This window comes from Ctenocephalides felis, unplaced genomic scaffold (genome assembly GCF_003426905.1).
Source record: "Ctenocephalides felis isolate EL2017-DRISC unplaced genomic scaffold, ASM342690v1 CF-g0.4_SCAFFOLD_01170, whole genome shotgun sequence".
In the NCBI taxonomy this organism is placed as follows: Eukaryota; Metazoa; Arthropoda; class Insecta; order Siphonaptera; family Pulicidae; genus Ctenocephalides; species Ctenocephalides felis.
In genome coordinates, this window is record NW_020537324.1 from 35,229,645 (window position 1) to 35,301,733 (window position 72,089).

General features: G+C 29.8%; 8 protein-coding genes across 8 annotated transcripts in view; 1 reads left to right on the forward strand and 7 right to left on the reverse strand.

Moving 5' to 3' along the window:
- Nucleotides 1-1,457: 1,457 nt before the first annotated feature.
- LOC113367141 lies at nt 1,458-3,690 on the reverse strand. The gene is made up of 3 exons (XM_026608771.1): nt 3,055-3,690; nt 2,593-2,926; nt 1,458-1,650 (listed from the first exon to the last, which is right to left on the reverse strand). The coding sequence occupies exons 1-3, from the start codon at nt 3,296-3,298 to the stop codon at nt 1,458-1,460; spliced, it is 771 nt and encodes a 256-aa protein (XP_026464556.1). The 5' UTR covers nt 3,299-3,690.
- A 5,406-nt stretch (nt 3,691-9,096) lies between these two features.
- Nucleotides 9,097-14,430, reverse strand: LOC113367143 (juvenile hormone esterase-like). Its single transcript, XM_026608772.1, has 6 exons — nt 14,233-14,430; nt 13,923-14,129; nt 11,197-11,343; nt 10,313-11,135; nt 10,024-10,201; nt 9,097-9,259 (listed from the first exon to the last, which is right to left on the reverse strand). Exons 1-6 carry the CDS (start codon nt 14,428-14,430, stop codon nt 9,097-9,099), a joined length of 1,716 nt encoding a protein of 571 aa, XP_026464557.1.
- A 12,776-nt stretch (nt 14,431-27,206) lies between these two features.
- Nucleotides 27,207-30,493, reverse strand: LOC113365854 (T-cell activation inhibitor, mitochondrial). The gene is made up of 12 exons (XM_026607398.1): nt 30,374-30,493; nt 30,179-30,305; nt 29,996-30,110; nt 29,786-29,933; nt 29,628-29,723; nt 28,971-29,055; nt 28,767-28,902; nt 28,572-28,663; nt 28,408-28,508; nt 27,714-27,857; nt 27,513-27,644; nt 27,207-27,447 (listed from the first exon to the last, which is right to left on the reverse strand). Exons 1-12 carry the CDS (start codon nt 30,394-30,396, stop codon nt 27,207-27,209), a joined length of 1,440 nt encoding a protein of 479 aa, XP_026463183.1. The 5' UTR covers nt 30,397-30,493.
- A 2,346-nt stretch (nt 30,494-32,839) lies between these two features.
- On the reverse strand, nt 32,840-33,937 carry LOC113367144. The gene is made up of 4 exons (XM_026608773.1): nt 33,802-33,937; nt 33,301-33,724; nt 33,037-33,074; nt 32,840-32,974 (listed from the first exon to the last, which is right to left on the reverse strand). Exons 1-4 carry the CDS (start codon nt 33,898-33,900, stop codon nt 32,840-32,842), a joined length of 696 nt encoding a protein of 231 aa, XP_026464558.1. The 5' UTR covers nt 33,901-33,937.
- On the reverse strand, nt 33,918-35,279 carry LOC113365858. Its single transcript, XM_026607401.1, has 5 exons — nt 34,986-35,279; nt 34,782-34,922; nt 34,551-34,712; nt 34,182-34,323; nt 33,918-34,059 (listed from the first exon to the last, which is right to left on the reverse strand). Exons 1-5 carry the CDS (start codon nt 35,124-35,126, stop codon nt 33,989-33,991), a joined length of 657 nt encoding a protein of 218 aa, XP_026463186.1. The 5' UTR covers nt 35,127-35,279; the 3' UTR covers nt 33,918-33,988.
- A 4,197-nt stretch (nt 35,280-39,476) lies between these two features.
- LOC113367145 (tigger transposable element-derived protein 1-like) lies at nt 39,477-41,537 on the forward strand. The gene has a single exon (XM_026608774.1). The coding sequence runs from the start codon at nt 39,477-39,479 to the stop codon at nt 41,535-41,537; it is 2,061 nt and encodes a 686-aa protein (XP_026464559.1).
- Nucleotides 41,538-44,399: 2,862 nt separating this feature from the next.
- LOC113365856 (1,5-anhydro-D-fructose reductase-like) lies at nt 44,400-55,820 on the reverse strand. The gene is made up of 8 exons (XM_026607400.1): nt 55,732-55,820; nt 51,540-51,614; nt 47,458-47,635; nt 47,216-47,388; nt 47,035-47,151; nt 46,748-46,878; nt 44,558-44,809; nt 44,400-44,430 (listed from the first exon to the last, which is right to left on the reverse strand). The coding sequence occupies exons 2-8, from the start codon at nt 51,612-51,614 to the stop codon at nt 44,400-44,402; spliced, it is 957 nt and encodes a 318-aa protein (XP_026463185.1). The 5' UTR covers nt 55,732-55,820.
- Nucleotides 55,821-67,525: 11,705 nt separating this feature from the next.
- LOC113366693 (ethanolaminephosphotransferase 1-like) overlaps nt 67,526-72,089 on the reverse strand; it is a 27,333-nt gene continuing 22,769 nt past the window's right edge. Inside the window, exons 8-10 of the mRNA XM_026608348.1 lie at nt 70,929-71,109; nt 68,739-68,924; nt 67,526-67,641 (exon numbers count right to left, since the gene is read on the reverse strand). Of these exons, the coding sequence (XP_026464133.1) occupies nt 67,570-67,641; nt 68,739-68,924; nt 70,929-71,109 (439 nt within the window). The 3' untranslated portion in view covers nt 67,526-67,569. The remainder of the gene's footprint in view (nt 67,642-68,738; nt 68,925-70,928; nt 71,110-72,089) is intronic.

A 72,089-nucleotide genomic window follows, 5' to 3' on the forward strand; every position in this document is an offset into this window, starting at 1 on the left:
TATTCAAAGAAATTCAAAGGATTTAACACATAGTATATCGAAAAATAATTTAGCTGCTCCAAAATTTATGTGTCCGCATTTATAAACTGAGTAGAAAAGCGAAAATCATTAAAGCACACAAGAATTATTTTCCAAAACAATTAATATCTAATATTTCTTATTTTGTTAAAGCATTCAAACGGAAGTCAATTCTCGTAATATATATATATTCAATTATTAAATAGAAAATACGTCTAAATATAATATAAATTTATTTAACCAAAAAAACTTGCTAAGGTGACTACAATAATATAATGACACTAGATAATCAAATTATATATAACAACAAGAAAATACATTAATTATTGTACTTATCTTTGTATATTTTTTTTGTTCTCAAAACTGTTCAATATAAATTAATTTATAATTATTCTGATGCCATGTTGGTAAATAATTAAATATGTATCAATATCGAACAAAAATTCTTGATATATGCATATGTATATTTTCAATGTACTACGTGTTAAATCCTTCGAATTTGTTTTATGCCAACAGTTTGTATATAAAAATAAATATTATATCATGTAATTCTGTTCTATATTGTCTATGAATTTTGTATGCATTTATAAAACTTTTTCAATTTGTATTTTTTTGCTATGAGCTTTATATTTCTCCTATGCATCTTTTGCGATCTTGAATATGTTGAGATGATTTAAAATGAAGAAGTATATCACATTTCTTATTTGAAATTTCACAATCACATAATATACAGTAAACAGTTTTTGTTGTAGAAGGAAATAAAAAATCTATGTTTTGGTGGAATACATTTGTCTTTGTCATTTTCCATTATTTGGGTAATTTGATTTAAAAAAGGTTTAAGCAGCTTTGTGAATTCATTATTCTCTGAATATTTTTTATGTCTTGATCCATTTATATGTCCTAAAATATTTTTATCATTTTTGCTCATTTGAACTATACACAACAAACAATTGGCGACAGAAGATGTGCTATAAATTGATAAACTATTTATTTCAGTTAAAGTATAACTACACTTCTTCTTAGGCTGGATATTATTGATTGTGGTTTTCAATTTAACTTCATTTTTACTGTCATTACCTAAATCATTATTTTCATCTTGTTTCAAATCATTTTTTTATGCTGAACTTCCTGTACTCCCTCCCTTTTAAATTCACTTTTAATTTCTAAATTACTTTTGATAATATCTCTTTCATTTTCTGAACAATTCCATTGATTTTCAGAGTCATTTCCCTTTTTTACAATATCATTCATTTCGAGTTTAGATTTGGATGTAAGATGTTCATGTTGATTAATGATTTTCAATGAACCAAATAATTTTATATGGCACTTTGGACAATCCTTGTGAAGAAACTTGCTATAAAAATAAGTCTATTTATTTTTTTCTACACTATTTTATGACTGATAAAAATATACTTACCGGTCAGTATGACCCATCTTTTTTATATGACTTTTGAATGTTTTACTTTTAAAAAAGCCAAGTTACAAACAAGACAGATTAATAGATCACTTGATTTTAATAAAGGAGTTATTTGCTGTTTTCCCGAATGCTTTTTACCAGATATATGAGAAGTACAATTTGATTTGTGTAATAACGTAGAACACTGGAGGCAATAGTAGTAGATGTTACAGATTCTGTAAATCAATATATATATATATATATATATATATATATATATATATATATATATATATATATTTTGTAGAGTTTCGAACAAGAATCCAAAAATAATACAAAATAAAAAACAAGAAAAGTTTTTAAAAAAACAATTTCTTTATTTAATTATTTGTTTATTGTCGACGTTTCGGAACTAGGTACGTTCCATCTTCAGGACATCTGTCAAGAAACATACGTTTTTGCAATTAATTCATTATTTAAGAAAAATCTATTTTCTTTTCCTAAACATATTGTTTGCTAAAATCTCATCAAGATCATGTTTCTTGACAGATGTCCTGAAGATGGAACGTACCTAGTTCCGAAACGTCGACAATAAACAAATAATTAAATAAAGAAATTGTTTTTTTAAAAACTTTTCTTGTTTTTTATTTTGTATTATTTTTGGATTCTTGTTCGAAACTCTACAAAATATACACAAATCCAAGACTCTACCATTCATATATATATATATATATATATATATATATATATATATATATTTAAATAGAAAAAGAGAGTGGAAGAATATATCACTTTCATCAAAATATATTTGAAAATATTCAAAAATGTGTTCCTTTTTCAACTTTCTGAAAGTGTTTTATTTATCATGGAACGTTTTGTCAGAAAATCTGACTTGCTATATTTTATTGTAAAATGTTTGAGACCTTTGGGTCTAATTGTATAAAAACCTATGTTATTTAGAATAGAAAGTAAACATCATTAGAAAGTGAAAATCAAATCTCAAAAATAATCAATTTGCAACATGTTAATGATGATGTTAATAATGATGGTATAAGATTTGCATAATAGTAACGAAACATGTAGTTCTATGAACCATAAAACTATAAAGTTGTCAATGAGTAGTTATTTAGATCTAAAAGTAGTTATTTAGATCTAAAAGTTAACTCGAGTTAACTTACTGAATCAAGTTATCCTTTGGAATTATTTCTGGAAATAAATTTACTTTATTCTTAGAAACAATTTTACTGCCATTAATAGCAGGTTTGGATTGTGCATGAGATGTCAAAACTGCATTTTCCACTGTGACATTGCTTTTAATTTGCTCTTCTTGCTGTATTTGAGATGAAGACAATTCAGTAAAACAAATTTTAGCTTGTGGAAATGCTAACTGATTTTCATCCAATTCTGGAACGTTGATAGTGTTTTTATTTAAAGGAAAACTTTGAAATTCATCTGCCGTGTTTGTAAGATTATTCCGATTCAGTTTGTCTGTCATAAGTGTTTTGTAAGCAGCTGTAGACACATAAGTAATCACTTATATAATATTCTATACAAGGAACAAGTAAGCCATCTTTTACAGTTCTACTTAAATATAGTATGTTTAGTACTCCAAGGTTGTTGTATGTTATGTTTATACTTACTGGTCTCTAATTTATTTGACGATGTTTCATTTATATTATCTAAACAATTAGAATAACTTAATTCGCCTGCCAAAACTCTAGACCACATCCTTTCCAGATAAGTGATTTTTTTACAAAACATTTGAAGATTACACTGTAACTCATGATTGAATATCGACTTATCTATGATGTACTTTTCATTAAATAATGAGATTGTATTTTCTAAGCAGAAAATGTCCTGAATGAACTTCGTGGTTATATCCATATTTATAAAATGACTGAATAACTAATACATTAAATGTTATAATTAATTTTGTCATTAGCTCGTTTTTTTATCCTTGACCAATAAACCACCACTGTATACAATAGATACAATTTCAAGTCCAACTGAACAACACATATTATAAAAGTATAAAATACTAGGTCATCTACAGGGTCATCTACTGCTAACATATGAACGTTTTATTTTGTCTTTTAGTTCGTATTTTTCTTGCTACCCAATCAACCGTTGAAACTAGAAAACTTTTGAAAAGTCACCCGATTTGTTGAAAACATTGGAGAAAAAATGTGCTTTGACATATGGTTTTGTGACTTGTTCCATAACAGAAACCAAACTGATGTCTACTACTCTACTGCTACTGTTACTGTTTGCTTAAATCGTTCGTTGGTCTATTATTCATGCATAGATAAAACTGATATGATCCGTTTGTCGTGACTCGCCGTCCCACGTGACCCGTTGTCGTTAATAACCGATTCGATAACGAAAACGTCGAGCGTTACATAGGGACCCGAAGAGTTAACACTTACGGGACGGTACCGATTTCAAAACAATTTACTGCACCGGCTGTAAACTTGATTGCATGGGGTATGTTATGCATTTTGTTTGATAAAAATTTGTGGTCATTGAAGGACATACATTTATAATATTAATTAACTTCCCGTAGGGTAAGTTATAGTAATCGCAAAAAAATCGAAAATGAAAATTTTTATATATCTTTATGTTTCAGAGGTTTCTGAATATTTTGGCATACCTTAGAAAAAATTGATGTATGTGTGTGTGTGTGTGTGTGTGTGTGTATGTGTGTGTGCGTAGTATGTATGTGTGTGCGGATACAAATTTTCGTCGACGATTTTGGGAACACGGATGAAGCAATTTGAATAATTTAAAAAACATTCGATCCGTATTGATAAGGAGACGTGCTGATTAGTTTTTGGCGGAGGTAGGTCTAGCCGTTCCCAAGATATGGGGCAAAAAGTGCCAAAAACGGTACCTCAGTTTTTAATAGAACGGAGGGTCCGATTTTAATAATTCAAAAAACATTTTACTTGTATTGACAAGATGAAGATTTCATCAAATTTTTATAAGGGCAGGTTAAGCGGTTTCGGAGATCTAACGAAAAAAGTAAAATAAAATGCCATTTGGCGGTCAAAAATGATCATTAGACATATGCACATCAAATTATCAGATATTTTATAGAGATTTTAACAATAAGTATAAATTTTGTTTACATTCCTATGGGTTCCATACCAATGTTTACCCGTTAGACAGCGACGCGGCGCTTACGCGCTTTATATTTTGTCTCTATGCATTTAAAGCAGTACGATTGCTTTGAAAAAAAGTTCAGATCTTCCAACATATGTCAAAACTAGCTGTAAGTGGAATTCTGTCTTAAGGCAATTAGGGCATCGTGCCTTAAGGCAAATTGCTGGAACTTCCCGTACCAAAAATTATTATTTTTTTAACGATTAACATTTTTGAAAAAATTTTACTTAAAAAAAATAGATTTTTGAGAAACTATAAAATTGACAAAAAATTACTTTTTTTTGAAAAAAAAAAATTTATTTGAAAAAAAAAATTTTTTTTTTGAGAAAAAAAATTTTTTTTGAAAACAAAAAAATTTTTTTAAAAAAAATGTTTTCTTCATTTTGACATATTTTGGAAATTTTGAACTTTTTTTCAAAGCAATCGCACTGCTTGAACTGCATAGAGACGAAATGTCAAAGCTCGCAAGTGCCGCGCCGCCGTCTAACGCATAAGCATTGGTACGGAACCCATAGAAATGTAAAAAAAAAATATACTTATTGTTAAAATCTCTATAAAATATCTGATAATTTGATGTTCATATGTCTAATGATCATTTTTAACCGCCCAATGGCATTTTTATTTACTTTTTTCATTAGATCTCCGAAACCGCTAGACCTGCCTCCATGAAAATTTGATCAATTATACATCTTGTCAATACAAGTAAAATGTTTTTTGAATTATTCAAATCGGACGCTCCGTTCTCTTAAAAACGAAGGTACCGTTTTTGGCACTTTTTGCCCCGTATCTTCGGAACGGCTAGACCTGCCTTCGCCAAAAACTAATCAGCACGTCTCCTTATCAATACGAATCGAATGTTTTTTGAATTATTCAAATCGGTTCATCCGTGTTCCCGAAATCGTCGACGAAAATTTGTATCCGCACATACATACACACACGTACATACATACACACACACATACACACACACATACACACACACACACATACATCCATTTTTTCTAAGGTATGCCAAAATGTTCAGAAACCTCTGAAACGTAAAGATATATAAAAATTTTCATTTTCGATTTTTTTGCGATTACTATAACTTGCCCTACGGGAAGTTAATAAAAAAAACATTTTTTTTCAAAAAAAGGATTTAAAAAAAAAATTTTTAAATAATTTTTTTTTTCAAAAAAAAGTAATTTTTTGTCAAATTTATAGTTTCTCAAAAATCTTATTTTTTCGAAGTAATTTTTTTTCAAAAATGTTAATAGTTTTTAAAAAAAATAATAATTTTTGGTACGGAAAGTTCCAGCAATTTGCCTTAAGGCACAATGCTCTAGTTGCCTTAAGACAGAATTCCACTTACAGCTAATTTATTTTTGATCATTTTATAAAGAATAGTGACGTTCAGAACAATTTCCAAAATGCATAGCTGGTTGATTTTGACATGTTTTACAATAAAATAATTACTGTCGGTTACGGTGCTTTTCTGTCAGAACAGACAATATAATCCCTTTTATTCTTTCTCTCGCATTTAGAATATGCCACTGATTAGTCAGTATATTTGTTCATTTTTGTGCTGCCATAATGGTTTGTTTTTTCTATCATATTGTCTAATAATTCATTTGTAAAATATAAAGTAAAATAATCTATTGGATGTCTTATATTGCTTGGTATTTGTAGTCGGGGTGTTTGTTGATGTATGTCAAACTGCGCACGATTAACCGATTTGAATGGTTCGAATATCATTCGATTCCTATCGATAGGGAGATGTGCTGATTATTTTTTGGTTAAGGCAGGTCCAGCCGTTACGGAGATACGGAGCAGAGTGCAGAAAATACAAATCGAGTTTTTGAGAGAACGGAGTATCCGATTTGACTGATCTAAAAACATTCAATTTGTATAATGACAGGGCGAGAGGTGATTAATTCTTGGCAAATGAGTGTACATGTGCAAAAAATGGCAGAGAGACTAAGCGTCCGATTTGAATGATACAAAAAACTTTTTGCTTGTTTTTGGGGAAAAAAAATTCCATTTCAATTTTTTTTTTCAAAAAAAAATTTTCTTTGTATATCCAATGTAATTCTGATTTTAATTTTAATTCTGTTCTCGAACATTTCGTTACGGTACGGAAAAGTTCCAGCAATTTGCCTTACGATGCCATACACCACTAGTTTTGTTTTGTTTATAACACCATGCTAAATGCAAGTTTAACGAGTGGTGAATAGCATGTGCATGGACATCGTGTTTTAAGATAAATTAGAGGAATTTTTGAAAACTTTAAAACTTTGAAAAAATTCGGTTTGTTTGAGAATTTCAATTTTGATTTTTATTGAAAAAATTCGGCTATTTCTAAATTATAGAATTTTTTGAAAATTTTGAAACTCATTTAGGTGGATGGGCTCGCCCGTAGGTAAGCGGTTAAGAGCGACGGGACCTGAATCAGAGGTCTCGGGTTCGATACCCACTTCGAGCAGTCTGTTGTCAGGAATATAGATAGTAATATGTTTCCAAGTGAAAATAGCCCTTGTCCGGCATTGCTGCACCAATAAAAAGTCAGCCCTATTAGATTAATTCTAATAACAAAATCATCAAATATGGATGATGGATTAACCATTGGGTTATCATCTAAAAAAATACGAAGTAAGGAGAAGTTTCAGCCCAACAGCTCATAGGATGTAAGGTTCTGATTGCTGTTTAAAAAAATAATAATAAAAAGAAAAATAATAAAAAAATAAAAGAAAAAAAAATAGGTGGATTGATCCATGTACTGTCGGAAATGTCGAAAACATTTGTTTAAATTTTAAACATTATAAATTTTGGTACGGAACCCAAAGAAATGTAAAGAAAATTTGTACTTATTATTAAAATTTCTGTAAAATATCTAATAACCTGATTTGCATATGTCTGATGATCATTTTTTGCCGTCAAATTGCATTCTTTTACTTTTCTTTAGATCAACGAAACCTGCTGTATCAGCCTTCCCAAAAAATTAATCAATTCTTCATTCCATCAATATAAGTGAAATGTGTTTTGAATCTTTCAAATCGGACTTTCGGTTTTCTCAAAACTTGAATTTCAATTTTTGCATTATTATATATGTTGTTTCGTATTATATATGACGTGTCGATTACTTTACGGCAAAAGGAAGTCTAACCGTGTCAAAGATACGGGATAAAAAGTAACAAAAAAAAAAACGATTTTGAGAGAACTGAGAGTCCGATTTGAATGATTCAAAAAACATATCACTTGTATTGTATAATGAAGAATTAGTTAAATTTTTGGGAAGAAAGGTCGAGCAGTTTCGGAAATCCAATAAAAAGAAGTTGAAAAAATTTGGCGATAATTAGACTTATAAATTATCAGATATTTTATAGAGATTTTAATAATAATTACAAGTTTTGTTTAAATTTGTATGGGTTTTGTGCCAAAATTTGTAATAATTAACCGTTAGACTGCAACGTGGCGTAACGCGCTTTAATATTCCGTTTCTAAACCAGCTAGGCAACGCTATTGCTTTAAAAAAAATTAAACTTTTAAAAAAATTAAAGCATTTAAAAATTCCAGACTACAGTACAGAAAGTTCCAGCAATTTGCCTTGAAGCACGATACCATGCACCACTAGTTACCATAGTTAAAGTAACTAATGTTTTAAACATATTTAATAAATATTATAAAACCCCATAGAAATAGAAAAAAATTCACTTATTATATTAACATTTTCCATAAGATATCTGACGATATAATGTAAATAAGTCTATAATTATTATTTTTGACCCCAAAAAGCATTTTTTAAAACTTCTTTTTCTGGTCTCCAAACCGCTGGGACCTGCATTTCTAAAAATTTAATCATTTCTTCATTCCGCCAACTAGTAAAATATTTCTCGAATAATTCAAATTGAATGCTCTGCTTTCTCAAGAACTGTAATTTTTGGCATTTTTGTTCTGTATCTCTCAAACCGCTGCACCTGTCTTAAACAAAAACTAACCCATTATGTTTATTTATCTGAACTAATTAACGAGCACGTTTCGCCATCAAGGTAAATCGAATGTATTCTGAATCAATTTAATCGGATGCCTCGTTCTCGCAAAAACTGCCGTTTTTTGCACTTTTTGCTTCGCATCTCGGGCTTGTCTTTGCCAAAAACAAAATTAGCACGTCTTCTCAGCAGTAGGAATCGAATGTGAATGTGATTTTTTTTGAATAATTTGAATCGGTTGATCAGTGCACCCGAAATCGTGAACGAAAAATTGTATCCACACAAAATACACACACATACACATATACATTTTTTATTCATGCACATATACCTATGTTTTTTCTAAGGTATGCCAAAATGCACGCATGCCAGGAAATCTTGAAACGATAAAAAATTCAAAAATTTCTAGAACTTATCCTACGGAAAGTCAATAATAATAATTTCCATCACAATAATTATATGTATTTAATGATTATGTATTCAAAATGGAATGCACAATTGTGAATTTTAAGTATAAAATTATTATTATAACAAAAACCAAATATCACAGGGTGATCACAGTCTATTTAAAGAGAAATTTGCATAAAAGTTGTGTATATCATTGTTTACATTTCTCAACATTTTCAATTCATTATTAATATCCAGCATATATATTTTTTGTTCAGTCGCTGGAAGCCATTTGATAGGTACGTCTCTGTTTACTTCAGGTGTCGGATTCCTAGGAGCGAGATTCATAAAAAATAAATATTAGTTTCATGGTATAATAACAGGGAGAAAAATATTACACCAAATTAACATTAACAAAAAATGTTAATTTGGTGTAAGTTTATACTCTATTCATATGCGGCCTTTTCAATATTAAAAACATACATCCTTTCCGCTCGGTACTGATTCGTACTTTATATACCAGATACTCGGCGTCGCATTCTGACGAAAACGTGTCTGCTAAAAACTTGATATTATTGTGCAAGTATTTTATGCAATATATATGAATTTGTGAACATTGAAGAACATATAAATTTCAGTTAAATTTTAAATCAATTTCCAAATGCTTCCGAGTCGATTCCATCGTCGTTATAATTAATTAGCGTCCCAGTAGTTTATCAGTCCAGAGAATAGTGTAATATATCTTTTTTATATGGATCTGTTTCTTTGATTAATATTTTACTTCAAGAATTGCACGATGGTTTTACCGTACTTAGAAAAAAAGAGATTATATAATAAGAAAGGTCAAAAAAATACTTTGAAAAATAGTAAATTTTGAATAGAGAAGCCGAGTGAAATGCTAGACTTACGTTGTCCCATCAGAGGGACAACCGAGCGGAAAGAGTTAAAATACTCATCTACTTTTGTAACGTAATTTTTCTCCTAAGAAAAGAAAATCTATAAAACTATAATACAAAAATTAAATTTAAATAAATATTTTCAATATATTAAAAAGAGCAAAATCTAAATCTGGTAACATTTTGCAAATAATCATACCCTGTTTTTGCAAAATTGGTCCACATCTTTATCATAGTTCGCATCAATTTCCTTTCTCGTAAAGTAGAATTAGAATGTAAATCTTGCGGCGGATTTTTCCAGTGAAATAAGTAGCCAAGATCATCACCGTGAGATGCACCTTCTATGTGTGTTAAGCCATATTCATTTTTAGCCATTCCTACCAATTAAATTTTGAATTCTTGTTAAAGAATTCCAATATTTTACAATAATCTGTGTATCAATTCATACATAGTACTCTATTTATAAATAAAGTAAAGAAAATAGTTACCAAAACTTCCATCAAATGAAAATCTATAGTAGTATATATTGCCTTTTATAGAGCCATGATTTTTTCTGTATTTGGTATAAAATCTGACCGTATTTTCTATTCCAAAAAGCATTGAACAATCAGTAGTTAAGTTGATTGAAATTTCGAAGAGCTTTTTTGGATCAGTTTCCTTTCCGTAATATCTGTTATAAATTTTTTCAACAATATCTGTATAATTATAATTACTTGATTCCATATAATATGCGAGACATTCTAGTTTAATATTATTTTTTAGTTCCGTTTTATCAGTAACTTCGAGCAAATCATCACCTTCTGGCATTTGATATAAATTTCCTTCCTTGCTAGTGTAGCCAATCATCATAGGTATTTGCTTTTGGAGACTCATTAACCCGAAAACCACGAGATTGAAATGTGTCGGTTTTTTATTCGTGCGACTTATTCGCTCAGGGCTCGGAAGATAGGCAAATGGATAAATCCCATATGAATATTTTTCATCTAGTTCTGGACAATGCTGACGCTTAAATAATTTGTACCTCGGTGTATTTTGTAAATCGCGTAGAGTTGACGATCTATTATTCGATAAGCCTAAGTTCTTCAGTAGACAATTCGACCACAACTCTGGATGTACATTCATAGTCCAAGGGTTTATAGCAGTTCCACTTTGTAGTATTACCCTGTGGAATAATCCTTTTGAAACTGGTTCAGGAAATAGCATATGCAAATGAATTGCAGCGGCACCGGCACTCCAACCAAACAGTGTTACTTGCTGATGATCTCCAGAAAATTTTGCTATGTTTTGCTGAATCCAACTCAGGGCTTGTAACTGTGACAGAAAATTATTTATAAATAATTCATATTACATTCTAATATTGTTATGCAAATACCTGATCTTTCAAACCAGCGTTGCCCGGTATGCCGATAGCGGGTGCATTTAGAAAGCCCCACAATCCCAAGCGATAGTTTATAGTTACCACCAATACATTTTCAGCAACTAAAAATTCTGGTGTATACTCTGAACTTGTTCCTGAACCCTTTAAAATAATTAAATTGTCGTCTAAAAATAAGGCAGAATTCATCCCCCCACATACCGAAATTAAAAAGTTTTTTGGAATCTTCTTTCGCATAGATTAAAGCATATTAAAATACGAGGAATTTATCTATATTAGCACTACATTTAATAAATAAAAATAAATAACAAATTAGAAATCTTGAGACTACAATCGTAGTAGAACATCATTCAAATTATATAGTCACTCAGCTTCTTGAGACACCAACTTCAAGAAGACTGAAGAAGAAGCTGCCCAAAGATAATATGGAGGAACCTTAGAACTACCACAACCTTATATGAACAGAATAGCAAAATCACTTATTGAAGTAATTCTCTAAAAATATTATTTTTATCAGATTAATTTATATGTGTTTTTGAAAGAGTGTGTGTATGTGTGCGAGTGAATGACATAAGCCAAATGGTTCATAGAATTGTCATGTATTCTGATTGAAAATAAAATTCAACAAAAAAAATGCACTTCATTCATTATTATTCAAAATTTTTACTTAAGTTAAAAAATATTTATTTTTAGATTTTTATTTTGAATTAAGATAAGATAATATTTATCAGAGATAAGAATATCTAAAATTTTCTTGAATTAAAATAAGATAAAGTAAAATGCAAAAACAAAAAATTCTAAATGAAATATACACTTTTTCTTTAAATTTCACTCGGAAGAAATCAGGAGTACAGCTAGGAGGAGATGAGAAAACTTAAGATGTTATTTATAAAACTAGTGAGGCGCATGTCATCTTGCCTTAAGGCAAGTTGCTGGAACTTTCCGTACCAAAAATCATTTTTTTAAAAAGATTAATATTTGTGAAAAAATTTTACTTTGAAAAAATGAGATTTTTGAGAAACTATAAATTTTTGAAAAAAAAAATTTTTTTTGGAAAAAGACTTTTTGAAAAAAAAAATGTTTTCTTTATCTGGAAGTTCTGAACTTTTCTTTAAAGCAATCGTACTGCTTTAACTGCATAGAGACGAAATATCGAAGCTCGTAAGTGCCGCGCCGCCGTCTAATGGATAAACATTGGTGCGGAACCCATAGAAATGTAAAGAAAATTTATACTTATTGTTAAAAGCTTTATAAAATATCTGATAATTTTATGCGCATATGTCTAATGATCATTTTTGAACGCCAAATGGCATTTTTTTACTTTTTTCCTGCTTTAGACCTGCTTTAATGAAATTTGGTCAGTTGTTCATCTTGTCAATACAAGTAAAATATTTTTTAAAATATTAAAATCGGACACTCCATTCTCTTAAAAACTGAGTTACCGTTTGTGGCACTTTTTGCCCCGTATCTTTGAAACTGCTAGACCTGCATATGCCAAAAACTAATCAGCACGTCTCCTCATCAACAGCAATCGAATGTTTTTTGAATAATTGAAATCGGTTGTGAATTGAAGTGTATTTTTTTTGTCGACGAAAATTTGTATCCGCACACACACACATACATCCATTTTTACTAAGGTATGCCAAAATGTTCAGAAACCTCTGAAACGTAAAGATATATAAATATTTTAATTTTTTTTGCCATTACTATAACTTACCCTGCGGGAAGTTAATAAATGTATCCTAAGATACCCCCCCATCAAAAACCTGCCAGTAAAAAAATCGTCAAAATCGGCCGTTTCGGAGAATAGTCGGAACAGAGAGAAAAATATTACACTAAATTAACATTAACAAAAAAATGTTAATTTGGTGTAAGTTTATACTCTATTTATATTCATATGCGGCCTCCCAAATTGATTCTCTGAAATGATTCCAAATTCTCTAAAAGTTTTAGCTCTTGATATTAACTTTTAAATAGTGCGCAATTTAATCAAACTTCGTATGGTAATAGCATGGAAATTTTTTTGAAAATTAAAAATTTTTTTTTTAGGTATAACTAAGCGACTAATGAATTAAATGTGAAAATTCGTGTCATTTTTTATTGAAAATTCGACGCTCTGCAAAACAGTTTTTTTATAATTTGTTTTGTAGAGCGTCGAATTTTGAATAAAACTCATTCATTTGTTCGTTAAATTATATCTAAAAAACATTTTTAAAATTTTTGAAAAATTTTCCATGCTATTTCAATACAAAACTGATTGAATTGCGCACTATCCAAAAGACAATATTAAAAGCTAAAACTTTCTGAGAATTGTTTTTTATCAATTTGGAATCGTTTGAGCCATTGGGAGCAAGAAAATTCGAAAATGTTCATATTAAGGACCACCCTAATATATATACACACACATATATATATATATATATATATATATAATTTATATAAATATATATATAGTAGATAAGCTCTTAAAAGATTTAGTGCATTACTCATATAATATAAGAATAGTACATTAACTAGGAAAAAAGATTGCAGTTTTCATATACTTTTATTAATGTTTGAAGTCTTTTAATATTGCAATTTATTAAAAAAGTATTTTCAACTCTCCGATTTCAATAATAGCATATAAAACTGCTCTTTTGCATAATTAATTTTGAATTTTCCTCGAAAAGATATTTAACCTGTTATAGGATAAAATAGTAATGAAATTCAAGAAGAATTCTTACTGTGTTAAAACTCCCGCCATGTATCCAAACCATGACTGGGTATTTTTTGTCATTATTTTTAGAAGGCAGTTTAGGTGTGTAGATATTAAGATACAAGCAATCTTCATCACCAGTCAAATAATCAGCCATTGGCGCACGCTGCACGCATATGTTACCGTCTTCTTGTGCGAATTTGGTACCATTCCAGGAGTCGGGTGGCTGAGGGGGCTACAAATAAGAGATCACAGGTGTACACTCAATATAGATTTACGATTGATTCGAGGTTATTGTCGCACAGTAGGCAGTAAATAAATACTCAATATAAAATCACCATGAACTTCAGAACTCCGACAGGAGGTTTGGCGTACGGTATTCCTTTGAATATGAAATATTTAAACCCATTTACGGATCTTGCTACGTTCCCTCGCAAGACTCCTTGTTGGACTTTAACTTCTGGTTCTGTTTTAAGGCTGTAGCAAACGCACAAAATTCGAGTAAAGATCACAATAACCGCCGTCCAATTCACCATTTTTCAAATTATATATCTCTTTGTTATTTTCGATTTAAAGGAAACTTGATACAAAATTTTTGCAACAGCTTCGGTCTCCCACAGGGACAGAACAGCATATCACAGATAATCTTGAGTGTTTGAACTCAATGCGAAATAGTGCGGAATGTTTTAAGTATCTATAATAATTTCCTCAGATGTTCAACGTTGAATTTAATATTCTTGCGACAGTCGGTAAGGTCATATGAATAACGTTGATTATATAACTATTTTATTAATGATGCTCACTGTTTTAGTTCAATAATTTTTATTAAAAGGTTTCGCAATTAAATCATTTGCGATCAGATGCAATAATAACAAATGCTAATTTTAACCACGAGATATTATAATCTGTTGTTTACATTCTTGAACTTTGCGCAGTACATAATATAATTAAATCAGTTTATTGTATTTGTCGCAAATCTATAGAAAATGGCATTTGGTATTTAACAAAGTATTATATATTTCTCAGAAATGCATACATGTTCTATTAGGCATCAAAGGGCAACGCAGCGGTAAACCACACTCACTTTTTTTTAACTTCTCGTAGTGCAAGTTATAGTAATCGCAAGAAAATCGAAAATGAAAATTTTTATATATCTTTATGCTTTAAAGGTTTCTGAACATTTTGGCATTCCCTAGAAAAAAATGGATGTATGTGTGCGTGTGTGTGCGGTGTGTGTGTGTGTGTGCCGATACAAATTTTCGTCAACAATTTCGGGAACACGGGTCAACCGATTTGAATAATTCAAAAAACATTCGATACGTATTAGTTTTTGGCGAAGGCAGGTTTAGCCATTGAGAAGATACGGGGCAAAAAGTGCCAAAAACAAGATGTATTGAAGATTGAAGATTGTATTGACAAGATGAAAAACTGATTAATTTTTGGGAAGGCGGTTCAGCGGTTATGGACTCTCAATAAAAATAAGTTAAAAAAATGTCAATTGGCGGTTTATTGGACTTATGCACATCAAATTATCAGATATTTCATAAAGATTTTCATAATGTGTACACATTTTGTGTTTTTTTTTTGGGTTCCAAACCAAGATTTTTAATTACGGTACGGGAAATTCCACCAATTTGCACCCCACTAGTTTGTTAAATATGTAAATCTAACAGCTTTGGTGTGTATATTTTAATTTAGAAGCGATTTCCACTTGAGATTAGGTAGAAGAAAGGTCGAAAATCGGCTCACATGCATATATTTATGTATCCATACATACATACACACACATATACTTTTTCCAAATTCGATTTCATTCGATTCAGAATGGCTTGAAACGTAGAGTAAACATAAAATTAGCAAATCGGATTTTGTCGCAATAACAAACTTCTCCTTCGGGAAGTTAAAAATATCGACATATTACGTAAATTTTTGTTACATTCCCAAAGTTGTTCGACAAAAAATTCTGGTTTGATACTTTTTTTTCTCTTCGTATCAAGTCATTCTGAATCTAAATCGTTTGAGAACAAAATTCGAAAAAGTATGTTTGTATGTATGTGCGCCAAAAGTTAACCTTTCGTCAAAGTTTTCTCAAAATCTGCTACATCAATTTCAAAAATTTAAAAGCCACACAATGAAACTTGATATAGAATCGCTTTGGTTAGTTTCACGTGATCGTCCAAGCCGTTTTCTTGTTATTAGCAGATAAGTGCAAATTTTTCGTCAACGTATTCGTTAAAAATCCTGAATCTATTTTGAAAATATAAAAAATAAAAGTAATGAGGTTTATGGCCCACAGGAACATTCTAAAATATTATTCGCCTACGAAATATTATTTAATAATAAAAAATACATTTCAGAATATTACATAAAAACTAAATGCATCAAGGCAAGTTGATAAAACATCACTACTTAATGACTGAGTTTCAGAAAAAAAATTTAATTGTTTTGAGATAATTTTGAAATTTTGACACCTCCAAATTTTGATGAATCAATTTTTATAATTAAACGATTTTGCGTAAATCTATTATATTATATGATGCCTGTTAAGACCATGAACTCTGTCATAAAAAAGTTTAGTCAAAATAGTAAAAAAGCACAATCCCCAATTGATAATTATAGAATGGTTATAATTCAGTTGAGGATTTTTGGCACAAAAAAAATTTTGCACTTTTAAACCAATTACAGCGGCTTGGCTGATCCTCTCCAAAAACTAATAAAAGCGAGTTATCGAGTTTTATCAAATAACTTTAAATTTTTAATGATATTTACAATTTTTGAAATCGTATACTGTGCAGGCGTTTGCGAGAAAACGTCGACGTTTGGCCAAATTTTGCCTTTTGCACCACCCTCCTCATATGCATACACACACTTTCTCCAATGTCAGACTCATGCGAATTTCTTCTAAAAGGATCCTATAAGGGTAATCGTCGACTATTTATGGTCATATATCTCGCATACATGACAAATATCATATTATGTTATTAGCAGATGGCCTTAACATTAATATAGTAGTTATCTAATAATCGCGGTGTATGCAAATTCGCGACAATTTAAAGATCCGACACGTACGACCTTATTAACATTATGATTAATATTACTAATAGTAATAGTCACTTTTCATAAAACAATCAAAATGTTGATTATTTTATTTTATTTTATTAATTATGTTGATCTTCTAATGTTTAAATTTATAAATATTCATTGAGTTTTTTGCTATTCTTGATGTTGCTCCGATCATTTTCATTGCCATCATTATTATCGAAAAGTTGAATAAATAACATATAGCAGTGACATATAACAGTGATGTATTTTGAAAATAATTTTAAGTTATTTTAGTAGTATTTTTATCCCTTTTCTTTGCCATACAGTCTTTTTTAAATATTAAAAACGACCGAGCGCTTTTAAATATGGTAAAACGACTGGTAAATTTTGTGAATTAAGCAGTAGTGAAGATGAGTTTCAAATAGACATTCATACAGACAAATTTTACGAAATTACTATTCGCACCGAAGATAGTGATGAATGTAATGATGATATTATCCAACGAACAAAAAGAAGAACAAGTTCGACAAATTAAATGAATAGCGGAAGGACTTTAGCAAATATGCCGATTCTCCTTCAATAATCGAGTTTGACATACATCAATAAACACCCAGACTACACATACCAAGCAATATAAGACATCCAATTTACTTTACATTTTACAAATGAATTATTTGACAATATAAAAATAGAAAAAACAAACCATTATGGCAGCACAAAAATGAACAAATATACTGACTAATCAGTGGCATATTCTAAATGCGAGAGAAAGAAAAAAGGATTGTATTGACTGTTCTGATAGAAAAGCAGCAGGAGGAAGGCGGCAAACAAAATTTTATTGTAAAACATGTCAAAATCAATCAGCTATGCATTTTGGAAATTGTTTTGAACGTCACCATTCTTTATAAAATGATCAAAAATAAATTAATATTATAAATGTATGTCTTTCAAATTTTTATCAAACAAATTGCATAACATACACAATGAAATCAAGTTTACAGCCGGTACAGTAGATTGTTTTGAAATCGGTGCCGTCCCGTAAGTGTTAATCCGATAAAAAAAAGTGGACCAGTGGTGCATGGCACGGTATCTTCAGGCAAATTGCTAGAACTTTCGGTACCGTAATTTAAAACTTTTAAAAGCTCAGAAATAAAAAGTTAGATTTTTTTTGATAATTTTGAATTTTTGAAAATTTTGACAAATCTGAATATTGAAAAAATGTCTTTTTTGAAAATACTGATACTTTTTGAAAACTTATACATTTTTTGGAAACTTGGGACATTTTATAAAGACTAATTTATTTTTTTTTTTGAAAATTTTTGATACCTATTCATATCGGTTGATTCAAATTACAAAATAATTTTTTAGACATTTTTTAAAACTTTTTTTCTGGATAACCGAAACCGCTAAATCTGCCTTTGCTTTATTAATTCTTCATAACGTCAATACAAGTGGTATGTTTTTTGAATCATTCAAATCGGATGCTCCTTTCTCTCACAAATTTAATTATTGGTACTTTTTGCTCCGTATCTTCGAAAGGGCTGCACCAACTTTTTCCAAAAACTAATCAGCACGACTCCTTATCAATATAAATGTTTGAATATTTCAAATCGGTTGAGCGGGTCCCGAAAATGTTGACGAAAAATTGTACCCATACATATACATATACACATACATAATACACACCTACTAAACACACACTCATACAAATTTTCTAAGGTATGCAAAAATGTTCAGAAACGTATAAATTAAAAAAAATCGATTTTTGGACTTATACCCTTAACTTACCCTACAGGAAACATAAAATCAAAATCAATATTCGATATGTTAGTTTTAGCGGAAACGGTGCGCGTGTGATTAAGAAATCAGTTAGTTAAATATAATTGTATTACATTTACATTAAAATTTTAACTATATGGCAAACTATAATTATATATAATTAATTATATATATATATATATATATATATATATAATTCCTGAAAAAGTTTGTTTTCGTCAAAAAATCCGATTTGCTATTTTTATGTTTTTTGACGTTTCCAATCATCCTGAATCGTATGTATGTGTGTTTCAAAAAATTAAAATCCATTCGACGTAGCTCGATATGGTCTCGCATCGATTAGTTTTGCCCAAGTTCTGAAATTTCAAAAGTTGAGAATCATGCAAATTAGTTTTTGGCAAAGATCGGCCAGGTCGTTTCTATGTAATTACTTATTAAAAAAATTGACGATTTTGATGAAAGATTTATGATGATAAAAATACTAAAATATTATTATTAATATTAATACTAAAATATTATAGCCCATTTAATTTTGAAAATTCATTTATATTCTAGATTCCAAAATTATATAAAATGTCATGACATAATGTTTTGTTATCCCCTGATGTCAAGACTGACGGAAATATGGTGGTCAGGACAAGAAAATGTGATAGCCTGCAGTGACTTGGAAAGTAGGCCGACGGAAGACCAGCGGTCTGCAGGCTAGAAAAATATTCTAGTGAATACCATGAATTTACGGAGCCTCAATAATCCATCTATTTGAAATTTGGTAGGCGTTAATGCCTACCGTTGCACCACTGTTTATATTAACTTCCCGTAGGGTAGTTATAGTAATGGGCCGAAAATCGAAAATAAAAGTTTTTGCATTTCTCCACGTTTTAAAGGTTTCTGAACAATTTGGCAACCCTAAAAAAAATGGTTGTGTGTGTGTGTTTTGTGTGTCCGCATTTTTCCGTTCACGTTTTCGGGCTCAAGGATCAACCGATTTGAATGGTTTAAAAAACATTCGATTCCTATTGATAGGGAGATGTGCTGATTAGAATTTGGCAAAGGCAGCTTCAGCCCCGCTACGGAGTATCCGATTTGAATGATCTAAAAAACATTCAATTTGTACTGATTGGGAAAAGACGGTAGAATACCATAGTCTTCTAGATCATACTAAAACTTTTTTGCTATTGTACAAGATGACTATTAAGTCAAAAATAAAATAATTAAAATAATGTTTATGGGTAATATCATAACACTACAAATAATACATTTGATGATGTCCAGGACTAAACTAATATTTTCGAATAATAAATTAATTACTTTAATATAATATGATTGATTCTAAATTACTGAAGCGTGTGACATAAATTCAGTCGACAAATTGTTTTGAAAAAGAAATCGAGAATTATTTTTTGACAAATTTATTTTAATATGTAAAAAATCAATGTTTGAGATTCTTCCAAATAAAATTTGACTTTATAGTATCTGCTTTGCATATAAAAAAAATTTCCAACTACAAAAATACAAATTACTTTAATAAACTTAAAAACGACTTAATCAATAATAAACAAATTAATTTATGAGTGATTAGAAGTATTCCGAGAGTATTTATTACACATAATTGAAAACGAACGAACCCGTTAACTCGGAGTATTTTCTAAAAGCAAATAAAAGCAAAAAGTAAAATATTACTGCCCTACAACAACTGGTTTAGCTTTAAAAATTCGTCAAAGTTTGCAAAAATTAGTATGGTCTTTTTGGCATTTATCAAAATTAGAACTTTCATCGACGTTTGCTCAAAAACGCCTGAACCGATTTCAGATATTTAAAAAGCATTTGATGTATCTTGATGAGAAGATTATCATTTCTCAGTTTTGTGCGACGATCGGCCGAGCCGTTTCTTTGTAATTTGGAAAAAAGTGCTAAACATTTTGTCCACATTTAAGCTCATACTACCGAACCGATTTTAAAAAATGAAAAACTGATCGAAAGATATTAGTTGGAAATGATACTGATTAGTTTTAGGTGAAAATCTGCCGAGCCGTTTTCTTGTAATTAACTGTTGAAAAAAAAATTAGACCGACTTTTATGGAACTTTTTTTTGCGATATATATCATGGTCTTATAGAACTTACTGAATTATTAGGGAATACAATACCGGGATTCCGGACGATTGAATACCGGACAAAAATCGTCCGGAATCCCGGTATTGTAAGCCCTATTTGTTGCAATATATCACATCATAATTAGAATTATCTAATATTTAGATCACAAAGCGAAAAGAAAACCAAAATGAAACTAGTTGGTATTGATATTTTTCCTTACGCAAGTTACATGAACTTCCCGAAATGTGTAAATAATCGACTTAATCAATAAAATATAAATTAATTTATGAGTGATTATAAGTATTCCGAGCGGATTTATTACACATCATTGCAAACGAACGAACGAACACGTTAACTCGGAGTATTTTCTAAAAGCAAATTTTCAAAAATGAATAATTTTAATTAATCAATAATTATAATTGAATCAGTTTCCGTAGGACTTTAATGGTTTACTATGTTCAAGACCAAGTACACTATCGTTATACCAACTAAATCATCTAATTTTATTTTTAACAAACGTCAAAAAAAAAACTACTCATTTTCTCAAACTTTGATGAATTTTTGAAATTAAACTACTTGTCGTAAGGCCTAATAATTCAGTAAGTTCTATAAGACCATGATATATATCGCAAAAAAAAGTTCCATAAAAGTCGGTCTAATTTTTTTTTCAACAGTTAATTACAAGAAAACGGCTCGGCAGATTTTCACCTAAAACTAATCAGTATCATTTCCAACTAATATCTTTCGATCAGTTTTTCATTTTTTAAAATCGGTTCGGTAGTATGAGCTTAAATGTGGACAAAATGTTTAGCACTTTTTTCCAAATTACAAAGAAACGGCTCGGCCGATCGTCGCACAAAACTGAGAAATGATAATCTTCTCATCAAGATACATCAAATGCTTTTTAAATATCTGAAATCGGTTCAGGCGTTTTTGAGCAAACGTCGATGAAAGTTCTAATTTTGATAAATGCCAAAAAGACCATACTAATTTTTGCAAACTTTGACGAATTTTTAAAGCTAAACCAGTTGTTGTAGGGCCGTAATATTTTACTTTTTGCTTTTATTTGCTTTTAGAAAATACTCCGAGTTAACGGGTTCGTTCGTTTTCAATTATGTGTAATAAATACTCTCGGAATACTTCTAATCACTCATAAATTAATTTGTTTATTATTGATTAAGTCGTTTTTAAGTTTATTAAAGTAATTTGTATTTTTGTAGTTGGAAATTTTTTTTATATGCAAAGCAGATACTATAAAGTCAAATTTTATTTGGAAGAATCTCAAACATTGATTTTTTACATATTAAAATAAATTTGTCAAAAAATAATTCTCGATTTCTTTTTCAAGACAATTTGTCGACTGAATTTATGTCACACGCTTCAGTAATTTAGAATCAATCATATTATATTAAAGTAATTAATTTATTATTCGAAAATATTAGTTTAGTCCTGGACATCATCAAATGTATTATTTGTAGTGTTATGATATTACCCATAAACATTATTTTAATTATTTTATTTTTGACTTAATAGTCATCTTGTACAATAGCAAAAAAGTTTTAGTATGATCTAGAAGACTATGGTATTCTACCGTCTTTTCCCAATCAGTACAAATTGAATGTTTTTTAGATCATTCAAATCGGATACTCCGTAGCGGGGCTGAAGCTGCCTTTGCCAAATTCTAATCAGCACATCTCCCTATCAATAGGAATCGAATGTTTTTTAAACCATTCAAATCGGTTGATCCTTGAGCCCGAAAACGTGAACGGAAAAATGCGGACACACAAAACACACACACACAACCATTTTTTTTAGGGTTGCCAAATTGTTCAGAAACCTTTAAAACGTGGAGAAATGCAAAAACTTTTATTTTCGATTTTCGGCCCATTACTATAACTACCCTACGGGAAGTTAATATAAACAGTGGTGCAACGGTAGGCATTAACGCCTACCAAATTTCAAATAGATGGATTATTGAGGCTCCGTAAATTCATGGTATTCACTAGAATATTTTTCTAGCCTGCAGACCGCTGGTCTTCCGTCGGCCTACTTTCCAAGTCACTGCAGGCTATCACATTTTCTTGTCCTGACCACCATATTTCCGTCAGTCTTGACATCAGGGGATAACAAAACATTATGTCATGACATTTTATATAATTTTGGAATCTAGAATATAAATGAATTTTCAAAATTAAATGGGCTATAATATTTTAGTATTAATATTAATAATAATATTTTAGTATTTTTATCATCATAAATCTTTCATCAAAATCGTCAATTTTTTTAATAAGTAATTACATAGAAACGACCTGGCCGATCTTTGCCAAAAACTAATTTGCATGATTCTCAACTTTTGAAATTTCAGAACTTGGGCAAAACTAATCGATGCGAGACCATATCGAGCTACGTCGAATGGATTTTAATGTTTTGAAACACACATACATACGATTCAGAATGATTGGAAACGTCAAAAAACATAAAAATAGCAAATCGGATTTTTTGACGAAAACAAACTTTTTCAGGAATTATATATATATATATATATATATATATATATATATAATTAATTATATATAATTATAGTTTGCCATATAGTTAAAATTTTAATGTAAATGTAATACAATTATATTTAACTAACTGATTTCTTAATCACACGCGCACCGTTTCCGCTAAAACTAACATATCGAATATTGATTTTGATTTTATGTTTCCTGTAGGGTAAGTTAAGGGTATAAGTCCAAAAATCGATTTTTTTTAATTTATACGTTTCTGAACATTTTTGCATACCTTAGAAAATTTGGATGAGTGTGTGTTTAGTAGGTGTGTATTATGTATGTGTATATGTATATGTATGGGTACAATTTTTCGTCAACATTTTCGGGACCACCGCTCAACCGATTTGAAATATTCAAACATTCATATTGATAAGGAGTCGTGCTGATTAGTTTTTGGAAAAAGTTGGTGCAGCCCTTTCGAAGATACGGAGCAAACAGTGCCAATAATTAAATTTGTGAGAGAAAGGAGCATCCGATTTGAATGATTCAAAAAACATACCACTTGTATTGACGTTATGAAGAATTAATAAAGCAAAGGCAGATTTAGCGGTTTCGGTTATCCAGAAAAAAAGTTTTAAAAAATGTCTAAAAAATTATTTTGTAATTTGAATCAACCGATATGAATAGGTATCAAAAATTTTCAAAAAAAAAAATAAATTAGTCTTTATAAAATGTCCCAAGTTTCCAAAAAATGTATAAGTTTTCAAAAAGTATCTTTTCAAAAAAGACATTTTTTCAATATTCAGATTTGTCAAACTTTTCAAAAATTCAAAATTTTCAAAAATTCAAAATTATCAAAAAAAATCTAACTTTTTATTTCTGAGCTTTTAAAAGTTTTAAATTACGGTACCGAAAGTTCTAGCAATTTGCCTGAAGATACCGTGCCATGCACCACTGGTCCACTTTTTTTTATCGGATTAACACTTACGGGACGGCACCGATTTCAAAACAATCTACTGTACCGGCTGTAAACTTGATTTCATTGTGTATGTTATGCAATTTGTTTGATAAAAATTTGAAAGACATACATTTATAATATTAATTTATTTTTGATCATTTTATAAAGAATGGTGACGTTCAAAACAATTTCCAAAATGCATAGCTGATTGATTTTGACATGTTTTACAATAAAATTTTGTTTGCCGCCTTCCTCCTGCTGCTTTTCTATCAGAACAGTCAATACAATCCTTTTTTCTTTCTCTCGCATTTAGAATATGCCACTGATTAGTCAGTATATTTGTTCATTTTTGTGCTGCCATAATGGTTTGTTTTTTCTATTTTTATATTGTCAAATAATTCATTTGTAAAATGTAAAGTAAATTGGATGTCTTATATTGCTTGGTATGTGTAGTCTGGGTGTTTATTGATGTATGTCAAACTCGATTATTGAAGGAGAATCGGCATATTTGCTAAAGTCCTTCCGCTATTCATTTAATTTGTCGAACTTGTTCTTCTTTTTGTTCGTTGGATAATATCATCATTACTTTCATCACTATCTTCGGAAGTTCATGTAACTTGCCTCAAGGAAAAATATCAATACCAACTAGTTTCATTTTGGTTTTCTTTTCGCTTTGTGATCTAAATATTAGATAATTCTAATTATGATGTGATATATTGCAACAAATAGGGCTTACAATACCGGGATTCCGGACGATTTTTGTCCGGTATTCAATACCGGTATTGATACTAATATGCCGGTATTTCGAAATTACCAGTATTTTGATAAAAATTGAACTAATGCGATACACAAATTTTACACTGTGTATTGCCGACTCAACTCAGCCGATGACACATTGGCAAGTTAAAGCGATTGTTGATATTATAATTATATACGATAGCTACCTAATGAATAGAACCCATTAATAAAAATTATTATTCGTCCACGCGCATTGTCCTCATTTGATTTTTAAACATAATATACAATGGACACAATATAATTCTCTATATTGTATACCTTCCTGTCAATTATTCGTATTTATTTATTATTTTACTATAACGGAAATTAACTAAGTCAAATCATGAAATGATAAATAGTTAGATAATCAATGATAATATTGAGAAGAAATTTTTGTTTTTTTTATATTTGAAAAGGAAAAATTTGATTTTATTGCACAACAGTAACGAATTAATTTCGATTACAAAAATGAAGTGTTTTTTAGTTGAACTTCTCTAAGTAAATGATAGTGAATCTGCAAATTATCCGTTTCATTGAAGTGCTCTTTGGTAAACCACATTTTTTGTTTTTTGGTCTGACGCTAACACAAACCAAGCGGATGGCTTTCCAACTCGTGAGCAGGCAACGTATAACTGCCCATATAAAAAACAATGATTTTCTCAATAATATATTTGAAATTTATCCCGCAAACACTAAGCGATTGGCCTTGCGACTTGTTATTGCGAAAGCAAGGCAAACTGGAAATTGCAATCGTTTGAAGTCAAACGGAAGACCAGTCGGAATCATTGGTATGTCATCAAATCGCCAGCAATATTTGATTGAATGGTGAAATTCAGTGCGTGTACATCATTATTCTTTGTGGCAAGAATTTCTCGTTGACTTAACCAAGCATAATTCTGATAACTCCCACTAATGTCATTACTCGAATTTTTAATTACGGTGCGTGAAGTTCCAGCAATTTGCACTAAGGCACGATGCCATGCACCACTAATTTTCTTAGCTATAAACCTTGTGGAACCCGAGACCTTTCCGACGAATGCAAAATTGTCGAAATCGGTTTGTGAGTTCTGGAGTTATTTCGTCAGGGAGGAAAACCCGACATATTTTTAAATACATAGAAGATAATGTACTGATATGACAATTGTGGACAAGTGTAGAATGAGAAAAAGCCTTTTCAGCTTGTTTTAATCGTGCTAAAATTCGGCTCTCGCTTGAAGATGAAACTATTGATTGTTTATCTTTTTTAAGAGCATATTTAACAAAAAATATAAGCTATTAATTGAATTTTTTGTTTCCCTAAATATGTAATTCCATACGTAAAATATAGCATAGAAGTTTAATATATATTTTTTTACTTGCACGTTTTTTTTGTACCTATCTACTCCTATTCATAAAATAAATGATATGTACTCATTTTAGAAAAATAATAATGTTAATATGTTAATATAGCAACTGCGGTAATAAAAATATGACTAGTGAATTTTTCATTGACAATACCGGTATTAATACCGCAATCCTGGTATTACAAATGCCAAATATCGAAAAACGGTATTCAGATTTTAATGCGGTATGAAGTCCTGGCAGCAAATGTCCGGAAAAATTAATTTCTTTTGGAAATATATTTGGGTCTATATTTCCAAATAAAAAAAATACTACTAAAGCTACTGCTTTGTATCACGAAGAAACGGCCCGTACGATATTTGCCAAAAACTGTCATCACGTTTCCGAAACGGTATCTTTCGATCGGTTTTAGATTTTCGAAATCGGTTCAAGATTTTTTTTGCAAAAACATGAACGTATAATTTTACAATTTTCTGCTATTTTTAAATAAACGTCTTGCAAAGCTAACCATTCCTTATGGAATTTCATCGAATGTCATTTAGATTTTGGAAATCGGTTCAGGCGTTTATGAAAAAACGTCGACGAAAGGCCAAAAATCGACCAAGATACTTTTCCCATATTTGGTCACAAACGATTCAGAATGATTTAAAAAGTCGAAAAAACTTATTTGGAACGTTAATTAATAATAAATATAGTTCTATATATTTTAACTATATATTTAACAAAATAATACTATTAACAACCACAAATAAAAGTTTTGAGATCTAAAATAATAAAATATCTAACAATAACAAATTTACTAAAATTATCTAATTTGACTTTATGCAATCATAATTTCCAATCCCAAGGCAAACAAATTGTTCCATCGCTCAAAACTGAGTAATAATTTGTAACATGCACGGCAGAACCGCAAAGAAGATTCGTATCGATTATGCTAGAATTGATTTTTAATAATCTTTCTAAACAATTTATCATATTCTCAGGAGATATTGAATCATCTTTCGTTAAGCTTTCAAGACAGAAAGCTGTAACACAAAGATCCAAGAGATATTTTTCTTTATGTTTATTCCTGAAAGCAGGCCTCATATAAAAAATAAAGTTACATAATTTTAATTTACTGTTATATTCTCTTACTTGTTATATTCTAACATATTTTTTCTAGCTAGGTCTAGATTTTCTGATATAAAATCCACAAGCAAAGAACCAGGATACGAAGATGGTGTTATTATCTGGCCTGTTGGTGAAACCATCAATGGACCAGCTTCGCTGTAATATTATGTTTTAGTAAAGCTATTATAATTTTAATTAAGAGTTTATATAGCATGAAATAATTACCATTCAACAACAATTTCGAACTCCGATAATTTTTCTGGCCAGTGACTTGGATATTTCGTTTTACTTAAGAAATCTAGTAATGAAGTGGTAATTTTCCGTAAATGAGATGCATATTCGCTGGCTAATATTTTTGGCATATATTTTCTAAAACAAAATGAATTGATGTATTAGTTAGTTTTATGATTTTAAACGGAAAATTATATTTGAAGCCGTCTTTTTTAATTGGATGGATTAAGAGAAGTCCAACATGAACATTTCAAAGAAAGAACAGAACAAGAACAAGAAAAGAACAAAAATATTTAAAATTACAAATATTTCCAAACATATTTTATGTAAAGTATTTTATTGTGTGCTAATAATTTATTGGTAGAAAAAATATTAAAAGAATGAGAAAAATCAAATAAAAAAAATGATTTATATGGTAAATAGTTGGTGACTTATTTTTGAATAAAAATTTAGGATGTAGGTTCAAACAGAAACAACTTCGACCCCTGTATCTTCAGAGTGATTTATTTTATTGTTAAAATCTATTTGTAATTTATTTTGCTAGGTTTAGCACTATTTTATATATATTACATATTTATATAATATTAAGAATAATTTTATGGAATTCACTTCATTGTAATAATATACATTATACTAAAAGAAATAGTTATAGTACAGTATAGATTTTTAATTCAAAATTTGTACTAACCTTCTTGCAACTCTAATATCTCGCAAAACTTTTGACAATGCATATTCATGGGCAGGTATGTTTCTTAAAGTTTTTTCATGTGAGTCGACATTTTTGATTAACTATGATTCAAATAATCAAGTAATTATTAAACATTTCTTATATTTTCAATATGAATAACTCACTTCAAACCAGTTATGCCTCACTTCTCCACTATTTAGCATTACATGTCCATCAAGCGATACACCAGTAAATGGAGCAAAAACCAAAACGCGATCTATAATCGCACAAAATTGCAATATATACTATCTAAATGATCATGAAGAATTAATCACTTCTATACAATAATAATAAATCAAGTAAATAATGAAGTATTTAACCTTTTAAAACTTTTAGTGCTTTTGGGTGAAGATTGTACAGTCCCTGGAGGCTTTTGAGGCATCCTCGGTAATGTTCTATATTCCAACCACATTCCCATCTCAATTCAGATAATTGTAAATTGTTTATTAACTCATGCTAAAATGAAATATTCACTTAACACGTTGTAACTAAATAATTACTAATTTTATAAAGTAAATATTCACCTGAAGCCTTTGCACTTCTTCTTTTAATTCCTTCAAAGCATTATATCGCTTTTGGGCAATGGCACCATTTTTGGACAACCAATTTCTGAAATAGATTTAAAACTTTCATTAATAAATTAATAGCAAAACCACCTACGTGAGTATATGTAAGCAAATAAATCGTTCTCGTCCTAACAATTGCAAAATTAACACCAAATTTCGGATTTTCCTGTTCAAGATAGTTATTTAACTAATAACAGCCCAGTTTTACAATTTTTGATGCATTAAGCTAATTTACAAATAAACTCTTGGTTGAAAAAGCAACATAAGTAAGTAGAAATAATTTAAATGCACGAATTAACTAAGTGTGTTCCATAAATTTGAGCTTAAACAGAGTTACTATTTATTCCTTTTTCTTTTTGTTCAAAAGTTTAAATATTTTACTCACTAAATTAGATTTATGAATATTCTGTTTCGATTTATAAACAACCCTTAAATGCTTCTGAATTCACAATAAAGTTGACTAAATTAATATTTTTAAGAAATGCATTGATGATTTTTTTCCATAATATTTATGAATAGCTTTGTCTCAAACAAAGGTATAATGTAGGCATGTTACATATCTTTTATTTGTGCTATATAATAAAGTGATCATAAAAAGCTATATAATATACATACTTCAAACTTTCTGCCTCCTTCGCTTTCTGCGTAGCAAAAATTATATCAGCAAACAAATCTTTTTCAATATCATCAGTGTGTTTTGATTTGTATCTTCTGCAAAATAAAAATTTATTAACTTATTGTGCAATCTTATTATAAAATAATCATTACTTTACCTTTTAACCTCGTTAACAGTTGAGGATTTAGGTTTTTGTATTTTATCTAATTGATCTGTTGGTAATTTGCAAGCTCTAAGAATGCCTCTAATTGTAGAGTGTGTATTTTCCTGTGCATTGAGTGGAATATATACTAATAAAAATTTATCTGAAACAAAAAATATTTCAATATTTGCATACATAATATATTAATATACATTTGTACATCACCTCTATCAGAAGTTGTTCTTAAATAAAAAGGTAGTTTAGTCGAACGAATTGCTTTTCCTGATTGTAAACTAGTTAAAAATGAACTAAGTTGCTTCAACGAATTTTCATTGACGGACTAAAAGAAAGAATTATTTGAAATGTTATGTAAACACTACAAATGAAAGGAATACATTTTTTTATTACTCTTTGTTCTGGATGTTTTCCAAAGAAATCAGGGTGCACAGCAAAATAAAATGGCCTTAAAATAGATGCAATTTCGGCGGTATTCAAAAAACGGTATATTTGCTGGTACCATTTACTGGGACAGAAACTGTAAAAATAAAAATTACATTTGAAAAATGTTAATTAAATAATTTTATGGTGCCGTTTATAAACAACCTTTTATGAGTGAAAGTAAACATTTATATCACATAATTTACCCCACATGAATATATATATCTATTACACTTAAATTGCCAAAAATTGTAAGTTATTTTAAACTGACGTAAATTGTCGAATGGGTATTATTTTGTCAGCTGTTCATGTTTCATAATAAGTCGGTCGACATCTATTGTTTCAGTTTCAAACTGAAAATTGATGAATGTAAATAATAATCATAGATGTCACGATAGAAGTTTCAAACTGCTGTAAAGCTGTAAGTGGAATTCTGTCTTAAGGCAATTAGGGCATCGTGCCTTAAAGCAAATTGCTGGAACTTCCCGTACCAAAAATTTTTTTTTTAAAAAAAACAATTAACATTTTTGAAAAAAATTTACTTCGAAAAAATAAGATTTTTGAGAAACTATAAATTGGACCAAAAATTACTTTTTTTTGAAAAAAAAAGATTTAAAAAAAAAAAAATATTTTTTTTTTATTTTGACATATTTTGGAAGATCTAAACTTTTTTTCAAAGCAATCGTACTGCTTTAACTGCATAAAGACGAAATATCAAAGCGCGTAAGCGCCAAAAGTCGCCGTCTAACGCGTAAACATTGGTACGGAACCCATAGGACTGTAAACCAAATTCATACTTATTGTTAAAATCTCTATAAAATATCTGATAATTTGATATGCATAAGTCTAATGATCATTTTTGACCGCCAAATGGCATTTTTTTTACTTTTTTCATTAGATCTCCGAAACCGCTAGACCTGCCTTTATGAAAATTTGATCGGTTCTTCACCTAGTCAACAAAAGTAAAATGTTTTTTGAATTATTAAAATCGGACGCTCCGTTCTCTTAAAAACTGAGGTACCGTTTTTGGCACTTTTTGCCCCATATCTTCAGAACGGCTAGACCTACCTTCGCCAAAAACTAATCAGCACGTCTCCTTATCAATACGAATCGAATGTTCTTTAAATTATTCAAAATGCTTCATCAGTGTTCCCGAAATCGTCGACGAAAATTTGTATCCGCACACACATACATACACGCACGCACGCACGCACACACACACACACACACACATACATCCATTTTTTCTAAGGTATGCCAAATTATTCAGAAACCTCTGAAACGTAAAAATATATAAAAATTTTCATTTTCGATTTTTTTTGATTACTATAACTTACCCTAACAGGAAGTTAACTAGTGGGGCGCTTGGCATCGTGCCTTAAAGAATATTGCTGGAGCTTCCCGTACCGTATTTAAACATACGAGGGGGCAAAATAATCAGTCAACAAAAATGTCTATAAATAAATATTATAAAAACTAGAATTTTCATTATTTGTTCCCTGTAGACAAAATGTGAAAACTTATTAGATTAGACCATATTTGACGACGTTGTCTAAATATGTTTGAATTAAATGTATATAAACATAATCTAATTAAGCAGACTTATTGTTAGAATGAACCATAGATAAAAGAAGAGTATATGGAATGAACATATTTTATTTCAAATGCATCAATTTTTCGTTTGCGAAATATATGCATTGAGTTAACAATATGAAATAGTTCATGATGTAGTATCAACCAATACTTTTCTTTTATCTATGGTATCAACTATACTAATCTAAAACTAATCAGCACGTCTCCTTATCAATACAAATCGAATGTTTTTTGAATTATTCAAATCGGTTGACCGGTGTTCCTGAAATCGTCGACGAAAATTTGTATCGAAGCGCGCACGCACACACACACACATACTTTCATTTTTTTAAGGTATGCCAAAATAATCAGAAACCTTTGAAACGTAAAGATAAATAAAAGAATTTATTTTCAAATTTCTAGCAATTACTATAACTTACCCTACGGTAAGTAGATAATAATAGTGCAATCCATCCATTATTATGAACTTCCTCCGATCCTTGCACAAATCGCGCTTCTTATAGAGTTACATCAAATTACTTTGAAATGTCGAGAAAACAAAATTAGTAATCAGCTTTCAGACAAAACATACGTCTTCCAGAAGTATTATATATATATGATCAAAAATAAAATATGTGTAACCACATAAAAAATGAGTAGTTAACTACTATAAATAAATACGCATAAAATTAGCAGTGAATCATGAAATTAATTAATAATTGTACAATAGTAATATATATATATATATTATATATATATATATATATATATATATTATATTACTATTGTACAATTATTAATTAATTTCATGATTCACTGCTAATTTTATGCGTATTTATTTATAGTAGTTAACTACTCATTTTTTATGTGGTTACACATATTTTATTTTTAATCATCTGCACAGAGTATTCATGAATTTATAACTCTTTTTAATATTCTCTACAGTGTGGAGTCTACACGAAGCGAATACAAAAATTTTGTTTTTATGAAATAAAAATGTTATTTTTCATAATAAATATGTTTACTTCATTTAATAAATAGATTTAATTTTAAAAATTATTAAATTTGCATATCTAGGTATGTCCCTTGAATAGGTTTTTTAAATAATGAACTTTCACCATATACATCAAACATCCACTTGTCGAGTTCGATGTAAGCCTGAGTGTCAAATCGATAAAGTAGTTTGGAAATGGCCTGGAATATTATGACAATATTTTATGTAGCAATTATTACAAGATTTTATTCAAATTGCTTACCCTTGCTATTAACTCAGTACACTGCAAATGTTTTGTATCTGAAAAACAAATTATGTGTTTATAGATAGATATTGATTTATCTATTTTAATTTTGCATGTAAAGAATATTGAAAAAAATGATTGAGTAATAAATAAAAGAACAGAACAAAAAATCATTCAAATAAATCATTTAAGAATTGAACAAATGTATAATATTATATATGTATCAATTTTATCACGCTTTTTGTAAAATTTTGTATGTATATTGCTAAATATGTGCTTTACCTTCTATATCACAGAATAAATTCGATAACAATATTTCAATAATTTTTCCACGTATACATAACCAGTTTTCACCAATTGCTGTTAGCAAGTTGCATAACTGTTCTATTATTGCAATATCATATAATGCTACATTGGAATTAACTATTATTGGTTTCTCTTCATTGTCTTTATTGAAAACATTTTTGCACTCAATGATATCGTCAACATTCATTATCATACTCGAATTATTTTCATCAATTATATTGATATCAGTTTGAAAATCACTTTCCATGCATTCAATTTTAATTTCATCATTGATAATTTCTGGTTCTCTTTTTATATCAATGCTGCAATTTGCATAATCATATACTGTTGATTTATTTGATGAATTTTTATCTGTATGTAAAAATAGTATTTGGCTTAATTGCTGTACTACATGATAAAGCTAAAATCAAATATCAAAATTTAAAAATGTATAAGTAAAAGAAATTATAAAAATATGAATCGAAAGATTTTACATACTTCATTATAGACAGAGGCTGTCCTTATTAATCGATTATTAGACAATGCTTGAAGTATTAAAAGTACTCTGTGATACATAATTTCAGTTACATTCAACATTTGACTATTGTTTCTATCGTTTGTCAATATTTGTAAATAGTTTTTCAGCACTAAAGCACATAAAATTAATAAATTTGGAAGAATAGGTTCAAACTGTTCTACTGTTCTTAATGTATGTAAGCATTCTTTTCAGTGTTTTAGTAGAACCAGATAATAGGCCTAAAAGTATAAACATTTTATTTAACAAGTAAATTATGTTTACAAATTTATACACACACACACATATATATATATATATATATATATATACTTAATATTGTATATATACAGAACAACAATACCTCTGCTAATTTTTGTGTAAAATGTTTGTATTAAAGCAGTATCCTGTTGCATTTGAAAATAATTTACTTTCAATCCCAATTGACTAGTTTGTTCAAAGATGATTTCCTTTTGTATCTCATTCAAAATATCGATTATATGATCCTAAAAATATTATTAACTATTAGTAATAAAAATCAAATATATCAAAATAGTATCTTATGATTTCTGTTTACATAAATATCACATTGTGCAACTTTGCAAAAAAAAAATTATAATCTGAAGCCCCAGCAATTAAAACATTAAAATCATCTGATCTATGAAGAGTAAAAAAGTAAACCAAAATATGTTATTACATATTATTAATTTGATTTGATTTCATACTATCATACTTTCACAAAATAATGGGGTTCTGTATCCTTTTCAAAACCTATATTTTCATAAAATGGTTTGGACGATCCCAACACAGCTGGAACATCAGAAGATCTTATAGCATCATTAACTATATCAGTTGTCACAACCCCACCTGTGGGGTGTGCATATGTTTTTATATTCTGAAAGTGAAATTAATGCAATTAAAGAATTTGTAAATAAATTAAAGAGCAAATATGAGTTTACTTTACATGAACTAATTCATATAATTTATAAGTGGCATCATCAGCAAGTCTAGCACAAAATTCTGAAGAAAGTTTCAGATCATCCGAATATAAAAATTGTTCAGCAAAGCATTCAATTGTATCACTTTTAAAAACCGCGAATTGTCCCTAAAATAAATGAAGTATTTTAATTGCTACAATTTGTTAGAAAAAATTAATATTAGCATATACTTCTGTTGAATCGTTGTCTCGTTTCACATCATCTTGATTATCCGAAGATGTTGATTTTGTATGCTTTCGGCTTTTTGTAGTTCCTGACTTTTTATGGTTAGTTTTGCTTGTTGATGGAGATGTTTTATTTACGTGTATCATGTTGAAACTAAAGATAATTTTAATGCTGCAACTATGAAGTTTTTCTTTGAAGATATATTCATATATTTACATATATATATATGCCTTAAATTTTCATAACCATTAAAAACGAATTGTAAATGACAGATGTAAAATAACAGATAACAAATGAAAACCTTCAGTGTTACCAACTGGATCATAAAGCAGAACAGCAACGCCGGAAAAAACTTTAAAAAATACTAGACGGAATAGATGGAGGAAACATAGAAAACTGTAAATACATGGTAAATACATAGATTAAAGAAGAGTATGTGTAAACATAGATAAAAGAAGAGTATAAGTGTGTAAATATCAAATTAAAAAAATTAAATCTAGTTTCATCTTGCTATCATTTATTTATAGCATATAACTAGGTTGAAAGTGGCATTTAGCCTTAAGGCGAGTTACATTAACTTCCCGAAATGAGTAAGAATTGACTTAATCAATCTAAATTAAAATTTAGATAAAATTTTCAAAAATAAAATTATCGCTTTCAATTAAATCTGAACATTGCGATTTCGAATAGAATATTCAAAAAAAGGTTTCTAAAAATCGGCATTTTTTTTTTCAACAGTTAATTTCAAGAAAATAGCCCGGTAGATTTTCACCAAAAACTAATCAGCACGATTCCCAACTAATATCTTTCGAAAGGTTTTTGAATTTTTAAAATCGATTCAAAATTGCGGGCTAAAATGCGTAGACGAAAAGTTACTCACTTTTCTACTATTAACAAAGAAACGGTTAGGCTGATCATCGTGCAAAATTGATAAACGCTAGCCCTCATCGGGATACATAAAAAAAATTAAATTAAATGGTATTAATTTTTTGAAATCGATCCAACCGTTTTTGAGAAAACGTCGATATGCGGCAAAAAAATCTGTTCACACACACAGACACGCACGCATACTTTTTCCAAATTCGGTCTCATTCGATTCAGAATGGCTTGAAACGTCGAAAAAAAAACTTCTCCTTCGGGAAGTTGATGATGGTAATAAATCATGAAAAGGTTGGAAATTCATGTAATCAGTCAAAGTTTTAATTAATCAATAATTATAAAGATAAATTAAGTAAACTAAATATTACCAAATAATATTAGTTTCGTTTAAAAGCTAATATTGCAATTCTTCAGAAAATGTGACCAGCAATTTTTGGAGAAGTTCATTCATAGAACAGTTTAATATTTTTTTCATTTATAAAAACTAAAAAAATATAACTATGATAGCATTTTTCAAAAGAAATTATTAAGAATGAAAACAATTATGATCTCAAACAGTTTATTATATTCATTACAAGCATCCTAACTTCATAATCTAACTAAAAGCGATCATGACTGTCCCTCAACATTGGTTTTACCAAGAGTTTTCTCCTTATTCCTTTCATTACATGTTTTTCTAAAGTTTCCAAATATTGTGATTTATTTTCTTGCTTAAATCAAAGATCACATAACTTTTTAAAAACTTTAGGATCCTGCTCCACCTAAAATACCAGACATATTAGTTAGGTTTTTTTTTTCTTCTAGAATTTTTAAAAGTTGTGTTTTGTTTCCTTGCTTATCAAGCCAAAGATCATATAACTCTTCAAAAGTTTTAGGTTTCTTCAAGATATTGGACACCAAAGCTAGATCTACTCCATTTTAATTTAGAGTTTTTAAATATAGTGTTGTACTTCCTTGGTTATCAAATCAAAGATCATATAACTCTTTAAACGTTTCAGAAGTTGACCCCTCTGCCCCATTCAAATAGTGGATATTCAAACTAAACCTCCATCACTGTTCTTACAATTACTTGCTTATCAAACAAAAGATCATACAACTCTTTAAAAGTGTTTGGAGCTAGACCTACTCCATTGCCTTTTAGAGTATTTAAATATTGTGTTTTATTTTCTTCCGCATTAAACAAAAGATCAAAAAATTCTTTAAAAAGAGCATTAGATACTGATATTCAAACGAAACCTCCACTGTTCTTTCAATTGCTTGCTTATCAAACCAAAGATCATACAACTCTTTAAAAGTGTTAGGAGCTAGACCTACTCCATTGTCTTTTAGAGTATTTAAATATTGTGTTTTATTTCCTTCTGCATTAAACAAAAGATCAAACAATTCTTTAAAAGGAGCATTAGATACTGCTCTACCCGCTCTACCTAAAATACTGAACCTATTAGAAAGTTTTATTGACTCCTTTTTTAGAGTTTTTAAATATTGTGTTGAGTTTTCTTGCTCATCAAGCCTAAGATAATATAACTCTTTAAAAGTTTTAGGAGGCTCAGATCCAGATGAACCTAAAAATGTGGAAACATTAGTCAGATTTATTTCTTCTCCTTTTAGAACTTCTAGATATTTTGTCCCTTCTCCTGTAATTAAAAAATCTACAAACTGATTAAATGCAAGCAAAGTGTTTCTTTTCTACCAACCACCCTTCTAGCAAATTTTTTTCTCCATTAGACAAATCCTGTTTAGGTTCACCTTGTAAATTACTAGGAAATACCGAATCTTCATTACTAATAACATTTATATCCTTGTGCGCCCTATTTGGTGCTTTATTATCTTTATTCATTACATTCTTCTTGTTTTATGATTTTCCTTATCAGTACTCCTTGAAGAATCATTTTGTTATGTGAAGAATTTTCAATATCTGGCAATAGTATAGAAATATAAAATTGAGAAATATTTGAATTAGACCTACTATATTACCATAAACTTCTTCTCTAGAAACTTTTATGCTTCTCTTTATATCTTTTTCCATATTACTGAGAAGTGGTACATAGTGGTTCCTATAATTCACTATGTAAATAATATTTTCTGTACCTACCTTACTGTTAACAACATATGTTAACCATCTATCTCTTCATCTAGCAATTAAATAAATCTTACTTTTATGCCATACTATTTACAGATCATTTTTATCCTTCAATTTATGGTCTTCTCCGTATTACATTTTCTAACTTTAGAATTTTTATTTCTGAACTACAGCTTGTATTTTCAATGCCTTCTACAAAATTCAATACGCAGAATATATTTACAAAGTTTTTTACCTTCTCCCTTTAAAGCACTATGTTATCATTAACCAGTGATTGAATAATTTGTTTTGCATATTGCTTACAATTTACTCGTAAGGATTTTAAATTAAATCTTGTATTACCTTCAATCATACCTTTTATGTTTTAATTCGTTCAATACTTAAGGTATGGAATCAAAGAAACAATTCTCTTCCCCTATATCAGATCCTATCTTAAAGCCCGTATGCAATTTTTTCCTTAGCGTCTCTAAAAGTTGATAAAGCTTCTTTTCTTCCTCTTCACTTCGCTTTTGCATTTTTAACCTACTGAAAATTGAAATAGTGCTCTTACTATTAGGAGCACACCTATAGAGCACACATTATTGTAGTGTCGAGAACTAGTAAAATCACTAGACCTTTTAATCCCTGCTATCATATTGACTCACCATAGTAAACTATTCACATGATAGTTGAGAAAAAAGTTGAAAATGAAAAATGGAAAGTTATCTTTTTATGACTTACAATATAAGTATATACATGTTATATATTTCAATATTTTTTGTCATTAAATTAATAATATAAGTAATTGCTTTTGTTAAATTTACAATAATAACTGAGAGAAAAGTTTTTTTCGAATCGTGTGGTATAAGCGATTATATACTCAAATGATACATTTTACATACCCTCATTTTATCCCTTTACTACTCACTAGGAAATACCGAAGGTTACAAACATATTATTATAATGTCTAGGTATATAAACTAATGTAACCTAACCTAACTTACATGTCATGCTTTTCTTTTCACAAGTTACCAGTGATACCATCTGTGAAGGAGCTGGAATTTCTCTCCAATAAAATCCAATAAAATTTCGTTAAATCGGCTACCGAATTTGAAAAATAATTATTAAATACAGTGGTTTTCCATCCCCAGACAATAACATAATGTATTCAAGGTGGTATTTCTACTTACGAGTGCAATGACCCAACATACGAGTGTTCCGAGAGACAAGCCGCTCGAGGAGCGATTCGTTGCTTCGATGTACGAGCAAAATTCGACATACGAGCTATGCGTGAGTAAGAAGCACAACGTGAGCTTATAGGGGTGCGAATGAGACAGATTTATCTGGCAGCGGTGTAATCGGTGGACGTATCGCTATTTCTCTTGCGTAATATTAATTGTGCCTTTATTCTTGTGCATTGTGTCAGAAATAACTATATATATAAATGTGAGTATATTAAGAATAATTGTAAAAATTGAAATTTTAACTATATGTTAAATTGTGCTGTTATATAATGTGAGTACTTCATGCTTCTTGTAACAATTTATTTACTTTTACCATGGGTCCAAAAAAAAGGGCCATGTCTATTGAATTAAAGCGGGAAATTATTGAAAAACATGAACAAGGTGTGCGAGTAGTGGACTTGGCGAGGATGTACGAGCGTAGCACCTCAATGATATGTACTGTTTTGAAGCAAAAGGAGTTGCTAAAGAGTATAACTCCAGCTAAGGGCGTTGCAATAATTTCTAAGCTTCGGAGTTCTGTTCATGATGAGATGGAGAAAATATTGTTGGAATGGATGGCCCAGGAGCAGTTTGAAGGAACTACTCTAACACAAAGCATCATATGTGAAAAAGCGCGAGCGATTTACGACGAGTTGCTTAACCAGATGCCAAACAATTCCACAAGCGGAGAACCGGAAGACTCATTTAAAGCTAGTCGCGGCTGGTTCGACAATTTCAAAAGAAGAACCGGAATTCAATCAGTAGCCAAACATGGTGAAGCTGCGAGTTCGAACATGAAAGCAGCTGAGGATTATTTCAAGTTTTCAGATTTGATACACACCAAAGGATACATACCTCAACAAGTCTTTAAATGTGACGAAAATAGTTATGTAAATACAGAAGAACAGGAGCTGATAAAGGACATAACACCAGCTAAGAGAGTTACAATCATTCCTAATCTTCAGAGTTCTATACACGAAGAGTTGGAGAAACTACTGATGGTATGGATGATACAGAAGCAGACTGAAGGAACTACTTTAACACAGAGTGCCATATGTGAAAAGGCGCGAACAATTTATGACGAGCTGCTTAACCAGATTCCACACACTTCCACAACCGTAGAATCGGAAGACTCATTTAGAGATATACGTGGCTGGTTTGACAAATTTGAAAACAGAACCGGACATGGTGAAGGGGCAAATTCGAACATGAAGACAGCTGAGGATTGTATCAACAAATTTTCAGATGTGACACACACCAAAGGATACATACCACAACAAGTTTTTAAATGTGACGAAACGGAACTTTTCTGGAAAAGACTGCCGAATAGGACTTACATAACGATAGAAGAGAAGTCGATGCCAGGTTATCACCCCATGAATGATCGGTTAACTCTAGCCCTATGCGCAAATGCGAGTGGCGACTATAAAATTAAGCCACTATTAGTTTATCACTCAGAGGATCCCACAGCGTTTAAGACGCATAGAATTTTGAAAGAAAAACTTAACGTTATGTGGAAAGCACATCCGAAGGCGTGGGTTACCAGAAAAATCTTTGTTGAATGGATAAACTTGGTATTTGGACCTTCTGTTAAAAAATATCTGCTTGAAAACAATCTACCGGTGCAAGCACTTCTTGTCCTAGATAATGGCCGTGCTCACCTGTCAAATCTTGAAGATGATTTACAAATAGATTACAAATTTATAGAATTTTTCTACCTGCCACCGAATACTTCTCCTATCCTCCAGCCATTCAATAAACAGGTGATTTTCAATTTTAAAATGCTATACATTAAGCACATTTTACGGCGTTGCTTTGATGTGACAGACAACACAAACTTGACACTTAGAGAATTCTGGAAAAACCATTTCAATATAGTGATCTGCCTAAAAATTATAAACCAGGCCTGGCAGGATGTTACAACGAGGACCTTAACCTCTGCATGGAAGAAGCTATGGCCGGAGATTGTAGGTGAAATGGCTTTCGAAGAATTCAAACCAGAAGCTGCGGTGGTAGAAGAAATTGTATCTCTGGGTAAATCCATGGGATTGGAGGTCGATGAGAAAGATTTAAACGACCTGGTCGAGGAGCAGTCTCAGGAGTCAACAGTTCAGGAGCTAGATGAGCTACATTTACAGCAGCAAGTTAAACAAGAAAATATTTCCGAGGACGAACAAGAGATGGAGAATGTTATGTCTACAGAAGACATCAAGGAAATATTGGAAATGTGGAACAAAATTGAAAAGTTTGTGGATAAAAATCACCCCGAAAAAGTTGCAACTGCTCGAGCATCAGAGTTGTTTAACGAAACATGTCTAACTCATTTCCGCAACATCATGTCGGAGAGAAACACACAATGTCCATTGGATAGTTTCATTAAATGCGAAGATCAATAATGATAATTTATTAATCTTTATTAACTTCCCGAAGGAGAAGTTTATGTTTTCATCAAAAAATCCGAATCGCTAATTTTATGTTTTCTCGACGTTTCGAGCCATTCTGAATCGAATGAGACCAAATTTGGAAAAAGTATGTGTGTGTGTGTGTGTGTGTGTGTGTGTGTGTGTATGTGTGTGTGTGTGTGTGTGTGAACAGATTTTTTGCCGTAAATCGACGTTTTCTCCAAAACGGTTGGACCGATTTCAAAAATTTAAAAGCCATTTGATGTATCTCGATGAGGACTATCGTCTCTGAGTTTTGTGCGGCGATCGGCCGGGCCGTTTCTTTGTAAATTGCAGAAAAGTGAAAAATTTTTCGTCCACGTTTTAGCCCGCAATTCTAAATCGATTCTGAAAATTCAAAAACCGTTCGATAGATATTGGTTGGGAATCGTGCTGATTAGTTTTTGGTAAAGATCGGCCGGGCCGTTTTCTTGTAATAAAGTTTAAAAAAAAAAAATTTTGACAATTTTTATGATTATTTTTTTGACGATAGATACCACAGTCTTCTAGGTCATACTAAAATATTACGGCCCTACGACAACTGGTTCAGCTTTAAAAATTCGTCAAAGTTTGCAAAAATCAGTATGGTCTTTTTGGCATTTGTCAAAATTAGACTTTTGATCGACGTTTTCTCAAAAACGCCTGAACCGATTTTAGAAATTTAAAAGCCATTTGATGTATTTCGGTGAGGACTATCGTTTGTCAGTTTTGTGCAACGATCTGCCAAGCCGTTTCTTCGTAATTTGAAAAAAAGTGTTGAACTTTTCGTCCACATTTAAGCTCATCCTACCGAACCGATTTTAAAAAATCAAAAACTGTTCGAAAGATATTAGTTGGGAATGATGCTGATTAATTTTAGGTGAAAATCTACCGAGCCGTTTTCTTGTAATTAAATGTTGAAAAAAAGTGTTAAATTTTCGTCCACATTTAAGCTCATCCTACCGAACCGATTTTAAAAAATCAAAAACTGTTCGAAAGATATTAGTTGGGAATGATGCTGATTAATTTTAGGTGAAAATCTACCGAGCCGTTTTCTTGTAATTAAATGTTGAAAAAAAGTGTTAAATTTTCGTCCACATTTCAGCTCATCCTACCGAACCGATTTTAAAAAATCAAAAACTGTTCGAAAGATATTAGTTGGGAATGATGCTGATTAATTTTAGGTGAAAATCTACCAAGCCGTTTTCTTGTAATGAACTGTTGAAAAAAAAATTGAAGCCGATTTTCATGGAACTTTTTTTGGCAATATACATCATGGTCTTATAGAACTTACTGTAATGCTACGGCCTTACAACAAGTAGTTTAATTTTAAAAATTCGTCAAACTTTGCTAGAATTATTATCGTTTTTTTTTAAAGTAGGATTGATGAAGTATATTATTTACACATTTTTTTGATCAAGTCGATTATTTACACATATCGGGAAGTTCATGTAATTTGCCTCAAGGCTAAATACCAAACCAACTAGTTTAAATATTTGCTATGCATAACATGTATTTAGTCTTATCAATAAATGTTTTATTTTGCAAATTTATTTTTATTATTCAAAAAACTTCAAACTAATTCAAAAATCCACTCTGCTGAGTGCTGGTTGAATAAATGGCATTTCAATGTATTTGAGAAAGTTACTTTGAGATGCAATCAATTCGGCATTAGAGCGTGGTTACGAGGTACCACTGTATAGACTTATTTTTTTTTATTTTTTTTATTTATTCATGAATCAAATGAAAATTTAATCAACTTGGATATACGCTAATTTTAAGATCTACATTTTGCAAGTAAATAAGTTATTCGACTCTTCGACTTAAGGAAATTTAATGGCTCACTTAAACGTCAATAATGGCTATATGATGATTATAACAATTCGTTTTTATGATAAAATGATGATCGTTTATTAAAAAAGTTTAATTATACCTTCAACATTGATTACATTGATATCAATTCTCAATCATTTCCAAAGGTAACGCTCATATATTGTGTTTTTATTTTTTTATTACGTATTCCATTTTATTTAATTTAATTTTTTTAGCTCTGGATTTTTATTATATGTAACATAAATTTAATGAATAACTCATATAAATTTAAATAATAAATTATCATTTGTTAACTTCTCGAAGGAGAAGTTTGTTTTCGCGACAGTGTTTCAAGACATTCTGAATCCAATGAGACCAAATGTGGAAAAATTATGTGTGTATGCATTTATGGCTAGTTTTGGACCAAGATCGGCCAAGCCGTTTCTTCGTAATTGACTGTTAAACAAAAATCTCGATGATTTTAATGTTACTTGGTATGGCGAAAAAATATCAGGTCTTAATGACATTATAATTAGTCCTACGAAAACTGGTTTAATTATAAACCATTATTAAAATTTGAATTATTTGACATCGTTTTCATAAAAAAAATTTCTTATTTGCATTAGACACGCGTCCGATTTTCAATAAACAACTCGGGATACTTATAAATAACTTATAAATTAATATATTGATTTATTATTGACTAAGTCGGTTATTTTCGGTCGATTTATTATTGACTATGTCGGAAAGTTAATGTAACTTGCCTTAAGGCAAAATGCCACTCACAACTAGTTTACTATTTTATGCTTAATTTTTGGTTTGTTAACAAATAAATATACTAAACTAGAATCACCGGGTACAGAATGGAGCAATATCATTCTTTCAAAATCTGTTGAAAAAAATTAGAAAAGCTAAAAAACTACTTTTTGCGTTTTATTATTAGATTTTTCAAATACATATAGTGAGTATTTGCTAAACATAGTCAACATAAATTAATGCATAAATAGAATTACATAAGTTCTAATTTTACCATGGAAATTCTGGATGATTCTGCACCCTAAAATTTAAAAATAAATATTTTAATAAGCATGAGAAAAATTCTATGTTGAAATTAGATTTGTCTTTATGTTATTAAGTATAACTTAAGCCGTTTCAAAATAATATCGTAAAATGTTTCTACTAACCCTTTGAAGAAACTGAAATCACACACTCGAATTCCTCTGTCCAAAGCATTCAAATCAGCTTCATCAATCGGATCCAACTCAAAATCAAAAATGTCAATATTTTGCTTTAGGCGATCCTCATTAGTGCTTTTAGGAATTGCAATTAAACCGCGCTGAATAAGCCAACGAAGTAATATTTGTGCTGATGTTTTTGAATGCTTTTCTGCTATGTCGACGACAACCGGATTGCTCATCAAATCAGGTACTTCTTTGCTGTAATATGTTAAACATGTAATAATAAAGTCAAATCAGATGCTTTGGATATTTTTGGGCAGTCAGGCATTTTGTCATTTTTAGGTTGACAAAGGAGAAATTGTGTTTTCGCCAGGAAATCAGAATTGCTTATTTTATATTCTCTCAAATCATTTCAATTCATTCTGAATCGTTTGAGATTAAAATTAGAATAAGTATTTGCGTGTATGTACGCCAAAATTAGATCTTAGAATTGACATTTTATCAAAAACGATTGCATCGATTTCAACAACTTTAAATCCATTTGATGAAAGTCAATCAAGAATCGGGTTGATGTTTTTTGCGCGGCGATCAGCCGAGCCGTTTCTATATAATAAGCAAACTAGTGGTGCTTGGCATCGTGCCTTAAGACAAAATGCTAAAACTTCCCGTATCGTGATTTAAAATTTTTAAAAGCATTAACAATTTTTGAAAACTTTGAAAAAATAATTTTTCTCCAGGAAGTTATCTCGTAGTAATAAGTTCAAAAGTTTTCGTCTACATTGAACAAAATTTTCAAAATAATAAAATATTAACATCTAGAAAAATTCGCTTGTGCAATACGATTAATACAACTAGTAATATCATAAGTTTTTCATAATAGCGAAAACTTCATTTTCAAAGTAAACAGTTGAAAAATATATTTAATTACCTAAATTTTGATTATCGGAAAGTATATTCCATGCAACTTGCAAGGTGTAAGTGGCATTATGCCTTAAGGCAAATTGCAAAACTCCTGATATTTGAAAGTAATCGACTCAAACAATACGAATCGAGTTCAGGCAACTTTCAAAATAGTGACTATAAAATTTTGAAATAATTAATAAATAATAAATATTTCAACGAATAATTACGAATAAGTAGTCCGGCCGATTTTTACCAGAAACTAGTTAGCATGATTTCAAAATGGCTTCAAGATTCTTTGCGAAAACGTTGACGAAAAATGTAGCTTTTTTCTACTAAGTTTAAAAAAACGGTCGGTCGATCGTCTCGCAAAACTAATCAAATTTTCAAATATTATATAAATGAAATCGGATCCAAAGAGTCGACAAAAAGACAATTTTGAACATTCTGTAATCACCAAATTATTCATGAATATATTTATATATATTTTTTTTGTTTTTGGCAGAAAACTTAGTGGAACGTATCCATAGTTCCAAAACATTGTTAATTAAACCAGTTAGTAATTAGTCGGTGGCCATTTGTACGTATTAGTCTGATTTCTAGAAAGCTAATCGAGTTCATTGTTTTGAAGAGCAGTTAATTAAAAGAAGATTCGCTGAGGGGTTGTTTTTGCAATTGCATAACGACAGGATCATAAACAAACGATTCGACAACACAGCCCTGAACGAAACAAACACGTGGTTCCTAGATAGCGTGTCAATATTTCTTAAAAAATGACAAGATCCCATCGCTTTTTAAATTTCTCGTAAGATTTCGACACATGTTAAAAACTGCTTCAAGAAAAAATGTGACATTTCTATCTTATACTCCGATTAGTAAATACATAATGTCGATAACTTGTTAAGTTATCATGTTTATTTGTGTGTTTTACCATCTGTGATGTTAAAAAATACACATTTTATCAATGTTTTAACATGCTTATGCCATGGATTAATAATGTTTTCATATGTTATAGTAGGATACAAAATTGTAAGAGTTTTATTATTATTATTATTATCGTTGTTGTTTTTATATGAATTTTCTTACATATTATTTATTTAGTTTTAATTTCTATAGTTAAATTGATTGCCACTAAATTAAGGCTAAGATGCTAGCCGAAACGTATGGATTTTAAATAAATAAATTTCTAAAAACTCTCATACTATTTTTATTGATGTAACGCTCGACTTTTTAACTCAAATTATATATATATATATATATATATATATATATATATATATATATTTGTAAACTTACTCTACGCCAGCATTGGCTAAAAGAGTGGCAATACCCCTCGAGCCTAAAGGAGAATATGCTGTAACTGCTATATCATTTTTCTTGCAAAATTCTACCAAAGGTTTTTGTTGCAAATATACATGTATCTCTATCTGTAAAAAAAAATAATAAAAATGGTTTATAAAAATTGATATTGACAAGATTATTGGTGATCTTAAATGATGTATAGAAGTTTTGTTTCAAATAACTCCTGGTATGTAATATTCTCAATGTTAAATCTCCGGTAATGAATGTTCAGTATAATATACCTGTAAGTTTGATGGTTGTATTCGTGCATTGTCTATAATTCTGCTCAACTGCTTCTCATTGTAGTTTGAAACACCAATGGATTTCGTTAGTCCTTCATCAACCATCCTTTCCATTTCCTAAAAAAATTGATATAAAAAATTAATGGAAATATATGATACAAGAGCTGAAGTACTTGTATACCTTCCACAAGGCCAAATGGTCGGTTTCTAAATCAAGTTGAGGTGCACCATCTCCATCAGGTCCCGGTGGTAATAATCCAAACGGAGTATGAAGTAAGTACATATCTACATAGTCTAAGCATAAATCTTCTAAGGATTTTTTAAAAGTTTTTTCTAGCAAATCCGGGCGCATTGCTTGAATATAACATAAATGAATAATAAACATTGAATATTTCTTTCAAATAAATTTTTATTGCTAATTACCAAAAGGTGGCAATTTTGTTACAATAAAAAGTTCCTCTCTTGATCCTCCATTTTCGATCCAGGCAGTTATAGCTCGTCCGACTGCTTTTTCATTCAAATACACTGGTGCACAATCGATATGCCTGTAGCCCACATCTAGGGCTTTACTAACTGCCAATTCGACTTCATTTTCAGGGGCCTGGGTGAAAAATAATTTATGAATTATCTTACAAATTTCACAAATAGTGTAATCATGTATCTACTAATTATTATATGAAATCATTAAAGTGCATATAGATATAAAATATATTTAAAAAGTAATAAAATAAAACTAGTTGGTATTGGTATTTTCTCTTGAGGCAAGTTACATGAACTTCCCGATGTGTGTAAATAATCGACTTAATCAATAAAATATAGATTAATTAATGAGTAATTGAAAGTATTCCGAGTGGATTTATTACACATAATTGAACATGAACGATCACGTTAACTCGGAGAATTTTCTAGAAGCAAATTTTCAAAAATCAATCATTTTTATAATTGAACCAGTTTCCGTAGGACTTGAATGGTTTAGTATGTTCATTAAGACCAAGTACTCTATCGTTGCACCAAGTACAACGTCTAATTGTAATTTTAACAAACGTCAAAAAAACAACTTATTTTCTCAAACTTTGATGAATTTTTAAAATGAAACTACTTGTCGTAAGACCGTAATATTTCAGTAAGTTCTATAAGATCACTAATATCTTTCGAACAGTTTTTGATTTTTTAAAATCGATTCGGTAGTATGAGTTTAAATGTGGATGAAAAGTTTAACACTTTTATCCAAATTACTAACTAACGGCGGATCACCGCACAAAACTGACAAATGATAGTCCTCATCGAGATACATCAAATGGCTTTTAAATTTCTGAAATCGGTTCAGGCGTTTTTGAGAAAACGTCTATGAAAGGTCTAATTTTGGCAAATGCCACAAAAAACGATATCAATTTTTGCAAACTTTGAAGAATTTTTAAAATTAAACGACTTGTCGTAGGGCCGTAATATTTTAGTATGATCTATAAGACTATGGTATCTACCGTCAAAAAAAAATAAAAACCGAAAAATGTTTTTTTTAACACTTTATTCCAAGAAAACGGCCCGGCCTAACTCTAGCAGCTAATCAGCACGATTCCCAACCAATATCTTTCGAACGGTTTTTGAATTTTCAAAATCGATTCAGAATTGCGGGCTAAAACGTGGACGAAATTTTTTTCACTTTTCTGCTATTTATAATGAAACGGCTTAGCCGATCGTTGCACAAAACTGACAAACAATAGTCATAGTACATCGAATGGCTTTTAAATTTTTGAAGTTGGTCCAGCCGTTTTTGAGAAAATGTCGACTTACGGCACAAAATCTGTTCACACACACACACATACACACACACAAACTTTTTTCAAATTTGGTCTCTGGCTCGAAACGTCGAGAAAACATACAATTAGCAAATCAGATTTTTTATGAAAACGTAAACTTCTCCTTCGGGAATTAATAAAAGTTTCAGGACTTATATAAAAAGCAATAATTTATATTGTCAGTTTTCGATTGTTATACAGTACTACCAATAATAACAATAGTAACTACCAATCATAAAGATTCACAGTATTTAGTACCAAGGAAAAAGGATATGATAGCGTAGGCATAAGAAAGTTATGTTATCGACTTTGTTATCGCAGAATTAGCCCCACGATGTTTTATTTCAGTGATTCGTAATCATCTTCGTGTGTATTTCAAATTTATTGAACGTTTAATATTTTTTAATAAAAGGGAATGCTTCAATGCACAATGCCATACACCACCAGTTTTTTTTGTGGGCACGATCTCCACTCAAGCATTGTCTTGATTAATTGAGGTATTCATAGAATCTCATTACTCATATGTGACCGCCACGGAGGATAATTTTATATTTTAACCGATTCTGATTATAGCATTGCATAAGAATTATATCTTGCATATTTCAATTATACATAAACACCGTGACATGACACGAACATTCGTTTTTAATTGATAAATGTATAGAGTTTTCAAGGATATTTGCACAACGAATTGCATTGCGTGTATTATTCATTGAACAAACTACTGTATCATCAGTTCACAAAGCAAACAATGGTGAGCAAAATTCATGACAGAGGAAAAACGATTACATTAATTATTTAAACTGAAAATTTTATTTCTAAAAATAAATGATAATTCATATATACTAATTATGACTAGTATTTTTACCAAGCAACTATCATTTGCAATGAAAATAATTCTTATTTGACAAATATCTTTTTGTTGAATACCGGGATCTCGGTCGATTTTTGTCCGGTATTCAACACCGGTATTGATATAAAAATACCGGCTTTTCGGTATTACCGGAATTTTGTTAAAAATTAAACATACGCAACATGTTTTACACATATCGAGCCTAAGTGGCTTTATACTCACTTTAAAACTATACATATACTAAAACATAAAAAATTTTGAATCTCCCCATAATGTCGAATCAAGTGTTTATAAACAGCTTAAATTGTTAATAACAATTGATATCAATAAAAATATAACCAGTATTTTTGTAATATAACCGGTATTGATACCGGAATTCCGGTATTACATTTATTGAATATCTAATACCGGTATTCAGATTTTAGTTCGGTATTGGAAGCCATATATGTTCGCTGAAAAAGGAATGTTTTATTTTTTGTTTTTCTAACATACTACTATTACTTTCTAATAGATTACAAACAATTTTAATAAACTATGCTACTTTTATTTAAAATCTGAAAAAAATGACAAGAACAAGCGTCAAAAAAGCGAACTCTTCAAATTCTGTGCAACCTAATGCCTAATTACTAGTCACTACTAATAACCAATTACTAATTAGAAAACATAATTTTGCCACTTCATTCTGAACTGTACGTTATCAATAGAATTTCAAAGTTACGTTGAAAAAACCTACTGACAAACATGTTTGATTCCAGGAAGTGAAAATGTACGGATACAAATTTTCGTCGACGATTTCCAGAACACGGATCAACCGATTTGAATGATTCAAAAAACATTCGATTACTATTGATAAGAAGACATGCTGATTAGGGCTAGCCCTTCCAAAGATACGGAGCAAAAAGTGAAACAATGATAATTTAATTTTCAATTCAAAAAACATTTTATTCAAAAATCCAATAAAAAAAGTAAAAAAAAGCCATTTGGCAGACAAAAATGATCATTAGACATATGCACATCAAATTATCAGACATTTTACAGATATTTCAATAACAAATTTTGTTTCTAAAATTCTGAATTTTAAAAACAATTGCATATCAAAAATCCAAAGTTTTTTCGAAGTGAAGTATTTAATTTGAATGTACTTTATTTTATTAATCCAAAAATCCCATTTCCAATAATCTATTACCTAATGCTAAACCTTCTTAAATCTATAATGCTGTTGCTTTATAATTAGCAAGTAAATAAGAAATTTTTCGTCAACTTCTTAAACACCATATAAAAAATATGAATTGAAAACTGTACCGAATAGTTTTCAGTAATGTTCCGTCAAGCCGCTTTTAGAATTAACCTTTAAAATATGTTTTGGACTATTAAATAAATACCATCGAATTCTTACAAAGACTTTTTGATTATTCAGTATATTTGTGACTCAAAATATATTTTAAGATTGATGATATATTATTACTAGAGAAATTTCCAAAATGTTTATCCCGACAAACTATGCACCGAATATAGAACTGCATTTTCAAACTTTTCAATAATCCATTGTTCTCATTTTTATTTATTTAATAATTCTTATAAAGGAAATTAATTGTTTTTAACCAGTAAGAAATATTACATTGAGAAATCATTATATTTATAGAAACGGCTTTGAGATTAATTGAACTATCATTTATGTCCATTGTCTATAAAATGAAAGCAAATCATGCGACACAATGAATTGCAAAAAATATTAACAAAAGATTGATTAAAAAACATATACTCTTTTTTAACCTTGAACAGTTTCTAATTTAGCGTGAAGGATTTTTCTTATTTAATATTATTTCTTATTTAGAAATGAAAAAGTAATGTTTTACCTGCCAAGTGCCAAAACCGAGAACAGGCATTTGAGCTCCACTTCCTTTAAGAGTTTTAAAAATTTGACAAGCCATCTGCAATAAAAATAAGCAAGACAACAGTTAATTATAATCATATAAAATCAGAACTCATAGAATTAATAATAATTTTACGACTTATGCGCATTTTTATGGACATATATTAGATTTGTTTCTTTTTTACATACTGCAAATATGTACAGAGCAATTTCTTCCCTAAAGAACAATTTCTCCCGTAACCTAAATCTGAACTAAAGGTGCATGGCATAGTGCCTTAAGGCAAATTGCTGAAACTTCCCGTACTGAAAATTAAAATTTTTGAAAAAGATTCAATTTTCTTTTAGAACCAAAAAAAAGGCGATTTTTGAGATTTTTAAAATTTTTGAAAAAATTGACCTTTTTGAAATATGATTTTTTTGTAGTTTGAAACATTTTAAAAATTTTGAACTTATTTTCAAAGCAATCGCGATACGTTATCTGCGTAGAAACAAAATATCGAAGCGCATGGGCGCCTCGTCGCAGTATAAGGGATAATCATTGGTACGAAACCCATAGAAAAGTAAACAAAATTTGTTCTTAAAATATCTATAAAATATGTGATAATTTGATGTGCATATGTGTAATGATCATTTTTGACCGCCAAATGGCATTTTTTTAACTTATTTTATTGGATCTTCAAAACCGCTAGACTTGCCTTCCAAAAAATTCATCCTTTCTTCACTTTGTTAATGCAAATAAAATGTTTTTTGAATCACACAAATCGGACGCTCCGTTCTCTCAAAAAATCAATTACCATTTTTGGCACTTTTTGCCGCGTATCTTAGAAACGGCTCGTACTTATCAATACGAATCGAATATTTTTTGAATTATTCAAATCGGTTGACCCGTGTTCCCAAAATCGTCGACAAAATTTGTATCCGCACACACACACGCACATACACACACATACATCCATTTTTTCTAGGAATTATTTTAGGTTGATTCGTTAGAGAAATAATTACAGCTACAGCAACTATCCATTTTTATTTCCTAAATATATAATAAGTGGTTTTCAAGATATATTGAAAAAACTGTTACAACAAGTCCCTAGCTCCACTACCATATATTTTTTTATCTCAACGTTCAACTAACAAAAATCAGTTTTGTAACATATTTTTGTTAATTAAAAAATTTAGAAGGACTTATTGAAATCCATTTTATTATATAAAATATAGTAATTATTAAGTTCTAAATAAATAGTGGCAATAGCAGCGTCTTTTCTGAATCTTCTTTTCGCACAAAACCTCAAAAACAAAACGAATTGAATTCTTTCTATGCTAGATATCAAATTCATTTATTATTGGCGAAAATCGATTTGGATCAAATATCAGAAGTCCTATTATTTATTTCATTCTGAAGCCGTTTTTCATGTGCGGCAAAACCGTGATAGGTCAAGTTACAAATTATTCGTACATTAACACATAATAAATTATAATTTAATGTACAATCAATACGACAAATTATTGATTGAGCTAAATAATATTGACTTTTTTCAACATATAAACAAGAATATATGTATCCATCAACGTTCTTATTCTTAAGAAAAGTTCATATTCTTAAATGATGAAATCTTTTGTTCAATTATTATTTAAATTAATAAAATCTGACAAATAGAGAATTTTAACTGACTGAAGAAAAAATTCGTACATTAATATGTATTAAATTATAATTTAATGTTCAATAATATAAAATTCCGAGTCATTAAAGCAACACGAATTATGATAGTTAATAATATTAACTATTATAATATTTTTTATAACATCATACATAATATTTATTCGTAATATGATTTGGATTTAATTTCACGCAAATGTTGATATCACTACGAACCCTCAGTGATTTAATTCAAATAGATTTTTTTATAATTTGAACAAATATTTTGAACAGATCTTGTTAAAAATCATCTTAATTTTGTTTAAGGAATTTGATCAAAGATTAAATGTTTAACATTCTGGAAATATGTTGTAAAACAAAAAATTATCGTGATTTATAATTGAAAACAATTAGTAAAAACATGTGGATTTAACTGAAATTTAAGTTTAAAAATTCATTTTTAATTCTCCATAGGGTAAATTATAGTAATCGCAAAGAAACGAAAATGAAAATTTTTATATTCTTCGTTTCAAACTCAGCAGCCTTTGAATTTTGGCAGAGGTTAGAAAAAAATAATGTATGTATGTGTGTACGGATACAAATACGGATTACGGATTACAAATACGGATTTTTTTACTTGATCTCTGAAATCGCTAGACCTGCTTTCTCAATTTTTTTTATTTCTTTATTTTGTCAATACAAGTAAAATGTTTTTTGAATTATTCAAATCTGACGCTCCGTTCTCTCGAAAACTGGGTTACCATTTTTGGCACTTTTTGACCCGAAACGGCTTGACCTGCCTTGTCCAAAAACTAATTAGCAAGTTTATTTATTGACAGGATTCAAATGTTAATAAGAAGGTTTCGAAGGTTAATCCGTATTGTATTCCCGTAATCGCCGACAAAAATTTGTATACGCACGCACACACACACACACACACATATTTAACAATTCTTTCTAAGGTATGCCAAAATGCTCAAAAACCTTGAAACGTGAAGATATATACAAAAATTAATCTTCAATTTTTTGCGATTACTATTACCTTACCTACGGGAAGTTAATAATTAAAAAATATGTTGGATTATAAATGGTAAAAAAGAACAATCATAACAAACATTTGTCACGCAGATGGACATATTACTATTATTTGGAAACTTTATCAAACTTTGTTACAATAGTTTGTGATTCACAAAGTTTGAAAAAGTGACAAAACACAGATTGTGATACAAATATCACAAATTGTGATGTTTGATTGATTACCACTTATAATTGAACATATTATCTAACTATTGATTTATAAAATGTGCTAATATTTTTTATGATAAGACATGATGTGTATAGTAATATATGAGTAATATTTATTCATAATTATTAATTTTATATAAATATATAAATATAATCATTAATTAACTTCCCGTAGGGCAAGTTATAGTAATCGCAAAAAAACGAAATTGAAAATTTTTATATATCTTTACGTTTCAGAGTTTTCTGAACATTTTGGCATACCTTAGAAAATGTATGTGTGTGTGCGTGTGTGTGCGGATACAAATTTTCGTCAACGATTTCGGGAATACCGATCAACCGATTTGAATAAAACAAAAAAATCATTCGATTCGTATTGATAAGGAGACGTGCTGATTAGTTTATGGCGAAGGCAGGTCTAGCCGTTCCGAAGATACGGGGCACAAAGTGCCAAAAATGATAACTTGGTTTTTAAGAGAACGGAATGTCCGCTTTTAATAATTGAAAAAACATTTTACTTATATTGACAAGATAAAGAATTGATCAAATTTTCATGAAGGCAGGTCTAGCGGTTTCGGAGATCTAGTGAAAAAAGTAAAAAATAAATGCCAATTGGCGGTCAAAAATGATCATTAGACATATGCACATCAAATTATCAGATATTTTATAGAGATTTTAACAATAAGTATAAATTTTGTTTACATTCCTAAGGGTTCCGTACCAATGTTTATTCGTTAGACGGCGACACGGCGCTTACGCGCTTTCGTCTCTATGCAATTAAAGCAGTGCAATTGCTTTGAAAAAAATTTCAGAATTTCCAAAATATGTCAAAATAAAGAAAACATTTTTTTTCAAAAAAAGTAATTTTTTGTCAAATTTATAGTTTATCAAAAATCTAATTTTTTCGAAGTAAATTTTTTTCAACAATGTTAATCATTTTAAAAAAATAATAATTTTTGGTACGGGAAGTTCTAGCAATTTGCCTTAAGGCACGATGCTATGCGACCCACTAGTTTTAAATACAATAATGTGTAGTATATAGTGAAAATATGAGTAATATTTATTCATAAACAATAATTTTATATAAATATAGCGGTGTCAAACAAATTTCACCGTTAATGATGACACGCGGCTTCGTTCCTTCTTTTGTATACTCATTGTCAGTTTGTATAAATGTCAAAGACAAACTAAAATCGCTGCATACTTTTAAAATATACATTTAATAAGTTTTGTTTAAATTAACAATAATGATTTGTTTATATTGAATATCGTTTATGTGATATATCCGTATGTCACTGACCTTTATCTCTTGTTTTCGAAATCGAATAGAATCCTCCGTCCGCGCTGCACAAACGACTTTGTTCTACTGACCGTCTCCAAACATAAAACCAGTACTTAAAGTTAAACATAACGCATTACTTTCTTCGATTCTCAAGCTGTGTTCCGGCATTGTTAGCCATTCAATACAATCATTGATTCTTGTAAAAGTAAACGAAAGATATATGAAACTGGCGATGCATGGTATAAGTCTTGAGGCAATTTTCTAGAACTTCTCGTACCAATTTCAATTAATTCTTTTAACTAGTGGTGCATCGTTCCTTAAGGCAAATTGCTGTAACTTCCCGTACCAGAATTAAATATTCGAGGGGAAAAATCAGTAATCAATGAATATTGATCAATGATTAATAACAATTGTTTTAAACATTGTCAAATAGATAGTTATAATTACTATATATTTCATCGTTAATAAAATATACAGTGTCGATCTTATCGTTCAAAACACTTGAGAAAGTTTACATTAGCAAGAGGTCCGAATGAATCCATCTGAGGATATATTTCTTACGATTAGAATAACGCATTTGAAATATATACATTTTCAAACTGATTTGTAAATTTAAAATTCATATTTGAGGCATAAAACTCACTGAAGTTTGCTCAAACCGTATAATAAAACTTTAAAAATTAAAAATCTTGATACAGAACCCAACAAAACTGTAACAAAATTAGTACTCCTTTTTGTGCATATGTCTAATTATCATTTTTTTTAACTGTTTCCTCTGTATCTCCGAAACCGTTTTTGGCACTTTTTGCCCCGTATGTTTGATACGGCTAGACCTGTTAACGCCAAAAAAAAATTCAGCACATCTTCTCATCAATAGAAATCGAATGTTTTTTGAATCATTCAATTCGGTTGATTCGTGCGCCCGAAATCGTGAACAAAAATTTGTATCCAAATGTACATACAAACACACACACACATACATTCATTTTTTCTAATGTATGCAAACTGTTCACAAACCTTTGAAACATAAAGATATGGAAAAATGTTCATTTTTTATTTTTTTGCGATTACTATAACTTACTCTGTGGGAAAAAAAGTTTTAATCTTTTTTAAAAGCTTAGACTTTTGAAAATTTTGAAGTATTTTTTTTTCATATATTGAAATTTGTTGAAAATCTTGAACTTTTTTCAAACCAATTGTGCTGCGTAGCTATTTTAGAGATGAAATATCGAAGCGCGTTAGTCTAACGGTTAAATATTATATTATAAATATTGGTACAGAACCTGTAAAAATATTTAAAGAAATACTGCTTTGTATTAAAATCTCTATAACAATTTTAATAATTTCATGCGCATATGTCTAATGATTATTTTTTACTTCCAAATGGCATTCTTTTTAACTTGGCGTAGGGTAAGTTATAGTAATCGCAAAAAAACGAAAATGAAAATTTTTATATATCTTTATGTTTCAAAGTCTTCTGAACAAATCTGCGTACTTTAGAAAAATTGATGTATCTGTTTGTGTGAGTGTGCGTGTATGTGCGGATACAAATTTTCGTCGGTCGCTAATAATGACAATTCAGTTTTTGAGAAAACGAAAAATCCAATATGAATGATTCAAAAAACATTTTACTCGTATTAACGGGATAAAAAGTTTTTGAAAATTTTGGGAGGGCAGGTCCAGTGGTTTGTGAGATCCCCAATAAAAAAAGCCATTTTGCGGTAAAAAATGATCATTAGACATATGTGCAGAGCCGGATTTAAAAATTTGGCACCTTGGGGCACTGACGAAATAGAAATATAATTAGTTAATTATATTATATAGCATTTTATTCTCACTTTCCAAATTTTTCCGCTCCAGAAAATTTGCCGCCCTGTGTACTTTTTAAAACTTTTAAAAATTTTACATTACGGCACTGGAGGATCTAGCAATTTGCCTTAAGGCACTTGAAACTAATAAAAAGGTAGAGTAAAGCCAAATGTAGACTTGAAGACATTTATAAAATTTAATTGAATATGTTAAAATTCTAAAACTACAAGAACGTTTTTCTTGTACCTGTTCTTTGCGCTGTGTTTGCTGACTTACATTTACAATCTGTTAATTTCTTCGAGGGAGCAACCCAGTAATTGACCGCTCTTCTTCGACATTACTATTACTATATCACATAGTACATCTAATAGTGTTGGCTTGTAGTGATGCAGCAATGCCCGCATCGTACTGCTTGATATCGAGCTTGGCCGAGGTTGGGATCGAATCCGAGATTAGTTTGTGCTAGTCCACGTCTTGACGGATACACCACGGCTGGCTCTAAACTGCAAGAATTAAGCTAGGAAATATGAAATATGAATTGAATATTGTTCTAACCTTTCAATTTCCAAATTGTTTCAGTCGTTTTCTGCAAAACGTGGTACATGGACACTAACATACACGCATTATAGATATATAAAAATATTCAGAAGATCGTAAAACAACTATGCCTTAACTTAAGACCCTTAAGGAAAATTGTTGGTACTTGCTGTACAGTAATTAATTAATTAAACCATCCTTATCTATGAATTAAACATTCGGAGAATAAAATTAATCGATAATTAATAATAAACTCAAATTGATCAATGATTATTAAAAATTGAATTAATTAATGATAAATTATTGTAAATACTGTAAATTTTATCATTTGTATTTTGTAGATCTAAAATATTTGCTAACTAACATTCTTATACTAAAAAATAATTAGAAACGATTATTAAAAACGCATAACATGATAAAGAAGGCTTGTGTAACCTGGAAACCGTTAATATTCATATATATCTCTATATAAATAATTTATAAATTAATCATCTGAATCCAGTATTTCTGAAATATTGAGTATAATAAATAATCAATGAAACTAAACCAATAAGAAATTTATATATAATAACACTAGTAACCAAATTATGTTGCTTTCAATTTCGATTAGAGCTTATAGAATATTTGTTCACCAGTTTCATATTTGACAATATTTCTTCTTTCTTCCCTCATTTAATATTGAATAATTTGCTACAAATTCTTTAATTACTAATATTAATATGCCATCAGATAAAGGCAGAGCTTAACACATTAAATAATTCAAAGAAAGTTTGTTAATGTGTATTGTGAGTTTGATATTGATCCGGTAAGTACATGTAATTAAAGGAAAAATAATTGCTGTCTAATATTCCATTAGCCAAATGGTAATGGTTTATGATAAATGATAAATGATTTCTATAATGCCTTTTATTATATTTCAGCAATGTGAATCGTTGCTTTAAAAGATTTAAGAAGAAGCACTTTGAATTTTATTATAGCAACGGGAATGAACAATGGAAACAATCCCAAATGAAGCATAAGTTAAAGTTTTTGAGAACTCTACATGAATCATCATAAAAGAATATAATTTTTACACATTTTTCTTCTTTTTGGACAATGTTCCGGTTTCATGTGAAAAAAGAAAAATACCGTATTCGATAATAAAATGCGTAGTAATATTTACAAATACAGTGGTACCCCGCCTTACGAGCCTAATTCGTTCCTTAAGCTTCCATGTCAAACTGTTCGTATTATCTCGAAGCAATTTTTTAAGTAAAACTTCTGAAGTAAAACGACTCTCTAGGCGCGACTAGGGTGTAAATCCGTACAAATGCAACGGAAGTGAGTTACGGCAGATAAGAGTCGAGTGCCAATGATTTGTCATTCGCTCTCGATGTTGTTACATTGTAGTACAAATGTTGATTTAATGAAAAATGACAAATCAGAATAATATTTTACTCTATTCCTTGAAAATAATAAAACAAATTAAACATTTGTACTAAACGTAAGTTTATTGATTAGAAATTATTAACTTCCCGTAGGGTAAGTTATAGTAATCGCAAAAAAATCGAAAATGAAAATTTTTATATTTCTTTACGTTTCAGAGGTTTCTGAAATTTTGGCATACCTTAGAAAAAATGGATGTATGTGTGTGTGTGTGTGCGGATACAAATTTTCGTCGACGATTTCGGGAACACTCAAATCATGCGGTTATATTGATATATAAACAAAAAAATCATCAACCAAAAAATAATACAAATAAATCAAATCAATCAATACGTTATCAAAAACAATATTAAAATTATTATAAATACGATGTAATTTATGTAATTAAAATAAAATAAATATTACTAGTTACAAATTAGAGTATTTTCTAATTGGTCCTTCAAAAAGCAATCAATCACAACAATCATCCAAATAAACAATTATTCAAAAAACATTTGATTCCTATTCATAAGGACACGTTCGGATTAGTTTTTGGCATAGGCATGTCTAGCCGTTTCGAAGATACGGGGCAAAAAGCGCCAAAAACAGTAACTCAGTTTTTAAGAGAACGGAGCGTCCGATTTTTAGTAAATCGAAAAACATTTTACTTAAATTGATAAGATGAAGAACTGATCGATTTTTTGGGAAGGCAGGTCTAGCGGTTATGGACTCTCATTGAAAATAAGTTAAAAAAGTGTTATTTGGCGGTCAAAAATGTTTATTGGACATATGTACATTAAATTATCAGATATTTTATTGAGATTTTAATAATAGTGCACATTTTGTGTAAATGTTTTTGGGTTCCACAAAAAAAGTAAAAAAAAAATACAAACAGTCAATAAATGTATGTTAATTTTAATTGTATGAAGTTCTTCAAACACAATTACACGATGAGTGCAGTTGCGAAAACAATATTTGTTTATGCGTTGTTTAATATAATCCACTGTGTGAACGAATATTATAGAATAGTTTTCAAGACAACCACCGTTTTGAAAATAAAGTCTTTTGCATTGCTTTTACAATGCACTTCGTAAATCTATCAAAGAAATGGTTAAACTCGTAAAAATTTTAGCAACTCTTTGAAAACTGTATCTGCTGAAGTGAGCAGCTCGAAGGGAGGTTTATGATGTGCGAACTTCACAAATCAATGATCAACTTTTTCTTCCTTGTTAACTTCCCGCAGGAGAAGTTTATGTTTTCATAAAAAATCCGAATCGCTAATTTTATGTTTTCTCGATGTTTCAAGCCATTCTGAATCGATTGAGACCAAATTTGGAAAAAGTATGTATGTGTGTGTGTGTGTGTGTGTGTGAACAGATTTTTTGCCGTAAATCGACGTTTTCTCGAAAACGGCTGGGCCGATTTCAAAAATTTAAAAGCCACTCGATGTATCTCGATGAGGACTATTGTTTGTCAGTTTTGTGCGAGGATCGGCTAAGCCGTTTCTTTATAAATCGCAGAAAAGTGAAAAAATTTTCGTCTACGTTTTATGCCGCAATTCTGAATCGATTTTGAAAATTCAAAAACCGTTCGAAAGATATTGGTTGGGAATCGTGCTGATTAGTTTTTGGTAGAGATCGGCCGGGCCGTTTTCTTGCAATAAAGTTTAAAAAAAAATCGACGATTTTTATGATTATTTTTTTGACCGTAGATACCATAGTCTTCTAGATCAGGGGTCGGCAAGCTTTTAACTGTAGTGTGCCAAGCCACTCTACCAATATGATTTAGAGTGCCGCCTTAATTTTGAAATATATAGCTAGGTTCTAGGGGAGAAAAATTATAACCAAATTTATCTTTTAAATTTATTTATTAACAAATAACATAAATTTTGAATATAAACTAAACAACTTTAATGCAAACCTTGTGCCTGCACATTTATCCTTAACATTTCAATATCCGGGGTATAATTTGTAACTTTTAATTCTGAATTTGTAACACAAGGTTCTGAATGTTTAGTTGTTAAACGATTTCTTTGTGAACTCAAAATATGTTTTATTTGAGAAAAAATTTGTTCACAGAGATATGTGGAACCAAAAGCTGAAAGGAGAGCGCATACAAGATTTTGAAGATATTAGTTCGATAATTTCCATTTCAAAATTATCAACATTAATCCATTTGAAAATCAACAAATTAAACGGTATTATTGAGGAATCTATTGAATCTGGTTTTATGAGAAAGGAAAATAAAGGCACATAAGCTTCAAAGTCTTTGCATCTTCTGGAAAATTCATCTTTAAGTACTTCAACGTAGGTTGAATTACATTAGCGAGCTACGTTAGAAAAATAATTATAATTAAACATTATCCCTTATTTAAAAATCACTCGATATTTGCGATTTTCCTGAGTTCTTTAAGGAGTGCCATTCTTTAAGGAGTGCCAAGCCTGGCACGCGTGCCGTAGGTTGCCGATGCCTGTTCTAGATCATACTAAAGTATAAAGTCCCTACGACAACTGGTTTAGCTTTAAAAATTCGTCAAAGTTTGCAAAAATTAGTATGGTCTTTTTGGCATTTGTCAAAATTAGAACTTTCATCGACGTTTGCTCAAAAACGCCTGAACCGATTTCAGATATTTGAAAAGCAATTGATGTATCTCGATGAGGATTATCGTTTCTCAGTTTTGTGCGACGATCAGCCGAGCAGTTTCTTTGTAATTTGGAAAAAGTGTTAAACCTTTCGTCCACATTTAAGCTTATACTACCGAACCGATTTTAAAAAATCAAAAACTGTTCGAAAGATATTAGTTGGGAATGATACTGATTAGTTTTAGGTGAAAATCTACCGAGCCGTTTTCTTGTAATTAACTGTTGAAACAAAAATTTAAGCCTTTTTTAATTAATTTTAAAATTTAATTTTATGGATTTTTTTTAGCGATATATATCATGGTCTTATAGAACTTACTGTAATATTACGGCCTTACGACAAGTAGTTTAATTTTAAAAATTCGTCAAAGTTTGAGAAAAAGAGTAGTAGTACATTAGCTAAAATTAAAATTAGACTATTTACTTGGTATAACAATATAGTACTTGGTCTTAATAAACATACTAAACCATTAAAATCCCACGGAAACTGGTTCAAATGTAATAATTGTTGATTTTTGAAAAGTTGCTTTTTGGAAATACTCCGAGTTAACGTGTTCCTTCGTTTTCAATTATGTGTAATAAATCCACTCATAAATTAATTTATTTTTTATTGATTATGTCGATTATTTACACATATCGAGAAGTTCATGTAACTTGCCTCAAGGCTAAATACCAATACCAACTTGTTTAAACCGTCGTAATCTAAAGAGCCAATGGAAACAAAATCTACTACGAGTAGTGTACGCATCAATCACGTTGCTGGTGGTATGAACTTTCCAAATATATCAATAACCGCCTTAATCAATTACAATTAAGATTTAGCAACTTTTAATGTTGTGACGATATAAATATGAAATTTTGACGAGGTCAATTATTCAAAATTTTAATGATTTTGTATAATTAAACAATTACTATTAGGTCTTCAAAGATAATTAGCCTTCTTTCTCTTGATGAAAAGTTTCATCAAAATTGTCGAAGCATTTTTTTAGCATTAATTAATTGGGGAGAAACTGCTCGACCGATCCTTGAAACTAATGAGCCCTATTCATAACTCATATCTTTCGACCAGTATTATACATTTAACTTCCCGAGGGAGAAGTTATTGTTTTCATAAAAAAAATCCGAGTCGCTAATTTTATGCTTTCTCGGCGTTCAACATTTTTTGAAATCGCTATAAAAATTATTTATTTACCTTCTAATCCTAAAGTAACGGTCCAGCCGCCAGATTCAATAAATAGTTTTTACATTTTTGAAATCGGTTTAGCAGTTTTTAAAATCGTCAACAAAAGGTCAAAAAACGAGCAACCACGCATACTTTTTCTAAACATGGTCTTATTAAATTCAGCATGACTTGAAACATAAAGAAAACATAGAATTAGCCAAACGGATTTTCTCCTGATAAGTTAATAATCAATATAAGAATCAATCAGGAATGAGATTTAGCTATTTAATGAAGTTTTCAATAACAACTTTCATAAACTAATCAGCATGATATCCAAATGATATCTTTCGAATAGTTTTTGAATTCTCAAAATAGGTTCAGATTTTTTTACGAATACGTAGACAAAAATTTTTGGCACTTTTCTGCTCATTATAAAGAATCGGTCGGATCGTCACGCAAAACTAACCAACGCGAGTCTTTATCGATTCTATCGAAGGCTTTCAAGACGGTTCAGAAGTTTTTGAAAAAAAAATACTTCGACTAGAGGTAAAAATTGGCTAGCGTAAACACACACCCATACATTTTTTCCATTCCAAATATGGTCTCATTCGGTTCAGAATGAAACGTCGAGAACACAGAATTATCAAATTAGATTTTCTGGCGAAAACAAACTTTAACGTTTATTGCCAATTTGGAGAAAGTATTATGTATTATATAAATCATATGTGTGTGTATGTATGTGAGCCGATTTTTGACCCCTTTCGTCGAAGTTTTCTCTATATCGACTGGACCGATTCCAAAAATTTAAAAGCCATTCGATGTAACTCTCGTAACTCTGTGAGGGCCAGCGTCAATTAATATTCCTCGAACATTTCGTTACGGTACATAAAGTTCCAGCAATTTTCCTCAAGACACGATGCCATACACCACTTGTTTAATTTTATTTTATTTATCAAAGTTTGCAAAATATGGTAATCAAAATTTGGGGTGCATGGCATCGTGCCTTAAGACAAATTGCTGGAACTTCCTGTACCGTAATTAAAAATCTTGGTACGGAACCCAAAAAAATTTACGCAAAATGTGTACACATTATTAAAATCTCTATAAAATATCTGATAACTTGACGTACATATGTACAATAAACATTTTTGACCGCCAAATGACCGATGGACCTGCCTTTCCAAAAATTTAATCAGTTTTTCATCTTGTCAATACAAGTAAAATGTTTTTTGAATTAATAAAATGTCCATTCTCTTAAAAACTGAGTTACCGTTTTTGACACTTTTTGCCCCATATCTTCGGAACGGCTAGACCTGTCTTCGCCAAAAACTAATCAGCACGTCTTCTTATCAATACGAATCGAATCGTATCGAATAATCGATGTTCCGGAAAATTTCGACAAAAATTTGTATCCGCACACACACACACATACACACACATACATCCATATTTTCTAAGGTATGCCAAAATATTCAGAAACCTCTGAAACGTGAAAGATTTTCATTTTTGATTTTTTTGCGATTATTATAACTTACCTTATGGGAAGTTAGAAATTGCTTTGGGGATGTTATAGACCAATATTTGAGTTTCACAAATTCAAAAGCCATATTGGAATAAACTAGATAAGGATCCTACTGGAGAAGCCGCGATTAGATTTGCGAAAAGATCGGCCAAACTATTAGAAATGACTTTGCAATTAGCATGCTAATTTACTCTTTGCAAAGAGTAAGTGAGCAGTCTACAAAATTTCTTTAGTATATTATATATCGTATTTATGACATGAACATAGAAAACGCAAATTTATAGTATGTATTTTATCAATTTAAACCGAAAAAAAGTTTTGTAAATTGGCTACGCCCATGACATAAGCCACGCCCACCACGCCTCTACACGCTGCTAACTTAACTCGACACCGAAAGCGCGGTGAACAATGCTGGTTTACACTTGTGTTGTGCTTGTTGTCATAAGTGAATGCAAAGGTATGCTGCGCATGGTATTGATAACAGAAAATATATTCTTAAAAGAATTCACAAATACAAACATTTATGCATGTATGAATTATATTAAATTCCGTATACCATATTTGATTAACCACAAATACGTTTCAGCACTTGGCATCAAGATTACGAAGACTTAGGTTATACAGTTCGGCGGTCGAGCAATTTTTCATTTTTTGGAGGATATACTTACTTAAGTATACAACAAAATGGTAAGATATATATATATATATATATATATATATATATATATATATATGTGTGTGTAATTATTAGCAATACATCTTAATTACTGTCATCTACTTTTTCCTAAATTTTAATTAAGTATTATACATATATACATGATGGACATGAACATTTCATAAAAGCTTTCTTATCTTCTATTAATTTATATTTTCGTTTTATCAGACATATTCAAAACACAAACCAGACTCAAAGCACAGATTTTAGTTATACTACACACCCTAGACAATATATTATATATAATACCCTACACACGATGAATTTTAGTATTTGTTTTCATAATGAACCTCGTAACAGGTTAAACTATTAATTAATAGTTAATACTTAGGACTGATAATAAATGAAAAATTGACATGGACAGAACATATAAGCAAAATAAAAAGAAAGATAGGAACATTAACAGGGGCATTGAAAGGGATCCAGTCTTTCAGTAAAAAAAATAAAATACTAATTCTCAAAACGCAAATAATACCTATAATTTTATATGGAATAACAACATGGAGCCAAACAACTAAAGCTAACCTAAATGACATACAGAGAATAATGAATAAAGCCACAAAAATAGCATATAATTTTCCACATCTAACACCCACCAAATACTTACAAAGAGAAACAAATAATCATCCACTAAATAACATAATTAAATTAGAGAAATGCAAACTAATACACAAAATGAAATTTTACCGAATTAAAACAAGCGCAACAATAGACATAAATCAAGATATACATGAACACTACACTAGACAACACAACAATTTTCACATTGAACACAATAGAAAGAAGAATTTCAGAGAAAATGTCATATGGAGTGCTAGCAAAATATATATCGAATTGCCAAACGATATTAAGATGACCAAAGATGACGATAAATTTAAAAGAAAAATAAAGAAACACTATAAGGAAATTGAAGACAAAAAAGACTGAAGAGTTATATATAAAGATATTTTAATTATATATAGATATTATATTAATGAAATAGATATTATAGTCAAATAAAATGTATATATTATATGAAAACTGTTTTTCATAATCTCTCATACCAGGCACCTCTGCCTGACTGAGATATGAAAATAATGTATATATATATATATATATATATATATATATAAAATAAATATATATATATATATATATATATATATAACAAATTGTCTATGGTTTGTAACACAAAAGAATAAATTCAATATAGCATATGTCGATGTTTCAGGAAACAACATCCGAAGTATCAAGGCCTCCACAAAACAACGTTCAGCGTATTGTGCCATTAACAAGAACAGCAAAGAAAGCCAAAAGTAGAAAACTAAAGAGAATTCGTTCAAAATCTGTTGCAGCACGTGCCAAATATTTTGTATCTTTTAACGAGAAGTTATCAGAGTTTCATAATTTTATCAGACATTCAGACAAACGAAGATCTGACAAAAAAGTTGACAATGTATTGTCCAATAGTTTCAGATTTTTGAATGTTTCATCAATCCGTGATGATATAAATGAAACCGTTGAATCAGTTGATGATCTTCATATTGATTCAATGCCTATTGAGAAGGACCATGGTAAAATTGTTCCAGAAGAAGCGTCCGGAAAATTAAATGTCACATTACGTGATTTTAGTTTACCAAAGAATAGATATTGTCATGTTGAATTGGAATCGATGTCAGAAAACGGTCAATATATAATAAAAAAAATTGAAAAAAGGAATTTAACTAAGTCATCTAAACATGTGAGTAATGTGGTGCATAGTTTGGATTCCTTAAGCCTACAATAAGAATATTATATTTTGCAAAATTATATATTTTTTTGTATAATCGATGGTGAAATTTAAAAAATAAAAAAATGTAAAGAATTTGTTACAACTAATCATTCCATTAGCCTAGAGAAACAAAAAATGTGTTTCAATTTTTACCTGTTACCATATGAATTTGTATTCCTTAGTCATATTTGATCTAGAACATTGAATGTTTTTATTTTTCTTCATGTCTTAGTTTGCATAAATAAATTTTCTAATATTACTATCTAAGTATTTTGTTTTATTTAGTGATCTTTATACATTATTAAATTACTTAACACTTTATTTAATTTGTTGATTCTTTTTTGGTACTCTGAAACAATCTCTTTTAAAATGTTCACACATTTGCCTGACCTGCAACAAATTAATGAATTACATATATATATATATATATATATATATATATATATATATATATAATGTTAAATATGAACAATACAACATTCAGATTTGTAACACACACTATTTGATAATTACAGACGTTTCGAGACCATGGTATGCCTCATCTTCAGTGTAATTTCAGAACAGTTATTATATACTAACACATTCTTTGATATTTTATTTAAATTACATTTAATTTTTGAAAATACAAAAAACACCAACTATCTCTTACAATGCTTGACACAGTACTAAACATGTGAATAGATACAGAAATATTTGAAACAAATCTTAAGTATCGAGATGAAGGGATAGGATGGATATTATTATAATGTAAATTTGAGTTGTAATTGTTCTTATATTGGCCAGACTTGTCAGAACTTAGATAAAAGGCTCAGGCAGCATGAATTACAATGCAAAAAAAATTGATAATTAAAGACGCTTGTGGACCATGCTAATATCAACAACCATAAGTTTGATTTTGATAATCCTCAAATCTTATTCCATGAAAAAGACTTATATAAACGGAGCATGGCAGAATCAATATTAATAGTTCGGACTAATAATAGCGTAAATCTGAGAACCGACACAAATATTTTACACAACTCTTATATAAACATCATCAATAAATTATAATTTTTTTTCATTTATCTTATTCTCTTCAACAAATTAAACTGTTTTCACAATTGTTGATTTTAGTATGCGATTGCGCACTCCATTTGTTTACATTATAATAATACCCATCCTGTCTCTTCATCTCGATACTTAAGATTTGTTTAAAATATTTCTGCAGGTTTCACATGTTTTAGTATTGTGTCAAGCTTTGCAAGTGATAGTTGGTATTTTATATATTTTCAAAAATTAAATGCAATTTAAATAAAATATTAAAGAATGTGTAGTATATAAGTAACTGTTTTGAAATTACACTGAAGATGAGGCATACCATGGTCTCGAAACGTGTGTAAGTACAAATAAAGTAGTGTGTGTTGAAAATCTGAGTGCTGTATTGTTCATATTTAACATTTAATATATATATATATATATATATATATATATGCATGTATTTTTCTTACCACACACACTCCATAATGTATATGAGCCACTGTCACTAATACGGTAATGGCATACAGGACAAATCGTTCTTGCGCAAAGGACAAAGGATTGACTGTGCAAATATATGATGCTATAATTACTGGTAGAAGTAACCAGTTCCACAGATCGCAGCGGGTGTCTGTCATTTGAGCAACAATAAGGCGACACTATATAAAAAAATAAAAAATGCAGGATATTAAAACGAAAAATATAAAAAATCTAATATATGAGATCACCTACTGTTGCAAAAAATCACTATATAAATATTTTTATAAAGTAAATATAATATGTTATTACTTTACATATAGATATTTACTAAATACTGTTACCATTAGATTAGTAATGCAATATTTGATGTTTGCATTGTACTTAAAATACACAGTTTATTGCATGACCAGATGTACCAAAGGTACAGAACATTATAACGATTTTTTGGTCAAATTTTTAATAGTCTATTCCAAATTACAGCAAGTAAACGTACCATATTACGGGATGTTAAGGAACGTTTGACTTTAAAGACGAATTTTAGAGATAATAGGAAAGTGGACCTTTAAGATTATTTTAAAACAAGATTTTTCATCGTAGAACGTCATTTATAGAAATAATAGGCATTTTGGTGAACTACGCGTTTGTCTCTAATTCCGTGATAAAATTCGGTTCGTGAATATAATGCCGGGAGTCGCTGTACACTATTCCGTGATAGCGCCCGAAGCATACATTTTGGATCGTATTGCCTTGATAAATATAGTTGAATAGGTTATAAAAAGTACGGTAAATTATAAAATAATACTTTGATATCATTTTAAACATTTATTTAGTTTTATAAAAATCATAAAAATATAACAAGTTGAAATACTTCTAAAATAAAAATAAAATAAAAGCCGGTATTATTATAGTAATAGCAGTATAATAATTATTATCAATACTGTTTCGGTAAATCAAATAAATGAAACAATAGAGGAATAATTCTTAACGGCAATTAAACAAAAATATAAACTTAAAATAAATATAAAATTTAAACTCAAAAAAAAAAAAATTAACTTGAAATAAAAGTTACAATTCTACCAACAAACGTAAATCTTTAAAGACTTTAAAATAATCTTTAAAGTCTTTCAAGTTAACAATAACTACTAGCTTAAATCAGGTTCTTTTGGGAATTTTGTATGTTTTAGAAGTTTTAGAATATAAGTATATTCCAAAAGCTTAATCGGATTAAAACTATGATGTTTACAGGAATGTCCCTAGATCTCTGCATACATACATACATACCAGCGCCCTTGAATCCGCGCCCTATAAGTACCGTGCGCTATACGGGGTATACCTGTATTTTTATTCAATTTATATAATAGAAATAATTGATCATAGATGAAAAGGTAGAAATAAATGATTCTCTCATTACTACAATGTTCTAGGTATATTGGAACAATGCAAATAAGTGAAAAAAATAGTGTACTTTATTACGAAAGAGTAGTCATTTCAAACTCAATTATTAGGGTTAGAAATTAAAAAAAACATATACCTTAATTACGTTACAGTATTCTGAAGTCATTAACAAACTTATTAACACCAGAAACACCGCCGAATTTAGGCACAGTTGAAAATAAAAAATAAAACTATTTCAAGTCTACTTCTCGTAATTGCGGGATTCTCACGGAATTACGTTCATTGGTTCAGTTGTGTGAACCTAATTGCGGGAGTCTTGAAATTGACAATTTCTTGACAAATATATGCTCGATTTAACTATAAAACTAATCTCTTAATAATCTCTTAAATTCGAAAATCGTACTATTTTATTAGGATTCAAATTATAATTGATGTGCTATTGAATAAAATTATTATTTATTGACTGATTTCTTATTTTGCGATCAAAATGAAAAACTCCCGTAATAATGTACTATCCCGGAATAGTGTACGTTTACCTTACTTATGTTTATTATGATCATAATCATAAATCTAGTAAATCTAGTAAATATTTAATTATAATGAAAAAAGATATAACAATGAATGAACTAAAATGAATTGAAATCGCACATGGAAGTTTTAATCTAAGCTTAATAATAAATGCATTATGAAAATGGTAAAATTAAAAAAATCCATTGCTTGATCTATAATAAATTTAATAATGTAAAATCATAAGTTCTCATTTCGTTCTCCTTGATTTGAATACTCACGCAAATATTTGAGAAAACTGTGCCTGTCATAATATAAAGGGCCCGCGGATCAATATCCGCGACTTGATTTCGAGAATATGTTGCCCAGTACGCACTGGATACAAAGAGTAATATCAAAGGCCAAAGCGGCCTAACTGCCTCCAAAGGCGGCCTCATTTTACCGGTACCTTCTTTGTAGGACCTATTAAAGAGAAAGAAATTAATAGAATCACATAGAAAATGTTATAAATTATATCAATTTTTGTCTCAATTTTCATCTACGCGAATCTATAGAGTTAAACAGTGAACAATTATCTTTATATAAATAAAAAATTTCATAAAAAAAACAATCTCAAGATTTTGGTAGAACGTAAAAATTCACCAAAATATACACTTCTTATGTAAGTACTTCGTTTATCAGGTTGTTAGAACTTTTATATTAGTTTTACTTCTAATAGTTAGAAGGTACATATTCTGACGTTATGTACCTTCAATGAAATTATGTGTGAATTAAATTTATTTCGTTTAATTTCAAATTGATGGGGCAATTCAACCATAACACGACCCATAACATAGGGTTGTCGTGGCATGCTTGTTATTGGTAGTGAAAATCATGAAAATGGTTATCTATTTGCTGTGCGATCAGGCGTATTATACATGCATTATCATAACATTCTCCCGTGCTTTGTTCCTTATTTTACATATAAATAAGCAAGGAAGAATGTTATGATAACAGAATCTTCGATCATCCATTATCATTCTCTAACACTAACATTCTCCCGTGCTTTGTTTATATGTAAAATACGCCTGATCGCACGGCAAATAGATAAACATTTTCATAATTTTCAATATAAAGAACAAGGATAAGAGCGCGTTGTCTTGATATTGTTATATGATCTGTTATGGCAGAATTGCCCCATGAATATATCGTTTTGCTTAAATATTTTGCTGTTTTTGATTAATATCATATGTTTATAAGATTATAGATAAAAAACAGTATTGTAAATACCATTGTATTTTGTTATTACAAAAATTTATGATATGATAATATTCATTTCATCTTCATTTATTTTGTATAAATTTTAATAGAATTGAGAGTCAAAATACTGCCATAATAGTATATTGTTGGTAGTATTGCCCTAAAACAGATCTGCAAACTGAGTTAGTTCCAACTCGATTTAG

Bases quoted from the DNA above. Each gene is read 5' to 3' on its own strand.
- LOC113367141 (XM_026608771.1), bottom strand. From the start codon at position 3,298: ATGGATATAACCACGAAGTTCATTCAGGACATTTTCTGCTTAGAAAAT. The intron at 2,927-3,054 runs GTAAGTATAAAC...ATGTGTCTACAG, and splicing joins GTCAAATAAATTAGAGACCA to CTGCTTACAAAACACTTATG. The intron at 1,651-2,592 runs GTAAGTTAACTC...ATTGATTTACAG, and splicing joins CCAAAGGATAACTTGATTCA to AATCTGTAACATCTACTACT.
- LOC113367143 (XM_026608772.1), bottom strand. From the start codon at position 14,430: ATGGTGAATTGGACGGCGGTTATTGTGATCTTTACTCGAATTTTGTGC. The intron at 14,130-14,232 runs GTGATTTTATAT...TCTTATTTGTAG, and splicing joins TCGGAGTTCTGAAGTTCATG to CCCCCTCAGCCACCCGACTC. The intron at 10,202-10,312 runs GTAACTATTTTC...TTTAATTGGTAG, and splicing joins TTCATTTGATGGAAGTTTTG to GAATGGCTAAAAATGAATAT.
- LOC113365854 (XM_026607398.1), bottom strand. From the start codon at position 30,396: ATGTTTACTTTCACTCATAAAAG. The intron at 30,306-30,373 runs GTTGTTTATAAA...TTATTTTTACAG, and splicing joins TTTACTTTCACTCATAAAAG to TTTCTGTCCCAGTAAATGGT. The intron at 27,858-28,407 runs GTTAGTACAAAT...ATTTTGTTTTAG, and splicing joins GATATTAGAGTTGCAAGAAG to AAAATATATGCCAAAAATAT.
- LOC113367144 (XM_026608773.1), bottom strand. From the start codon at position 33,900: ATGTTGAATGTAACTGAAATTATGTATCACAGAGTACTTTTAATACTT. The intron at 33,725-33,801 runs GTATGTAAAATC...ATTTGATTTTAG, and splicing joins CAGCCTCTGTCTATAATGAA to CTTTATCATGTAGTACAGCA. The intron at 33,075-33,300 runs GTAAAGCACATA...TTTGTTTTTCAG, and splicing joins TTTATTCTGTGATATAGAAG to ATACAAAACATTTGCAGTGT.
- LOC113365858 (XM_026607401.1), bottom strand. From the start codon at position 35,126: ATGATACACGTAAATAAAACATCTCCATCAACAAGCAAAACTAACCAT. The intron at 34,923-34,985 runs GTATATGCTAAT...CATTTATTTTAG, and splicing joins GAGACAACGATTCAACAGAA to GGACAATTCGCGGTTTTTAA. The intron at 34,713-34,781 runs GTAAAGTAAACT...TTTCACTTTCAG, and splicing joins AATTATATGAATTAGTTCAT to AATATAAAAACATATGCACA.
- LOC113367145 (XM_026608774.1), top strand. From the start codon at position 39,477: ATGGGTCCAAAAAAAAGGGCCATGTCTATTGAATTAAAGCGGGAAATT.
- LOC113365856 (XM_026607400.1), bottom strand. From the start codon at position 51,614: ATGGCTTGTCAAATTTTTAAAACTCTTAAAGGAAGTGGAGCTCAAATG. The intron at 46,879-47,034 runs GTATATTATACT...TTTTTTTTACAG, and splicing joins TACAACCATCAAACTTACAG to ATAGAGATACATGTATATTT. The intron at 44,431-44,557 runs GTTAGTAGAAAC...TTTAAATTTTAG, and splicing joins GATTTCAGTTTCTTCAAAGG to GGTGCAGAATCATCCAGAAT.